The 71318-nt window shown below is 45.2% G+C and overlaps 2 protein-coding genes across 5 annotated transcripts in view; both read right to left on the bottom strand.

Annotated features, from left to right (window-relative positions):
* ARSD (arylsulfatase D) overlaps positions 1 to 7945 on the bottom strand; it is a 30909-nt gene extending 22964 nt beyond the window's left edge. The window contains exons 1-3 of the mRNA XM_011972117.1: positions 7808 to 7945; positions 4881 to 5030; positions 1067 to 1188 (exon numbers count right to left, since the gene is read on the bottom strand). Coding sequence (XP_011827507.1) covers positions 1067 to 1188; positions 4881 to 5030; positions 7808 to 7851 — 316 coding nt within the window. The 5' untranslated portion in view covers positions 7852 to 7945. The remainder of the gene's footprint in view (positions 1 to 1066; positions 1189 to 4880; positions 5031 to 7807) is intronic.
* Positions 7946 to 13242: 5297 nt separating this feature from the next.
* ARSE (arylsulfatase E (chondrodysplasia punctata 1)) lies at positions 13243 to 44266 on the bottom strand. Of its 4 annotated transcripts, XM_011972111.1 has the most exons (12): positions 40189 to 40424; positions 36361 to 36403; positions 35956 to 36215; positions 34633 to 34794; positions 31766 to 31887; positions 29482 to 29604; positions 25672 to 26095; positions 22748 to 22884; positions 19780 to 19914; positions 16562 to 16724; positions 15214 to 15335; positions 13243 to 13623 (listed from the first exon to the last, which is right to left on the bottom strand). In XM_011972111.1, exons 3-12 carry the CDS (start codon positions 36051 to 36053, stop codon positions 13265 to 13267), a joined length of 1845 nt encoding a protein of 614 aa, XP_011827501.1. In that variant the 5' UTR covers positions 36054 to 36215; positions 36361 to 36403; positions 40189 to 40424; the 3' UTR covers positions 13243 to 13264. The 4 variants fall into 4 exon arrangements, with proteins under 4 accessions (XP_011827501.1, XP_011827502.1, XP_011827503.1 ...); XM_011972112.1 differs by lacking the exon at positions 35956 to 36215 and having other exon boundaries at positions 40189 to 40555; XM_011972113.1 differs by lacking the exon at positions 35956 to 36215 and having other exon boundaries at positions 34633 to 34700; positions 36377 to 36403; positions 40189 to 40269.
* Between the last annotated feature and the right edge of the window lie 27052 nt (positions 44267 to 71318).

Here is a 71318-nt window from a genome sequence, read left to right as displayed (position 1 = left end):
GAGATCTGGATTTGTGCACCCGAGCCAAGCTGCTATTATCTATCATCCATCTATCGTGTATGGAGCTATCAATTATCTACCCATCTATCATCTGTCATCTATCTACCTACCTACCTACCTACCTACCTATCTATCACACTATTCTTGAAATAATAAGCATGGCCAATGTCTGGAGATGTTTGTGGTGTCACAACTCAGAAAGGGTGGGGTGTGGTGCTACTCGTTATCGGGAGCATGGAGCCCAGAGATGCTGCTCAAGACCCGACATACAGTGCACAGAACGGCCCCACCAGAGAATCATCTAGCCCCAAATGTCCATCATGCCAAAACAGAGCCACCCTACCTTAGGATGACAGACTCTATGTGATCTATCATATGTCTGTCTATCTGTTTACCTAGTTATCACCTGTCACCTGTCTATCTCAATATGTATCCATCATCTATCATCTATATCTATCCATCTATCTATGTATCTATTATCTATCATTATCATTAATCATCTAGCTATCAATCAGCTATCATTATCTATCATCTATCACTTATCTATCATCTATCATTATCTACCAGTTAGCTATTATCTAGCTATCAATCATCTATCACGTCATTATCCATCATCTATCATTATGTATCATCATCTAGATATCTAGCTATCAATCATCCATTATCTGTCATTATCATCCATCTAGTGTGTATCTAGCTATCAATTATCTATCTATTATCTATCTATCTGTCTGTCTATCATCTAGCTGTATCAGAGTGACTCTCAACTTGGGGAAACTTTGCTCTCTCTAAGAGACACTTGCTCTTGTGATCAGTCGTACTGGCTCAGAATAAACCTCTTTAAAATATTCCAGACTTGGTTTTTCTGTTCACATCCTAATGATCACAACTTTTATGTGTATGCACACAATACAATATTCCTTACATAAATACAAGGAAGATGATGAATTGCAGATGATCTTTGTACTATGCCCCTATATCTTCACCATCAGTACTCAACTGTTACAGATGATAGAATGAGTGCACACAGATGTACCCATTTCTCCATCATCTCCATGACACCAACCTGATCTGAAAGAATGTCTCCCCGTGAGGAATGCAGCTCGGCTCGGGGTGCAGAGCGGGGCGGCCGCCAGGTGCTGAGTGAGCCTCACACCTTCCTCTGCAAGTTGGTCAATATTCGGCGTTCTGAGCAAAGCACACACATGTCATTGTTGGAAGGGAGACATGCATTTGGCTTAAGCAGATCCCTGCTCTGAAAGGCAGAGGAATAGACTGCAAAGACTTCACCGGATTTCAGAATTAGTAGCATTATGGTCTCCTGTAGAGGCTGATCGACCCCTGTCCTAAGTTTGGTGTTGATGTTGAGATGGATGACGTCACACACACACACACACACACACACACACACACAAAGTATATGAGACAATTTATGACTCATATAATGAGGCTTTCCGGGGAGAGCAGGGCAGGCCTTCCAAGCTCATGTGAAATTAAGGAAGCAAGGAAAGGAGATTTTTGAATTGTGGTGAGGGTGTGGGGCTGGGATGAGGGCTCCCATGCAAGGGTGGGGGCGTTTATGGTCTGAATCTGCCGTCAGCACTGAAGGAGACAGTCCCTGTGCTTTCTTATCTATTCGTCCAGAAGTGGAGCCAGACAGAAGAGGCCTAAAAACTTTCAGCATCAGATATCAAAAAACAGTGAGGGCCGGGCACGGTGGCTCATGCCCGTAATCTCAACACTTTGGGAGGCCTAGGCGGGCGGATCACTTGAGGTCAGGAGTTCAAGACCAGCCTAGCCAACATGGTAAAACTCCATCTCTACTAAAAAAAATACAAAAATTAGTCAGGCAAGGTGGTGCATGCCTGTAATCCCAGCTACTCAGGAGGCTGAGACAGGAGAATAGCTTGAGCCCAGGAGGCGGAGGTTGCAGTGATCCGAGATCACACCACTGCACTCCAGCCTGGGTGAGAGAACAGAGTGAGACCCTGTCTCAAAAAACTAAAAAAAAAAAGGAAGGACGGAAGGAAGGAAAGAAAGAAATAAAGAAAGAAAGAAATAAAGAAAGAAAGAAAGAAAGAAAGAAAGAAAGAAAGAAAAAGAAAGAGAAGTCAAAAGAAGCATCCACATAGAATGGAACCTATGGAATATGACTTGGCCACTGCAAGGGGTGAGGAACAGTACTGACACTTGCTGCCACGGGGAGGAGCCCTGAAAACACTGTGTTCTGTGAAAGCACCCTGACATAAAAAACCACAGGTCATGTAATTCCATTTGTATGAAAGGTCCCTAACAGGGCAGTCTATAGAGATGGAAAGTATATTAGTGGCTGCCAGAGGCCGAGGGTTAGGGTGCTGAGAGAGTTGGAGGAGTGTTAGCTGGGGCTGCCGTAACAAAGTCCTACACAGCTGGCAGCTTCAACACCAGGTATTGGTTGGGTGCAGTGGCTTCCGCCTGTCATCCCAGCACTTTGGGGGGCCAAGGTGGGTGGATCACTTGAGGCCAGGAGTTCGAGACAAGCCTTGGCAACATAGTGAAAACCTGTCTCTACAAAAAAATACAAAAATTAGCTGGGCATGGTGGCATGTGCCTGTAGTCTCAGCTACTCAGGAGGCTGAGGTGGGAGGATTGCTTGAGTCCAGGAGACGGAGGTTGCAGTGAGCTGTGATCACGCCACTACATTCCAGCCTGGGCAATAAAGTGAGACCCTGTCTCAAAAAACAAAACAAAATAAAACAGAAAAACAAACCCAGTAGACATTTATTCGCTCACATTTCTGGGAGCTGGAAGTCTGAGATCAAGCGTGGGCAGGGCTGGTTCCTCCCGAGGTCGCTCTCCTGGGCTCGTAGACACCATCTTCTCCCTGTGTCCTCAGGTGGTCATTGCTCTATGTGTGTCTGTGTCCTTATCTCCTCTTCTTATGAGGACCCTAATCTTATTGGATCAGGGCCCACGCTAGTGACCTCATTTTACCTGAATCACCTCTCTAAAGACTCAGTCTCCAAACAGAGTCACAGTCTGAGGTCCTGGGGATTAGGACTTCAACGTAGGCATTTAGGGGACACAGATTTGCCCCTAGCTGAAGGTGATGGCTAAAGGGGTGCAGTTTCTCTGGGGGTATGTAAATGCTCTAACATGGTTTGTGGTGATGGATGGACAGCTCTGTGAATAGACTAAAAGTCCCTGAACTGTACACTGTAAACAGATGAACCACATATTCTGTGAATTACAACCAGGCCTGCTCAGGGTGTTCGAAAGGGGATCCCTGGACAGGGGGCAGATTGATTGATTGATTGACTGATTTAGAGACAGGGTCTTGCTCTGTGGCCCAGGCTAGAATGCAGTGGTGCGATCTCAGCTCACCATAACCTCCACCTCCCGGGCTCAAGCCATCCTCTCTCAGCTTCCCGAGTAGCTGGGACTACAGGCGTGTGCCACCACACCTGGCTAATTTTTTGTATGTTTCATAGAGACAGGGTTTTGCCATATTGCCCAGGCTGGTCTCAAACTCCTGGGCTTAAGTGATCCACCTTCCTTGGCCTCCCAAAGTGCTGGGATGACAGGCGGGAGCCACCGCGCCCGGCCCGCACAGGGCACACTGCTGCAGGTGCTGCAATGTCCACTGCAAAGAAGGGAGGCCTTGCTCTGCGGGGACCACTCCTGAGGTTGGCAGCGATTGAAAAGCAGAAGCAGCCTGCGCTCTGGGGCGATCCTTCTAGGAGAAAAGGCCACTAAACGGAGTAAGGAGGTTTCTCACCTTTTCTCCTGTTGTAGAAGGCACGTGAGCACCACTCAAGCACTCTGCTGGTAAGGCTGGCATAGAGGCTACTACTCTGTGTTTGCACATGCCACTGCAGTGAGCTGAATGAATGGGGGTCTGCCAACCGATCTGTCCACGTGCTGACCCCCCAAACCTGTGTGTGGGACCTTGCTTAGAAAAACTGTCTTTGGAGATGTTGTTAGTTAGGTATCCCGAGATGAGATCATCCTGATTTAGAGAGGGCCCTAGATGCAATGACCAGTGTCCTTCTAAAAGACAGAGGAGGAAACACAGACACAGAGGAGAAGGCCACGTGGGGACGGAGGCAGACACTGGAGTGATGTGGCCACAGGCCCAGAGATGCCTGGAGCCCCCAGGAGCTGGGAGAAGCAGGAAGGGTCCTTCTCTACAGCTTCGCAGGGAGCTCCGTTGGTGTCTTCATCTCCTCTTTTGGCAATCCATATCAGATTAGGGCTCACCCTAAGGACCTCGGTTTAACTCAATTACCTCTTCAGACACCCCATCTCTGAATACGGTCACACCCTGAAGTACCGGTGGTTAGGGCTTAAACCTACAAATTTGGAGGAGACCAGAATTCAGCCCGCAACAGATGGTGTTTGCAAACGTACTCAACAGAAGATGAGACCTTTACAGTGGGCGGGCCTTGCTGCAGTGACCTGTGTCCTTATAGGACGAGGAGATTAGGACACAGACGCAGAGGAGGAGGCCGCGTGGAGACGGAGGCAGAGACTGGAGTGATGGGGCCACAAGCCCAGGGACACCTGGAGCCCTCAGGAGCTGGGAAAGGCGGGAAGGATCCTCCCATAGGGCCCCCAGAGGGAGCCCGGCCCTGCCCACACCTGAATTTAAGGTTTCTGGTCTCCAGACCTAGGAGAACAAATTCCCTTTGTTTTAAGCTACCCATTTTGTGGTAATAATACATTCACCCACTCACCGCAGTTCTGCATCGTTTAAAAGGGCCTTTTTACCTGTTGGTAGTTTTTTGTGGTGTTGAGTTCTGAGGTCCTAAGGAGTTTCCTAATTTCTCTAGGCAGATTTTAAATGCACCATTCAGTCAAACTCACATAACATCACCACCAATAACAACAACCAGCTGTACCTCAGGGTGTTGTTCCCATAGCAACCGAGATCCCCAATGCCTAGATCATCTGCCATGATCAGTAGGATATTTGGTCTAAAGGCATTTGCAGTCTTAGGTTCACACGTCTTCAGAAGCAAGCATAAGAACAGCAGCACCAGCAAAGAGTCCCTGGAGAGAAAGTGAAACAGAAATGACCATCTACAATTTGGCACGGGAAGCAGGCATTTCAAGGCAGCTCGCTGGGAAGGCAAAGGTCTTATCACTAAATTAAAACGTTCAGCTTTATGGGAGGTTATTATCCCGGCCTGAATTAGTGCACTAGTGTCCCCGGACCAAACGAGGGTCAGACTGCTATTTCTCGTGGCCCAGTAGCGAGATGCAGATGAACTGGGAAACAGGAGAGCTTTTAATTCTGTAACCAGTTACAGGAGGAAGGCCTGGAAATTCTCTCCCAACGAACTCAACATTACAAAGCTTTCCAGAGCTTATATACCTTCAAAGCTCTGTGTCTAAGGGTAAGTGTGCATTCATCTAAAGACATAAGTGATTAACTTCTCATCTGTAACTAAGGTCTGAGTCCTGGAGACCTTCCTCTGGAGCCTCAGTAAATTGACTTAATCTAGATGGGTCCAGGTGCTGGGGTGATTACCCTTATCTTGTCTCCTGCTAAATCACAGAGTTTTGGGGAGTTCCTTTAGTCCCCAGTAAAGCTTGTTTGTGGAGGTCTGGGGAGTTCCTTCAGACCCTCAATAAAACTTGTTTAATCCTAAATGGGTCCTGTTAAGAATTCCTTCATTATCTCCTCATGCTTCAAAGGCCCAGGAGAGGCCTGGGCAAAACTCTTGGGGGGCTTTTGTTACATCCCAGCCTTTGCATAAGGGCACTGGTTGTTTCAGCTTTTAAGATGTAACTTCACCACTCGGTCAGTGCTGAAACAGTTGTTACGGAGGCCTGCGTTAGTGAGACCTGGCCTGCCACACTAGACCACACAGTTCAGAACAAACTGGAATGGAGTCACTCGTGCAAACTGCCACATCATCAAGCTGAACAGGGAAACAGGCCAGTTTTCCGAAAAACAGAAGATTCGAGCAAGCAAAAAGAAGATGTGTAGTTCACCTGAGCTAAGAAAATCTCCCATGCTTTAACCCTATAAGAAAAGTCACTTTGAAACAACCAGTCTGCTTTATTATTCTTTTTGTTTCTTGTTTTGAGATGGGGTCTTGCTGTGTTGCCCAGGCTGGAGTGTAGTAGCATGATGGTGGTTTACTGCAACCTCTGCCTGATTCTGAGGTGGGAGGATTGGCTCAAGCAGTCCTTGAACTGCAGTGGATGGATGGATGGGTGGTCGCTTAGTGCTGGGGGATGGTCCTTGAACAGCAGTGGGTGGGTGGTGTCTTAGTGTTGGGGGATCATGGCCGCGCTCTCTGGGGAGGGCGCGAACGAGGGGTGTGTCTCAGGGTGCTTGGGGGGACACGGCTGTACTGGGGAGCAGGGGAGGAATAAGGCCATGGGGAGGGATCCCGTGTGGCCAGCAGGGTAATGGCCACGGAAGGGGACAGGATGGGGCGTGTCTTGGAGGGTGGTGAGAGGCAGGGCAGCGCTGCTGAGGCAGGAGAATAGGGTCTGGAGGCAGGGAACCTAAGGGTTTTCATGCCAACTTCCTAGAACTAAATTGAAAGGAAAATCCTAATTTTCCTTTTTTATTTTTAAAATTTTTATTATTATTTTTTTTTGAGACAGAGTTTCACTTTTGTTGCCCAGGCTGCAGTTCAATGGCATGATCTGGGCTCACTGCAACCTCCACCTCCTGGGTTCAAGCGATTCTCCTGTCTCAGCCTCCTGAGTAGCTGGGATCACAGGTGCCTGCCACCACGCCCGGCTAATTTTTTTGTATTTTTAGTAGAGGCCTGGCCTAATTTTTGTATTTTTTGTAGAGACGGGTTTCACCATATTGCCCATGCTGGTCTCAAACTCCTGACCTCAGGTGATCCACACGCCTCGGCCTCCCAAAGTGCTGGGGTTGCAGGCATGAGCCACCTCTCCTGGAGGAAAAATCCTAACTTTCCATGCCTAAGTAACAAAAGGACCAGAGGCTTCCCTTTGACCTTTTCTGCTGGGCAGATGGTAGATTGGCTGTCTACAACCAATCAGACTGATTTCAGGTCCAGTCTTCCTTTGCAACTTTGTGACTTCACCTTAGTCTCTGATTAGTTGGTTTTTGCAACCAATCAGATGTTTGCACAGGACTGTGAATTTTGTAACTTCAGCCTCTGGTTGGCTGCTGTCTGCAACCAATCAGACTAATCGCGGGCCAACACTTCGGTTACATGAGGTGAGGATGAAGTGGCCAATGGGAAACTTCTAGGGGGTATTTGGACCCAAGAAGATTCCGTACCCGGGCTCCTGAGCCGCTGCTTGGTCGGCTCCCACACTGTAACGTGTCCTTTCGTTTTCAATAAATCCCTGCTTTCCTTCTTTTGTTGCTTCATTCTTTCTTTGCTGGGCGTTTTGTCCAATTCTTTGTTCAAAACGCCAAGAACCTGGACAACTTGCAGTCACGACCCTCTACCGGTGGTGGAGGACCCAGCAGGGCGTGACCGACCCAGTTTCCGCTCCCTCCGGGCCCCGGCCGGCCTTCCTCCGCCTTCCCTTCCCTTCCTCCTTTGTTCTCTTTCCCTGCCCTTCCAGCTTCCCTTCAGTTCGGTCTCCTCCACTCCCCCTCGTCCCCTCAGTCGCCCCCTATCCCTGGGCTCTGCTGTTTGGCGTCTTTCCCGGGCACAGAACGCGCCTCCAGCTACATTTTGGGGACTACAAGGCGCCGGACACAACCACGCCCTTTACAGGGGCCCAGGCTCGCCTGGGGCGCCCCTCGCCGCGCTCGCGACCCCCTCCCCAGGTCCCCACCCCAGGCCTTAGTGTGGGCCGCGTCCCGGGGTCCCTGGCACCTGGCGGCGGGCGCGGCGCGTCCCCTCCGCGCGGCGGCTCGCATGGTCGAGCGCTGTCCCAGAGCGCAGGACCTTGCCCTTCGCACTCCGCGCCTGGGCTCCGCTAGTGCCAAGGCTTCCGCCCTCTCAGCTGCGGGATCTGGGGTGTGCGCCCGCCCCTCCTTCATGCGCGTCATCTCCTGGCTCTCGGGACCTCCGGAACCTGCGCTTGGAAGCAGGTTTTCCCAGGTCGTCACACGGGGAGGCCGGGGTTAAGGAGGAGCTGATTAAACCCAGTTACGATTGACCGGGCGCGATGGCTCCCACCTGGGATCCCAGCAATTTGGGAGGCCAAGACGAGTGGGTCACCTGGGATCAGGAGTTCGAGACCAGCCTGGCCAACATGGTGAAGCCTCGTCTCTACTAAAAATGCAAAAATTAGCTGGGCGTGTTAGCTGACTTACAGAGTGACACTCAGTCCTAAAGAATAAATAAATGAAAATGAAAATGAAAAATAAACCCAGTTAGGTTTGAGCACAGGGAGCCCCTTTTCTTTTTGTCGGGGAGGGTCTTAGGACCTGCCCAGAGCGATCAAGCTGCGATTTCAGTTTCTCAAAACTTGGTGTTTGAAATGTCTGTTCCGGATGCTGGACTTGTTCTCTAAGTCTGGAACGGGAATGCTAGTTGGGCCCTTCTTTCTTCTTTTATTACTATTATTATTGTTGTTTTCAGATAGTATCTCACTCTGTCGTCCAGGCTGGAGTGCAATGGTGCGATCCTGGCTCACTGCAACCTCCGCCTCCTGGGTTCAAGCGATTCTCCTGCCTCAGCCTCCCAAGTAGCTGGAATTACAGGCACGCGCCACCACGCCCGGCTAATTCCAATTGTTATTTTTATCTTTGTTCCTTTCATGAGACTGCTGTTGAAATTACTCCTTCTGATTAACCGCCGGGCCCTCGACCCCTCCCCGTCTTTTCTGTGACTCATCCTTTTGTTTTTGAATGATGCAGTTTTGCTCATTACCCTGTCACCTAATTCTTTTTTTGTATCTTTGGCTCGCCTTTTGTTGTTTGTTTGTTTTGTTTTTAACTCTTTTGACCTCTAGAAAGGTCAAGGCTGAGAGTTGAGGCTGCAGTGAGCCTTTGTTTTTGTCTGTCTTGACCTCTAGTCACTGATTTTCTCAAGCCCCTTCATGTCTTACCTCACCCCCTCACATCCCATAGAAAACGCAAGATCTGGTCAAAGTATAAATTCGTATTTTGTAGGAAATGCTAGCTTACAGACCCACTTTCCCTCAAAGGGGGTTGCTTAGGTTCTCTTCCACTGGTCAGGGGCAAAATGATTCCATAGTCTTCAAGATAACAGCACTTTCTTCTTCCAAGGCTGAGACTGTCCAGGGTGAGGTTGTCACCGCCTCCCAAGGAAGTGGAACTACAGGTGTGCACCATCACCCCGACACATTTTTGTTAATTTATTTTTTTGGTAGAGAGTAGGTCCCACTATGTTGCATAAGCTGTTCTCAAACTCTTGCCTCAAGCAGTCCTCCTGCTTTGGCCTCCCAAAGTACTGGGATTACAGGTGAACCACTGTGCCTGACCAGCCACAAGACTCTATGTTGGGTGTATAGGTGGGAAGTATATCCAGGTCCTCCTCACCATTATTCTGCCTCCAACATTTATGCCATTTTTTTTTTTCCTTTGCAACTCAGTTCTCTATGCTTACCAAATGGAATCAGTAAGGTCGGGGAGGGGGGTGGAAGTTTGTGTTGAAAACAGGGATTCAGAAGCCCCTCCTTAAATTCACTGAGTAAGGATTTTCATAAATGAGGGAGCTGCCCTACACGCCCCTGGGATGGGATGATGGGGGTGCTTGTTCACGACAATACAGTCAGGAGCCCCCCTCCCTGCATTTAGTGAATTGGAATCTCCCAAAATGGTGCTGGGAATTCTATTTAGAAAAGACCATTCACTTTTAATTGGCAAATTTAGTTCATTTACATTGATTACGCTGGCCATCTGTCTGGAGCTAGTTCTTGAGCACTGTTTATTGCTTCTCTCTTTGTCCTGTTACTCTAAAAGAGCTTTTATCAGACAGGCTTGGTGGCTCACACCTGTAATCCCAGTGCTTTGGGAGACTAAGGGGAAGGATTGCTTGAAACCAGGAGTTTGAGAACAGCCTGGGAAACACAGAGAGACCCTGTCTCTACAAAAAAAAAAAAAAAAAAATTTAAGTTAGCCAGGCATGGTGGTGTGCCTCTAGTCCCAGCTACTTGGGAGGCTGAGGTGGGAGAGTCACCTGAGCGCAGGAATTTCAGGTTGCAGTGAGCTGTGATTGCACCATTGCACTCCAGACTGGGTGACAGAGCAAGACCCTGTCTCTAAAAAAATTTTTTTAATAACATTTTTTTTTTTTTAAATCTTTGAGGGCTTCCCAACTGGGATTTTTTGCTGAGCCTCTATCGCACAGATGGAGAAGGCCAGGCCTAGGCCTGGAAGGAGGCGGGCAGGAGACAGCCCAGGAGCAGTTCTGCAGGGAGGTTTAACAGGGGTGGAGCAGAGATTTGATCCTTGGAAGAAATTCTATGCTGCTGGGAGTTGAGATTCCTGAGAACTAGCGAGAAAAGAGCTTTGGGTGCGCTTCGGTAAATTATGTAAACACACTGAGCTGTCTTGGGTGCCCAGGATTTGGAAATGGGGCCTGGGGGCAGTAGGAGCTGGTGCTCCAGAAGTCATACTTGCGGGAGGTTGTGGGGATGGAAAGGGTGGGTAAGCCCTGACCCTGAGGGTCTAACATGACTTTCAGCACACGGAGCCTCCATGGGGACTTTGGCTTCAAAGCCATCAAGGTCAAGAGTGTGGCCAAGTGTGGAGACAGAGGTGACTCTCCCCAGTGGATGCTGAAGAACTTAAAGGTGACTCTATGGGCTGGGAACATCCGGCACAGCTGACCCGAAGTACTGGGTCTTGTTCCAATAGCCATGGCAATGGGAAAGCCATAGGGGTTAACTGGTTCTCCCTGCCACCCCTTCCTCCCTTTCTTCCTTTTTCTTTTTGCTTCTTTCCTTTCCTTCCTTCCTTTCTTTTTAGAGATGAGGTCTCACCCTGTCACCCAGGCTAGAGTGTAGTGGCACGATCATAGCTCAGTGTAGTCTTGAACACTTTGGGAGGCCAAAGGTTCAAGTGATCCTCCCACCTCAGCCTCCCAAGTAGGTGGGACTACAGGCACGTGTCACCACACCTAATTATTTAAATTTTATGTGGAGGCAGGGTCTCCCTATGTCATCCCAGCTGGTCTGAAACTCCTGGCCTCAAGCCATCTTAGTGTCCTAAAGTGCTGGGACTACAGATGTGAGCCACCACACCTGGCCTACTATTTCTTTCTTGACTCAAGAGAATTGGCTGGAGATGGATTTGACTTTTTTGGTCTCTACGCACAGTCTGAATTCTTGGAGGCTGATATGGATTGGATAAATTGAGGACACGTTCTTGAGGTGGTGACAAGGTGGGGCATTGCTCATCACATACCTAGGCTTGGAAGAGTGGGAGGAGCGACCTGTTGCTTGAACCTGAAGACAGAAAGAACTACTGGAAAGACCTCCTTACTCCCAGGAGAGAATGTGCTGGGGACTGAATTGTGTTGCCCTCAAATTCACAGGAATAAAGTTTTTATTCATCCTTTAAAATGAGGTCACAAGAGGGGGCCCTATCCCAATAGGAGTGGGGTCCTTATAAGAAGAGATTAGGGCCGGGCGCAGTGGCTCAGCCTGTCATCCCAGCACTTTGGAAGGCCAAGGCAGGTGGATCACTTGAGGTCGGGAGTTCCAGACCAGCCTGGGCAACATGGCGAAAACCCGCCTCTACTAAATAATACAAAAATTAGCTGGGCGTGGTGGTACACGCCTGTAGTCCCACCTACGAGGGAGGCTGAGACAGGAGAATCGCTTGAACATGAGGCAGAGGTTGCAGTGAGCCAAGATCACACCATTGCACGCCAGCCTGGGCAACACAACAAGACTCCATCTCAAAAAAACCCCCCAAAAAACAAGAATCAGAGGTAGGACACAGACAGGCACAGAGGGATGACTGTGTAAAGACATGGGAAGAAGGCGGCAGCTGTGAACCGAGAAACAGGTTCTCCCCAGACACAGATTCTGTCATGCCATGGTCTTGAACATCCAGCCTCTAGAACTGCAAGAAATATTCTTGATGATACCCAGTTTATGGTATTTTCATTCTAGCAGCCCAGACAATTAAGGCACAGCCTGATTATGCAATGACCTTGCAGCTCAGAGCTGGGGCGAACCCTGCCTGTACAGTGCGGCTTCCACAGCCTGAGTTTGCCCACATCACCTGGGGCATTGGGGACAAAGGAAAACCACTTGAAAACAGTTCCAACGGGAAGCAAGTTCATCCTTGTGGTTTTAAACAATAAACAAACACTATAAATGGGCACCACAGACAAAGCCACATCAGTGTCAGTTTTTATCTTTGGGGCCTATCTCCTGTTCATGTGCAAATCTGTAAGTCACAGAGACACCTTTGCTGGGACTTGGGCTGTTTGGGGCTACAGGGCAGCCTCTTCCAGACCGAGCTGGGGTCCATTGACAGAATCCTCCCCGACTCCAGGAGATACTTTGCCTCTCCAGTTTGGGTGTCTGAGTGATCATTCGATGATTTATTATTAATGTTTGTTTGTTTGTTTATTTTTGATGAGACAGTCTTGCTGTATCACCCAGGCTGGGGTGCAGTGGTATGATCTCAGCTCACTGCAACCTCCGCCTCCCGGCTTCAAGCAATTCTTCTGCCTCAGCCTCCTGAGTAGCTGGGATTACAAGCGTACGTCACCACGCCTGGCTTCTTTTTGTTTTGTTTTGTTTTGATAGAGATAGGGTTTCACCATGTTGGTCAGGCTGGTCTCGACCTCCTGACCTCAAGTGATCTGCCCGCCTCTGCCTCCCAAAGTGCTGGGATTACAGGCGTGAGCCACTGCACCTGGCCAATGTTTATTGTTCATTTCTACTTTTTCTTGCCTTTTTCTTTGTTTTCTTCACAGGGAGAAACTATTCATCCTTATGCAAATAGATATCTTAACATGACGCTGAAGTTTGTTTCATTTTTTTGTTTTCTTTCTTTTTTGAGACAGGGTCTTGCTCTGTTGCCCAGGCTGGGGTGCAGTGGTGCAATCATAGCTCAGTGCAGCCTCCAACTCCTGTGCTCAAATGATCCTCCTGCCTTAGCCTCCTGAGTAGCTAGGACTACAGGCATGTGCCACCATGCAGGCTAATTTTTTTTATTTTTGTTTTTGTAGAGCTAGAGTTTCATTATGTTGCCCAGGTTGGTTTTGAACTCCTGGCCTCAAGTGATCCTCCCGTGGTGGCCTTCTAAAGTGCTGGGATGACAGCCACCACGGTCAGCTGGTTTGTTTCAGTTTGAGTGACAAAATTTAGGAATCGGGGCTCCAGCTTTTCATTGCAGACATTTATTGTGGGCCGTCTTCCCTAAGGCACCAGCAGAGGGGGAATGGGCCACAGCAGGGCTGCAGCCATGGTCTCCAGATGTTGCCCAGCCTGTCCAGCTGCAGAGGAACCGGGCTGAGTGTCCGCTGGTGTTCCCGCACAGCCCGCTGGACTCGCTCCATCACCTGATAGAACACAGGCTCTGAGGCTGGTGTGAGGACGTGGGTCTCAGAAGGGTCTCTTGAGAGGTCAAAGAGCAAAGGTGGATCGTGGTGGAGTACTTTTTCCCCAAAGCATGGGCAGACTTTTCTTCCATAGCAGGCACCGGCTCCCTCTGGCTGGAACACCGGGGTCACAAAGTGGACTTTCCACGTGGTTCCTTCTGGTGGAAAGACAATAATTACCGGGTTGGTATAGAGAGATAGGGCGCAGTGCTGGAGAATGGCATCTTCATAAGGGCTAAAGGGTAGGAATAACCCAAGCGTCCATTGGATGCATTGGATGGACAGATAAACAAAACATCGTACATCTTACATGGAGGACTGTGTAGCTATGGAAAGGAATGACACACTGACACCGGCTGCAACATCAATGAACCCTGAAAATACTATGCTCAGAGAAAGAAGTTACAAAAGAGCACACATTGCGTGATTCCATTCATATTGAATGTCAAGGATAGGGAAACACATAAAGACAGGAAGTAGAGTAGTGGTTTCCAGGGTCTGTAGGGTGTGGAATGGGGAGTGACTGCTGATAGGCAGTGTCTGCTTTTGGGGTGATGAAAATGTTCTGGAGCTACACAGACGTGGAGGTTGCACAACACTGTGAAAGCACGAAGTGCCTGTGAATTGCACTTGGTCAGTTTTTTTTTTTCTTTTCTTTTTTTTGAGACGGAGTCTTGCTCTGTCGCCCAGGCTAAAGTGCAGTGATGCAACCTCCGCCTCCTGGGTTCAAGCGATTCTCCTGCCTCAGCCTCACAAGTAGCTGGGATTACAGGAATGCGCCTGTAATTGTTCACAAAGAAGATGAAATCATTTTAAGGTCAGGTGATTAAAACATTTGGAAGCACATCTAGATGCATAAAATAGACTACAAAAGGCTGGACGTGGTGGCTCACACCTGTAATTTCAGCATTTTTGGAGGCCAAGATGGGTGGATTACTTGAACCCAGGAGTTGCCTGGGCAACATACTGAGACCTTGTTTCAATTTAATAAATAAAGAAAAATTGGAGGCCAGGCATGGTGGCTCACACCTGTCATCCCGGCACTTTGGGAGGCCGAGGAGGGTGGATCACTTGAGGCCAGGAGTTTGAGACCAGCCTGCCTAACATGGTGAAACCCCAACTCTACTAAAAATACAAGGAATTAGCCAGGTGTAGTGGTGAGCACCTGTAATCCCAGCTACTCAGGAGGCTAAGGCAGGAGAATCACTTGAACCTGGGAGACTGTGGTTGCAGTGAGCCAAGATCGCACCACTGCACTCCAGCCTGAGCGACAAAGAAAGACTAGTCTCAAAAAAAAATTACAAAAAAATAAGAAAAAAAGGAGACGAGAAAAGTCTTGAACACATGTGTGTGCAAGTATGTGTGTGTGCATGTGTGTATGCATGCACATACGTGTGTGATGATGACAAAAGTTGCACTTCATATAGCGCAGGGAAGAAAGAATGAAATACAGCCCATACATGGTGTTTAAACTATGGGTAACAACTCCCCATCGTTTGAAGATGATTGACAGGTGATGTCAGAAGGCATGTCGCTGGAATGAGAGGGACACATACTGACAAAAACTAAATTTAAAAAGCTCGTGGAGAGGCTGGGCACGGTGGCTTACGCTTGTAATCCCAGCACTTTGGGAGGCCAAGGCGGGTGGATCATCTGAGGTCAGGAGTTCGAGACCAGCCTGACCAACGTGGTGAAACCCCGTCTCTACTAAAAATACAAAAATTAGCTGTAGGGGCTCCCCTACTCACTGTCCCGTTGATGCCACCTGGCTGCATGCAGGAACCCCTCACAATAATGCATCAGGAACTCATGGTCTGAGTGCTGGGCTGTCCCCAGGAGCAAGGGCAGAAGGTCTTGGCCGTCAATCACTCTGCAGGAAGGAACATGGCATGGCTCAGGGTTGGAACAGGGACTTCGGACATCTGTCCCTCCAACATCCACCAGTCCCAACCCCAGGTGCTGCACTCTATGTTGTATCAGTGGAGGGAAAGTCCGGGTGTGAGCACAGATGGATGGAAGGCATGTGTGTGCATTAGCACGCTTAGAAGAAGAATGCAGCAGCGGCCCACGTTAGTCACCACCAAACGTCACCTTTGGCTAAAAAGTAATTAATTGGCCGGGCACGGTGGCTCACATCTGTAATCCCAGCACTTTGGGAGGTCAAGGCAGGTGGATCACCTGAGGTCAGGAATTCGAGACCAGCCTGGCCAACATGGTGAAACCCCGTCCCAGCTAAAAACACAAAAATTAGCCAGGCATGCTGGTGCGTGCCTGTAATCCCAGCTACTCGGGAGGCTGAGGCAGGAGAATCGCTTGAACCCAGGAGGTGGAGGTTTCAGTGAGCCGAGATCGCACCACTGCACTCCAGCCTGGGCGACAGAGTGAGACTCAGTCTCAAAAAAAAAAAAAAAAAAAAAAAAAGCTGAAAGAGCCAGCGCCCAAAGACTGGAAGGTAACAAAAGGCCACCAAGAGTTCTGCCCAGGCCTTTCCTGGGCCTTGAAGCATGACAAAATAATGAAGGATTCCTAACAGGACCCGTTTAGGATGAAACACGTTTTACTGGGGGTCTGAAGAAACTCCCCAGACCTTCACAATGAAGTTTTATTGAGAGTCTAAAGAAACTCCCCAAACCTCCATGATTTAGCGGGAGACAAGATGAGGGTAATCACCCCAGCACCTGGAACCATTTAGATTAAGTCAATTTACTGAGGCTCCAGAGGAAGGTCCTCAGGACTCACACCTTAATTATAGATTAAAGGAAGTTGAATCACTTATGTCTTTAGATGAGTACACACTTACATGTGGACATACAGCTTAGAAGACATAGAAGCTCTGGAAAACTTTGTAATTTGGAGTTGGTCTAGTGATAATTTCCAGCCCTTCTCCCCGTACCTGGTTACAGAAATAAAACTCCTTCCTTTCCTAGTTCATTTGCATCTCGTTATTGGGCCATGAGAATAAGTAGCCCGACCCTCGGATTGGTCTGGGAACAATTTCATGGACGCCTTACTGCAATGCCAGAGTGACATTTTCATTTGTCATAAGTGTTGCTGTGTCTGTGCAAAGCTGAATTGTTTCTTTGGGTTGTTCTGTACCTGTCCTGGGGCACCTCACCGCCCGCCAGCTGGACCACGGTGGGGAACACGTCCATCAGACTTGTGGGCTCGCCAATCACTTGGCCGGCCGGGAGCACCCCGGGCCAGCGGAAGATCCCGGGCACGCGGATCCCACCTTCCCATCCTCCCATGCCCTTCCCACCTGTGTTTGAACACAGACAAAAGAAAGTGGTTAAAAAACAGAAATAGATGCTCAGCCTGGGTGCTTTAACTTTTCTGCATGTTTCACTTGTTTTAAGTTTCTCTCTCCCTGGGTCTCTCAGTTTCTCTCTCTTTGTTTTAGTGACATTAAAACATTCAATCTCATGTAGTTCCCCTGTAGAGGTTTGATTTTATATTTTTTATTAACCTTGTTATTGGTTAGCGTGCATTGGATTAAGTTAGGTCCTTCACTGCAAATGACTGTTGTCCTTATAAGAGGAGACACAGACACAGAGCGGAAGGCCACGTGGAGACGGAGGCAGACTGGAGTGGTGTGTCCACAAGCCCAGGGACACCTGGGGCCCCCAGGCGTTGGCAGAGGCAGAAAGGAGCCTCCCCTAGGGCTTCTGGAGGGCACATTTCCCTGAGACACCTTGATCTCAAACTCCTGGTCTCCAGGGCCAGGACAGGATAAATTCCTGTTGTTTAAACTGCCCCAGTTTATAATACTGACGTTCTTCATGGCACAGAGAACCAGACTGGGGAGAGGACACATTAACATCAATGGCAATGAGATAAAGGTTTCTGAGGAGTCAGGCCTTCAATGTGAAGTTGTTTTGGGAAGGCATTAGTGGATGTAGCTGGCATTTATATATCCCGTTTTACATGTGTACTAGACTGATGGATCCATCTACTTCAAAGCAAATATACATCATAGGTATATTTGCCAACATCAGCCTCCAAAGGTTCTTTCAAGGACTGAAAAATAAAGCTCTGTGAGCAGGGAGATGACAAAATGTGTAAGCACAACAGTGTGAAGTCATGTACACAGGGCAGCACATTTTAGAATCTTTGTGGGACATGAAATAATGGCGTGCTTGGAAACAATGGAATCCAGGTTTGAATATAATGTGGCCAGCTAGGTGTCTACCCTTCTTCCTTTTTTTTTTTTTTTTGAGACAGAGTCCTACTCTGTCACCCAGGCGAGAGTGCAGTGGCACAATCTCAGCTCACTACAACCTTCACCTCCCAGGTTCAAGCAATTCTCCTGCCTCAGCCTCCTCAGCTGGGATTACAGGCGTGTGCCACCACGCCTGGCTAATTTTTGTATTTTTAGTAAAGATGAGGTTTCACCATGTTGGCCAGGCTGGTCTCAAACTCCTGACCTCAAGTGATCTGCCTGCCTCGGTCTCCCAAAGTGCTGGGATTACAGGTGAGAGCCACTGCGCCTGGCCTTATCCTTCTTGGATGCATTGTCTGAAGGTAAAATTCAAACCTGAGTCCATACAATAGAATATATTCAGCCATGGAAAGGAATGAAACATTTCCACAACACAGATGAACCTCAGAAACATCACGCTAAGTAAAAGAAACCATTCACAAGAAAACCCACATATTGCATGATTTCATTTACATAAATGTCTAGAGTAGGAAAATACACAATGATACAAAATAATGTTGTGGCCAGGCATGGTGGCTTACGCCTGGAATCCCAGCACTTTGGGAGGCCCAGCTGGGAGGGCTGCTTGAGTTCAGGAGTTTCAGACCAGCCTGGGCAACATAACAAGACCCTATCTTTACAAAAAATAATTTAAAAAATTAAATAGTAAACAAACCAAAAACAAGTTTTTGGGTGATGGATGTTGGCACGGGGGACAGGGAGTGACTGCTGTGAGTACAGGATTTTTTTGTGAGGTGGTGAAATGTTCTGAAAATAAACAGTGGTGGGCCACATGATGATGGTTACACAACTTGATAATCTAAAAACTCCTGAATTATGCACAAAAACGTGGCAGGCCGGGTCTCACTAACGCAGGCCTCCGTAACAACTGTTTCAGCACTGACCGAGTGGTGAAGTTACATCTTAAAAGCTGAAACCACCAGTGCCCTTATGCAAAGGTTGGGATGTAACAAAAGCCCCCCAAAAGTTTGGCCCAGGCCTCTCCTGGGCTTTGAAGCGTGACAAGATAACAAAGGAATTCTTAGCAGGATCCGTTTAGGATTAAACAAGTTTTATTGGGGATCTGAAAAAACTCCCCAGACCTCCGTGATTTAGCAGGAGACAAGGTAAGGATAATCAGCTCTGGCACCTGGACCTATTCATTTATTTATTTATTTTATTATTTTTGTTGTTGAGACGGAGACTTCCTCTATTGCTTAGGCTGGAGTGCAGTGGCACGATCTCAGCTCACCGCAACCTCTACCTCCCAGGTTCAAGCGATTCTCCTGCCTCAGTCTCCCGAGTAGCTGGGACTACAGGCGTGTGCCACCATACCCAGCTAATTTTTTTTTGTCTTTTTTTTTTTTTTTTCCTTTTTGTGGAGAATGGGGTCTCGCTATATTACCCAGGCAGGTCTCGAACTCCTGGGCTCAAGCTATCCTCCCGCCTCTGCCTCCCTGAGAGCTGGGATTACAGGCATGAGCCACCGCGCCTGGCCAACTAATTTTTGTATTTTTAGTAGAGACGAGGTTTCACCATGTTAGCCAGGTTGGTCTCAAATTCCTGACTTCAGGTGATCTGCCCGCCTTGGCTTCCCAAAGTGCTGGGATGACAGGCGTGAACCACTATGCCCGGCCACCTGGACCCATTGAGATTAAGTCAATTTACTGAGGCTCCAGAGGAAGGTCTTCAGGACTCAGACCTTAGTTATAGATGAGAAGAAGTTAATCGCTAATGTCTTTAGATGAATGCACACTTACACGTAGACATACAGCTTAGAAGGTATAGAAGCTCTGGAGAACTTTGTAATTGTGAGTTGGTCAGGCAATAACGTCCAGGCCTCCTCCCTGTAACCGGTCACAGAAATAAACTCCCTCCTCTCCCAGGTCATCTGCATCTCAGTTTTGAACCACCAGAATAAGCAGCCTGACCCTCAGTTTGGGCCAGGAACAAAAATTCAAACTGGAGTATGTCAAATTATCACTTTTGCCCTGGAGAGGAAAAATCACTGTCCTTGAGCAATAATACTGACCCTCCTGGAAGAGACTGCCCTGTTGGGAATTGCGGGGAAGAGATAAACTTGCAAGATGAGGATCTGGGAGCATCTTAGCCTCACCTTTATAAATTCCATTCCAGCCACCGTACTGGGTGTGTCCAAGTTGATTCTCTAGGGAACCCCCGTGATCTGATGTAAAATAAATGAGGGTGCTGTTGGTCAAACCTTCCATATCCAAAGTGTCAAGGATCTGTCCTGCAAAGAATAGGTGTTTTTGAGGCCGTCAAAATAGAAAAATATCAGAAATGAAGCCCGAAGTGTATGCTTTAGTATTTGGAGGCTATCCACAAGAATGAATCCTTAGTTTTAACGCATAATGGAAGTCAGTTGTTTAATTTTGATATTATTTATTGGAGATTGATGTCTGACTTTGTGTGCACCCCATCCTTTGCTCAGAATTTTAGGCAACCTACAAGGACAAAATATCAAAAACTTAAAAGTGCGGCATGTCGGCTGGGCGCAGTGGCTCACACCTGTAATCCCAGCACTTTAGAAGGTCAAGGCAGGAGGATCATTTGGGGTCAGGAGTTGGAGACCAGCCTGGCCAAGATGGTGAAACTACATCTCTACTAAAAATACAAAAATTACCCGGGCGTGGTAGCACATGCCTGTAGTCCCAGCTACTTGGGAGGCTGAGGCAGGAGAATAGCTTGAACCCGGGAAGTGGAGATTGCCATAAGCCAAGATCACACCACTGCACTCCAGCCTGGGTGACAGAGTGAGACTCGGTCTCAAAAAAAAAAAAAAGAAAAAAAAAAGTGAGGCATGTGAACATTCCAGAGAAGAAAGCATAGGCTGAAAATGCAGACCAGTCCTCAGCAGTGACGCTGAGCTTCTTGCAGTCACACACGGGGGCACTCGTGTCATTAATGCCACTCACAGTTGGCCGGGCACAGTGCCTCATGCCTGAAATCTCAGCAATTTGGGAGGCTGAGGCAGGAGGCTCGTTGACCCTATGAGTTTAAGACCAGCCTGAACAACATAGCAAGAACTCGTCTCTACAAATAATACAAAAATTAGCCGGGTGTGGTAGCGCATACCTGTGGTCCCAGGTACTGGGGAGGCTAAGGTGGGAGGATTGCTCGAGCCTGGGAAACTAGGGTGCAGTGAACCGTGGTTGCACCACTGCACTCCAGCCTGGGTAAGAGTGAGACCCTGTCGACTAGGCGCAGTGGCTCACGCCTGTAATCCCAGCACTTTGGGAGGCCAAGGTGGGCGGATCATGAGGTCAGCAGTTCGAGACCAGCCTGGCCAACATGGTGAAACCCCATCTCTACTAAAAATACAAAAATTAGCGAGGCATGGTGGCGGGTGCCTGTAATCCCAGCTACTCCGGAGGCTGAGGCAGGAGAATCTCTTGAACCCGGGAGGCAGAGGTTGCAGTGAGCCAAGACCGTGCCATTGCATTCCAGCCTGGGCAACGGAGTGAGACACCATCTCAAAAAAAAAAAAAAAAAAAAAAAAAAAGTGAGACTCTGTCACACACACACACAATTAACTTTTTGTCCTTCCTTGCCTAGCTTGTTAAGGAAACAAAATGTTTTAAAAACACATCTTTCACCCAGATCTCTGATGGCAATTATTCTGAGGATCCTGGGATTCTCAAGCCCACCACCACCTAAACCCTGGGATTCCCAAGTTCTTTTTTGGGAGGCAGGGATGTGCTGTGCCCATATACGGGTACTCACCCAGCCCTGACTCACTCAAGCGATATTCCCCTTCCATCCTGTTCTAAACCCAGGAAATATGATGAGTGAATGAGGCAAAACAATCCAGACCCACAGGAGTTTACATTCTCCTGGGGGAACATGGAAAATCGACCCACCTAACACATGGTCATGAAGAGAAACAATGGCGGTGCTGTGTTAGGAAAAAAAGAAGAAAGAAGACAGAAGAAAGAAGAAGAAGAGGAAGAAGTGGAAGAGGAAGAAGAAGGAGGAGGAGAAGGAGGAGAAGGAGAAGAAGGAGGAGAAGGAGGAGAAGGAGAAGAAGGAGGATGAGGAGGAGGAGGAGGATAAATATGAAGAAGAAGAACAAGAAGAAGAGGGGGAGGAGGAGAAAGGAGGAAGAGGAGGAGGAAAACAAAGGCAAAACAAAAAAGGACCACAGGAGAATGGGGGAGAAGATGATTGGGGAGGAGCTACGTTAGGGGTGAGTCAGGGCAGGCTCTGAAGAGGAGCCAGCGAAGCCTGAGGAGGCATTCCAGGAGGGAACAGCAGGTGTGGAAGCCCTGACAGGGGACAAATGTGAAAGATACTGTGTGGTGTCCACGTGGCCAGAACGCAGCAGGTGGGGAGGACAAAGGGGATGGGTGGAGATCAGACTAGGATCTGGGCAGCAGCAGGTCATGGGGCTTTTGTAGGCGAGAGGAGGAAATGTAGTCCTATTTTCAGTGCAGGGGAGCCACTAGCCACTCTACAGCAGAGAGGAATTTTCTCTGCTCTTTCTTTCATTTGTCTACCACACGACGATAGGATGTAGACATCTTTGGGGCCAAAATTCTGTATGCCACTTGGGAATTAAGACATGGAAATCTCTGAGGTCATTATTGTATCTAACACATGGGGATTAAGACGTGGACATCTTTGGAGTCATTATTCTGTCTTCCACATGGGAATTAGGATGTGGACATCTTTGGGGTCATTATTCTGTCTCCCACATGGGGATTAGAAAGTGGCTACCTTTGGCCATTTTTCTGTCTACCATATCAAGATTAGGACGTGGACGTCTTTGCAGCCATTATTCTGTCTAGGGAGTGGACAGCTTTGGGGCTATCATTCTTTCTGCACATGGGATTAAGACGTGGACATCTTTGGTCGAATAGCAATGCCTTCCATGCACGTGTTATGGAATTCACTCTCTGCTAATGGAGTGAAGATCTGTCCTATAATATTTTGGACTCTTAAAATCCAGTTGCACTGCAATCGCTATTCTGCCTCTTCTGTCTTTAACCTTCTCGTTCTTTGTTTCCTTTCCTGCTTCTGTTGCTGGAGGGGAAGCAGCCCGTTTTCCCTGGAAGGGCACTTACCTACCATCCAGTCCATCTCCTCTACGTTGTCCCCATACAGCCCGTGGAGACTCTTCCCGAGGAAGTTCTCCATAGTGATAAGAGGGATGTGGACATGCAAAAAGGAAACAAAGAGGAGGAAAGGCCCATGCTTATTCCTAAAAATAAATACAAAGCAATTAAGGTTACCTTTTTGGTAAAACAGAGATTGAAGTCCTGTAGATACTAAATATGGATCTCATTTGTCACATCCTTACTCAAATGTCTTCTCAACTCTGCTCACCAAAAAGAAACACTCAAAACTCTTCTTCAACAGAAAAATAATTCTTATGTTTAACAATCTTCCTTTTTTTGTTGTTATTTTAAAGACAGGGCCTTGCTCTGTTACCCAGGCTGGAGTGCAGTGACATGATCTCAGCTCACTGCAGCCTCAATCTCCCAGGCTCAAGTGATCCTCCCACCTCAGCCTCCCAAGTATCTGGGGCCACAGGCATATGCTAACAGGCTCAGCTAATTTTTTTTTTTTTCGGTAGAGACAGGGTCTCACTATGTTTACTAGGGTGGTCTTGAACTCCTCGGCTCACATGACCTGCTCCTGCCCATCTCAGCCTTCCAAAGTGCTGGATTATAGGCGTGAGCCACCATGCCTTTCTGGTCTGTTACCTCTCTCTCTCTCTTTTTCTTTTTTTTTGAGATGGATCCTGGCTCTGTCGCCCAGGCTGGGGTGCAGTGGCATGATCTCAGCTCACTGCAACCTCTGCCTCCTGGGTTCAAGCAATTCTCCTGCCTCAGCCTCCCAAGTAGCTGGGATCACAGGCATGCGCCACAACGCCCATCCTGTTTAAGACTCATTAACATCATGAATTTTCCCTTCCCTTCTGAAATCTATTTAAAAATCCACACTGGGCCAGGCGTGGTGGCTCACACCTGCAATCCCAGCATGTGGGGAGGCTGAGGCAGGAGCATTGCTTCAGCCTAGGAGTTCAAGACCAGCATGGGAAACAGCAAGACCCCATCTCTACTAAAAATACAAAAATTAGCGGGGTGTGGTGACATACACCTGTACTCCCGACTGCTCGGGAGGGTGGGGTGGGGGGATCGCTTGACCCTGGGAGGAGGAGGTTGCAGTGAGCTGAGATTGCACCACTGCACTTCAGCCTCGACAACCGGAGTGAAATCCTCTCTCAAAATAAATAAATAAATAAATAAATAAATAAATAAATAACCATACTGATTTAGTGCATCCTTTTCCCCCTGAATATTATAATGTTCTAACTCTACATACGTAATGCAAAGTTAAAAGAACTGCAGGTTACTGTCTGACATGACTTTTGTTTTGTTCAGTTATTTCAATATATATTTTTGACCTCAAGCCTTAACTTAGAGAATAAGTGGTGTTGCACATTCGATTTTCTTTATAATTGCTATCATGTAGTGAGGATTAGGACATAAAATAGTTATAAAAAGCACACTTTAAAAATGAGGCATATTGGGTTATTAATATTATTTTCATTGTCCTCCTTGAAAGTAGTGCTTTAGCTTCTCCCTCCCTTCACCTGGCCTTCATGGTCTAATCTAGATCCTTAAAGCATAAGAGCAATGGTGAAGGTGGTAGCCTTAATTAGAACACATCGGGCTGGGCATGGTGTCTCATGCCTGCAATCTCAGCACTTTGGGAGGCTGAGGCAGGAGAATAGGCTGAGCCCAGGAGTTTGAGACCAGCCTGGGCAACATAGCCAGATCCTGTCACATTAAAAATCAAAAAGAACGCAACAGTCTTACCTGCTTTAATTTGCAAGCTAATTGTCAATGTCCTTTCTGTCATACATTAGGTATTGCCATGAAGAACTCTCTAAGAGGCTGGGTGCGGTGGCTCACGCCTGTAATCCCAGCACTTTGGGAAGCCGAGGTGGGTGGATCACTTGCGGTCAGGAGTTCAAGACCAGCCTGGCCAACATGGCAAAACCCATCTCTACTAAAAATATGAAAGTTATCTGGGCATGGTGGTGCATGCCTGTAATCCCAGTTACTTGGAAGGCTGAGGGACGGGAATCGCTTGAACTCAGGAGCAGAGGTTGCAGTGAGCCAAGATTGCACCACTGTACTCCAGACTGGGCCACAGCTTGAGACTCTGTCTCAAAAAAAAAAATTTCTTTTTGAGACAAGGCCTTGCTCTGTCACCCAGGCTACCTTCATAGCCTCACTACATAGCCTCAACCTCCTGGGCTCAAGTGATCCTCCTGCCTCAGCCTCCCAAGTAGCTGGGCCTACAAGTGCATGCCACCACAGCCAGCTAATTTTTAAAATCTTTGTAGGAATGGGGTCTTGCTGTGTTGTCCAGGCTGGTCCCTAACTTCTGGCCTCAAAATATCCTCTTTCCTCAGTCTTCTGAGTAGCTGGGATAACAGGTGTGTACCACTATACCCAGCTCAGCTGTAACAATGTTTTAATGGACACAAGGCAAGTCACAAGGCTCCACTGACCCTCATCTATGCCCCATTTTTACCAAAAAATTGTCCTTCTAGGTCATGGCTATCCCATTCTTCAAATGTCAATTAAAGAAGAGGCTTTTTTTTTTTTTTTTTTTTTTGAGACAGGTTTTCCCTGTGTCACCCAGGCTGGAGTGCAGTGATGTGATCTCAACTCACTGCAACCTCCACCTCCCAGGTTCAAGTGATTCTCCCACCTCAGCCTCCAGAGTAGCTGGGATTACAGGCACGCACCACCACACTGGGCTAATTTTTGTATTTTTAGTAGAGACGGTGTCTCACCATGTTGGCCAGGCTGGTCTTGAACTCCTGACCTCAGGTGATCCTCCCACCTCGGCCTCCAAAACAGCTGGGATTACAGGAATGAGCCACCATGCCTGACTGAAGAAGACTATTTAGGATGCATTTTCATTCCAAAGCTGAGTGCTTGCAGGAAGCTGACACTTTTCTGCTGACCTTTTGAGAAAGGACGCGACCTCCTGCAGAATAAGGGGCGTCGCTTTTTGGAAGCGCATGGGCTGCTCCGTGATGGTGTGGTTTCTCATCAGCAAGCAGTCAGCATGGACAATCAGAGCACCCACAAAATAGGAGCCTGCGAGGAGGAGGACGGCCCAAAGCGCTGACCAGATGACCGGCGTCCACGAGACGGGTATCAGGTGTGTGAGCTTCCCTGCTACCAGTGTGAGGGCAACCAAGGCCAGGACTTGGAAGAGAAAGTTGAGTTTTTGTTCCAGGTTGACACGCTTCTCTGAGAGTTCCCAGTGGGCGCAATCACCCATCAAGGAGAAAGGCATTCCGTAGAAATGGTCAAAGCCATGGTGGAGGGGGTGGTGGCAATGATCGCTGGCTGACTCACAGTTGAGACCCAGATGCCACTTTCCTGAGAGGCAAAAAGGATGTTGATGTGACAAGCATCTGAGCACAACTGGACATGTCGATATTGACTGTTTGTCGCATTCCTGATACTCTGTTAGACACTGGGGGGCCAGGAGATTGCAGAGAAGTGTGGGCAGCACTAGCTGTTACTTGCACCCCGCAATCTGGCCTCATTGTTTCAGGGGAATGAGGACCCCGTGTGTCAGCTTTAACCAAAATATGAGTTACCTGTGACAGGTGGAACAAATTACTGTAAAACTGTTCACTTAAGACAGCAGAAATGTATCCTCTCCCAGTCCTAGAGACCAGGAGTCTGAGATCGAAGTGTCTCCAGGCCACACTCAAATTGGAGGCTCTAGGGGAGGATCCTTCCTGCCTCTCCCAACTCCTGAGGGCTCCAGGCCTCCCTGGGCTTGTGGTCGCATCCCTCCAGTCTCCGTCTCCATGTTTCCATGGCGTTGTCCTCTGTGTGTGTCTGCGACCTAATCTCTTGTCTTATAGGGACAGCAGTCTTTGCAGTAGGACCCACCGTAGAGACCTCATCTTTACTTGATTATATCTGCAATGACTGTTGTGAGCTGGATCCTGGCCTGCCTCAAATTTCTGAGTTGAAGCCCTAACACCCAGGACCTCAGAATGTGACTGTGTTTGGAGACAGGGTGTTCAAAGAGATAAGTAAGGTAAAATGAGGTCATTGGTTTGGCACTGATACGGTTTGGCTGTGTCCTCATGCAAATCTCACCTTGAATTGTAATAATCCCTATGTGTCAAGGGTGGGGCCGGGTGGAGATAATTGAATCATGGAGGTGGTTTCCCCTATACTGTTCTCACGGTAGTGAATGAGTCTCACAAGATCTGATGGTTTTATAAATGGGAGTTCCCCTGCACATGCCCTCTTGCCTGCCGCCATGTAAGACATGGCTTTGCTTCTCCTTTGCCTTCCACCATGATTGTGAGGCCTCCCCAGCCATGTGAAACTGGGAGTCCATTAAACCTCTTTTCTTCATAAATTACCCAGCCTTGGGTATGTCTTTATTAGCAGTGTGAGAACAGACTAATACAGGCCCTAATCTGATAGAACTTGTGTCCCATAGGAAGAGAATATTAGGGCACAGACACATGCATACTCTCTCCAGAAGCTCTAGGGAGGATCCTTCCTGCCTCTCCCAGCTGTGGGTGGTTCCAGCCATCCCTTGGCTTGTGGTCACATCACTTTAATCACACTGCTTTCTCCTCTCTGTGGCCCAATCTTCCTGTACCTCCATGTTAAATGAAGCCTTGTCCTTGCACAGTGGGCCCAGCTGGATAATTCAGGATCATTTTCTCACCTCAAGATCATTCACTTAATCACATTTACAAAGACTCTTTTTGCATATAAGCTAATATTTGCTAGATTCAGAGGTTAGGGCCTGACATCTCTGGGGACCATTATTTAGTCTATTGCACCTTGTTCTGCAGTGCAATGATGAAGGCCAGAAAGCACCATGTGATATCATCAGCATGGGCAGAAGACTCCTGGGCTTTGGAATTGTCCTCTCTTTGAGAAACCACTATCATAGTGGCCATGGTTGAAGTCAGTGGTGGGTTTCGCAAGGCGCACCTTTCAAATTCAGTCAAAGCATAGTCTTTGCTTCCATGCGGCCACTACTATGGTGTTGACAAAGAGATGTCAACCACTCCAGTGCTGTCTGCCATCTGGAAAACCTCATGATTGCCCAATGAATATCCCATAAGGATAGACTCTTCTGTTTTAGAAAAATTATAGTTGGCCAGGCATGGTGGTTCACAACTATAATCCCAGTCCCTTGGGAGGCCGAGGTGAGAGGATTGCTTGAGCCCAGGATTGCTTGAGACCAGCCTGGGTAGCATGGGAAGACCCTGTCTCTACAAAAAAAATAGAAAAAATTAACCAGGCATGGTGGTGCAAGCCTGTAGTGCCACCTGCTTGGGAAGCTAAGGTGGGAGGATCACTTGAGTCCAGGAGGTCGAGACTGCAGTGAGCCATAACCGCACCATTGCCCTCTAGCCTGAGTAACAGAGTGAGTACCCTGTCTCAAAAAAAAAAAAAAAGTCTATTGGAAAAAATGCACCTTTGTTTGATAGTGATGACTGAATCTCCCCAGATTTTTTTTTTTTTTGGTAAAAAATTAAAGAACATTTTATAATTTTTAATTTTTAGAAATATATAATTTATTGAATTTTATATTCATTGTATCCACTAGTCATGTTGTTTGTTATCAATAAATGGAACTATTGATAAAAATCATTACTATAACACAATAATGATAATGGCAACTTGGTCTCCTCTCAAGGAACTATTGCCATTAATTTTGTTTTTCATCCAATACATAACATGCTTTGTTGACTTGTAGAAGAATAACCATGTTAGTTATGGAAGCTGACAGGGAGGTATAATTCTAGTAGACATCTTCATACACACTGAAGGGAAAAATAGGTAGCATTACAGAGCTTTTTGATAAAAGAATGTATTTTTTCTTATTTTTTTTTATCATGGTCTACGAGAACATTGTGTGAGATGCCAAATATTTCATTAAGGTGATGTTCCTTTTCTTTCTTTCTTTTTCTTTTTTTGTAGAGACAGGGTTTCGCCATGCTGCCCAGGCTGGTCTCATACTCCTGGCCTTAAGCGATCCACCCACCTTGGCCTCCCAAGGTGCTGGGATTACAGGCATGAGCCACCGCGCCTGACCAGAGTCACTTTTGTAAAGGCACTAATCCCACATATGAGGCTCCACCTTCACAACCTCATCACCTCCCAAAGGCTTCACCTCCTGACTCCATTACCTGGGGGGTAAGAGTTTCAACACAGGAATTTTAGGGGGACACAAACATTTAGATCGCAGCACTAAACTAGCTCAATTGATCCATAAACCAACCATGAAAGAGCTGAAGGTGTTCAGTCTAAGACACTAATGTCTAAGACACAAAGTCCATGTGAAGGGCGGGAGAGGATCCCACAGAACAAAGAAGCGATTTCGTGTTGTGCAACGGAGCTTGGAGCGTATGCCATAGGCATGAGCCCATTTTATTTCTTTTTTAAATTTATTATTATAATTATTTTTTTGTAGAGGTGGGGTCTTGCTATGTTGCCCAGGTGGGTTTCAAACTTCTGGGCTCAAGCACTCTGTCCACCTTGGCCTCTCAAAGTACTGGGATTATGGGCATGAGCCATCTTGCCTGATCTGGTATTTCTTGAGTATCTACTTTGCAGTAAACAACCTGGAAAGTAACATGGTTCCTAGATATATGCAGCTTTCTGTCTAGTGGAAAATCCCACAGCACCTCACCCATTTTCCTTTCCAAACTTTTTAGCTGAATGTCCCTTCCATATAAAAGTCATGCGCGTACCACTTTTAAAAACGCACATACCTATGAGTCCAGTGGCATAGCCTTTCTCTTTCAATATTTTTGCAAAAGTCGTCTCATTTGTTGGAAGACCTCCAGCTGCCCCAGTCCATTGAAGAACACGGTAGCCGATGCTGGAAACCATCCCTTTGAGCAATTATCAAGAAAAAGAACTACTGTTACACATTTTGTTTTCTGTTTGTTATTTCTTATTTATTTAAAAATAGAACGCTTGGTAAAAATCTCTCTTACTTAAAATTAAATTGAAAATGGACTTCCTATATGACTTTGCCTAGTGGATTGCATTTTTGGCAGCAAAGTAAATGATTAATTTGTTGAAAACGTTAGTGAGAAGATGGACTTTCCTGTTATGTGCAGGTTATAAGTAATATAATTCAGTGAAAAAGGAATAAAAACTTACAAGGTTTTTTTTTGTGTTAATTAATTTATTTAGAGATGAGGTCTTGTTCTGTCGTCCAGGCTGGAATGCAGTGGTGTAATCAATGCCCACTGCAGTCTCGACCACCTGGGCTCAAACGAGCCTCCCACCTCAGTTACCTGACTAGCTGGGACTACAGGTGCGCACCACCACACCTGGCTAATTTTAAAATTTTTTGCAGAGACAGGGTCTCACTCTGTCACCCAGACTTGAGTGCAGTGGCATGACTATAGATCACTGCAGCCTTGAACTCCTGGGCTCAACTGATCTCCCACCTCAGTCTCCCAAGCAGCTGGGACTATAGCGGCACACCACCATGCCTAGCTAATATTTTTAAATTTTTTGTAGAGATGGGATCTCACTATGTTGCCCAGGCTGGTCTTGAACTCCTAGACTCAAGTAAATCCTCCCACCTCAGCCTCCTAAAGTGTTGGGATTAGAGTCATGAGCCATTGTGCCTGACCTAAAAATGATTTTATAATTTCATCAAACTCTTGATATAATCCAAAGGTTCTCAAACTTGTCTGCCCATTGGAATCGTGTGGGGAGCTTCAAAATATTCTGATGCCTGGTTATCACCCCAGGGGTGCTAATTTTTATCAGTCTTGGGTGGAACTTGGGCTTTCGGATGGTAGGAATATCCTCTGGATGATTCTAACGTACTGACAAGGTTGGTAGCCACTGATAAAATTTTATTCTGCTCTCTAGACATTCCAAATCTTTACCCAAGGGTTCGTTTGTATGTTTTGAGACAGCGTCTTGCTCTGTCACCCAGGCTGGAGTGCAGTGGCGTGATCTCGGCTCACTGCAACCTCCACCTCCCGGGTTCAAGCAATTATCCTGTCTCAGCCTCCCAAGTAGCTGGGACTACAGGCACTCATCATCACACCCAGCTAATTTTTGTATTTTTAGTAGAGACGGGGTTTCCCCATGTTGGCCAGGCTGCTCTCGAACTCCTGACCTCAAGTGATCTGCCTGCCTCGGCCTCCCAAAGTGCTGGGATTATAGGCATGAGCCACCACACCCAGCCTCTACCCAAGTTTTTTAAAATGTAGGTGTTACGTATCATTATTATTATTATTAAAGTTTTATCATTATTTAGCTATGGCAAGGCCAACAGATCAGGAGATGACTGTCATTGGAGATATAGTTTATTACAGTTCTTGATAGTTTATTACTCACAGTTTAAGAAGAGGCAGGGGTGAGCCATGCTGTGTGATTATATGGGGAAGCTTCAGGGTTGGTCAGGAGGCAGAGGGAGTGAGGGGAAAGCATGGAAAAAGCCTTTCTTATTTATTGTTTTTCCTTTTTGGAAAGCAATTGGCAAGGTAGGGTAAGTCGGCTTAAGACTGGCCAGTTTGTACAATTTCCGTGGGCTTTCATCTGTAGGGGCTGTCCCTAGAAAGCTGGTACCTGATTCTGGGGGGATTAGGTCAAAGAGAGAGTGGCCCCATATATGAAAACCTCATAAAGGTGATGGTTAGGGGTGTGTGCTCTGGATTGATTGGTTTATCTATGAAAGGTGCACTCCCAAGTGACTTGTTTGCTGTCTCTAAGAACTGGCTAGCCCTGGGAGGGCCAGTCCTGCCAAGGTCAGCAAAGCCCTAAGATGTCAAAGCATCAGAATACAAAAGCTGCCTGGGCACGGTGGCTCATGCCTGTAATCCCAGCACTGTGGGAGGTCAAGGAAGGGGGATCTTTTGAGCCCAGCATTTCAAGATCAGTATGGGCAAGATAAAGACACTCCCGCCCCACCAATCTCTATTTAAATTAAAAAAAAAAAACTAATAAAAAAACCAAAATGTAAAAACTGAAAACTATGATTAATACACCAGGCTGCACCCTAGTGCAGTTGTAGGAGAGACTAACCTGATCGAACAGGGTATCTGCCCGTGAGGAAGGCAGCTCTGCTTGGGGTGCACAAAGATGCGGCAGAGATGTGTTGGGTCAGCTTCACGCCGTCCTCTGCAAGGCGGTCAATATTTGGAGTCCTATGGAGGGACAAATTAACAGCTTTACTTGTTAAAATTAGACAGGATTGTCATAAGCACAGCTACATGCTACTTAATAGGAGGTCTGCTGGTCATTGTAGAGCGCTTCAAGATGTTCTTAGGAATGACCTAAACGTAATGTCAAAGATTTCTAATGTTTTCTGAACCTTCAAGGAAACATCAACTCATTTAAATAGAAGTGAGTGGCTGGACGCGGTGGCTCATGCCTGTAATCCTAGCACTTCGGAAAGCCAAGGCAGGAGGATTGTTTGGGGCCAGGAGTTCAAGACCAGCTGGGCCAACATGGCGAGACCCTGTCTCTACCAAAAAAAACCTACAAAAATAGAAAAATTAGCCGGGAATGGTGGCGCATGTCTGTAGAACCAGCTACTTGGGAGACTGAGGAAGGAGGATTGTTTGAGCTCAGGAGTTCGAGGCTGCAGTGAGCTGTGATTGCAACACTGTACTTCAGCCTAGGTGACGGAGAGACAACCTGTCTCTGAAATAAATAAATGAATGAGTAGATAGAGTGACTAAGTTTCCATAAGGCACTATTGGTACTGAGAGAGCAACCTCAGAGGGAATGCAGAACTGAGAGCCCAGGGCACCTTCTCCGGGACTCACAGTGTTCATGAGAAGGTTTGACTTCATGGACGCCAACACACTGTAAGTGCTACATGAGGGTGGAAGGCTGGAATTCAGACAGGAGGATGGACTAGCTCTAGCTCATGACAGATGGACACACCAGATTTTGGCATTAAGAGGGTGTGGACCCTCCTAATGAAAAGCAGAGCTTTCCAGCAGGGAGGATTGAAATCCCGCGTGAGTGCTGGGCTTGGCTAGATGGCTAGGGTTGGGAGTGAGATGGAGATCAATATTGGTCTTCCGCTTACAGGCAACGACACTGATGTCTTCTGTATGTTTGTTTATTTGTTTGTATTTTGAGACTGAGTCTCACTCGGTTGCCCAGGCTGGAGTGCAGTGGCACTATTTGAGGCTCACTACAACCTCTCCCTCCCGGGTTCACGTGATTCTCCTGCCTCAGCCTCCCAAGTAGCTGGGATTACAGGTGCCTGCCACCACTCCCAGCTAATTTTTGTGTTTTTAGTAGAGACGGGGGTTTCACCATGTTGGCCAGGCTGGTCTTGAACTCCTGACCTCCAAGTGATCAGCCTGCCTTCGCCTCCCAAAGTGCTGGGATTACAGGCGTGAGCCACCATGGTCAGCCTGTTTATTTTTTGAAACAGGGTCTCACTCTGCTGCCCAGAGCACAGTGGTCTGATCACAGCTCACTGCAACCTCAAACTCCTGGGCTCAAGTGATCCTCCCACACCTCACCCTCTTGAATAGCTAGGATTACAGGTGCATCCACCATGCCTGGCTCATTTTTTTTTAATTAAAAAAATTAAAATGTGCTGGGAGTGGTGACTCACATCTGTAATCCCAGCACTTTGGGAGGCTGAGGCAGGTGGATCACGAGGTCAGGAGATCGAGACCATCCTGGCTAACACGGTGAAACCCCGTCTCTACTAAAAAATACAAAAAACTAGCCGGGCTTGGTGGCGGGCGCCTGTAGTCCCAGCTACTCGGGAGGCTGAGGCAGGAGAATGGCGTGAACCCAGGAGATGGAGCTGGCAGTGAGCCAAGATCGTGCCACTACACTCCAGCCTGGGTGACAGAGCAAGACTCCATCTCAAACAAAAAAAAAATTAATGTTTATATTTTGTAGAGGTAGGATTTCACTGTTTCCTAGGCTGGTCTTGAACTCCTGGCCTTCAGTGATCCTCCTGCCTCAGCCTCCCAAAGAGCTGGGATTACAGTCATGCCCGGCTGATAGCATTTCTAAAGCATTGTCCATTATGTACTGGGTGGATAAAAATCATATTTAAAAAATGAAACGAGGACGGGCACAGTGGCTCACACCTGTAGTCCCAGCACTTTGGGAGGCTGAAGCGGGTAGATCACTTGAGGCCAGGAGTTCAAGACCAGCCTGGCCAATATGGCAAAACCCTGTCTTTACTGAAAATACAAAAATTATCCAGGCGCGGTGGCGGGCGCCTGTAATCCCGGCTACTCTGGAGGCTGAGGCAGGAGAATCACTGGAATCCCGGAGGTGGAGGTTGTAGTGAGCCGAGATTGCGCCACTGCACTCCAGCCTGGGCAACACAGTGAGACTCTCTCAAAAAGAAAAGAAAAGAAAAGAAATGAGGCCAGGTATGGTGGCTTACATCTGCAATACCAGCACTTTGGGAGGCTGAGGCGTGTGGATCACTTGAGCCCAGAAGTTGGAGACCAGCCTGGGCAACATGGCAAAACTCCACCTCCATAAGAAATTTAAAAATTACCCAAGCATGATGGTGGGCACCTGCAGTCCCAGAATTACTCGGGAGGCTGAGGCAGGAGGATCACTTGAACCTGGGAGGTCGAGGCTGCAGTGAGCTGTGATTGTACCAGTGCAATCCAGCCTGGACCACAGAGCAAGACTTTATCTCAGATAAACATAAAAAAAATAAATAAATAAAATAAAAATAAAAACGAAATGAGCAGTCATATGTAGGATGGATTGAGGTGGGGTTAGTGCTGGCGTGGGAAGAAGGTAACATTAGGGAGTGTCAGAAAACGCAGAAGTGCAGAACTCTTGAAGTGTGAACTGCCAAGATCAAGAGTTATATGCATTTTCAGTGGCTTCTCTTTCTTCTGGCGTCTGCGCTGGGGGCACCAGGTGAGTAATTCTCTGTCCCTTGCCTCATGGTGTTGTTGCCATAGCAGCCAATGTCCCCGATGCCGAGGTCGTCTGCCATCAGAAGAAGGATGTTCGGTCGGGAGGTGGAAATGTTGCTGGAAGCTGATGGCACCAAACCTAGCAGCACAGACAGCATCCCGGGCAGCCAGCTCCTGAAACACAACCTGTCAGAGACTGCATCACGCTCCTGTCCATCCCGCTTGCAGAACTTGTGTATGGGGGAAGTTGGCATCACTATGTTAAGAGGTATTGATATTATCATCACATTTCAGAATAGCTTTGAGGACATCTCTTAGGCATTTGATTGTTTTTCTCTGGTTACAATTAACTGATACTGTTGATGACTTTATTTGGCCTTTAAGTGTTTATTTTTAGATGCTCTAAAGTCTGTTGTTTTAAACTCGTGATTAACAGAAAGCCTTGGTGGGGTGCAGTGGCTCACTCCTGTAAGCTCAGTATCTTGTGAGGCCGCAGCGGGTGGATTGCTTTAGCACAGGAGTTCAAGACCAGCCTGCACAACATGGTGAAAACTCATCTCTACAAGAAATACAAAACTTAGCTGGGCGTGGTGGCATGTGTCTGTAGTCCCAACTACTGCAAAGGCTGAGGTGGGAGGATTGCTTGAGCCTGGGAGGTTGAGGCTGCAGCGAGCTGAGATCACAACACTGCAGGGCAACAGAGCAAAGCTGTCTCAAAACTACAGCAACAGCGACCATAAAAAGCAGAAACAGACAGAAAGCCTGCCTTGCTCATGGTTTCTTGGATGGATCGGGCCCCCAGAACAGCTATTGTCCCTTCTCCGTTGCCTCTTCTTCATTGTTCTTCCTTAAGCAAGTTGTGTTGAATACAGGGAATGGGGGCTGGGGTTAGGGGTTGGACCACCCAGCAGAGCAAGGAAGAGACACAAGCTTGGGGCAAGGTGAGACCACAGTGAGCTGCTACTTGTGAGTCTATGAAAACCTCTGTGCATTGCAGCACGCAGATGAACATACCCACGACTGACTTCTTCAGCCCACTGGTATCTGATGAGAAGTGGGTTTGGAGGTGAAGGAGGTTCTAGCCTGGAGGAGAAAGCCCTGGTAGTTGCGTACCCTGAGGGAGCATTTCCACGGGGCTTGGTGACATACAGCCTGCCACCATCATCGCTGCCTCTTTCATCGATGCCACCCTGGGAATGCATGTGGACAGCAGGGCCATAGTGTCCCAATCCCCAGTGGGATGCAGTAAAGATGTAATCTGAGTCTCCAAGAAGGTTTGCAGTAGGGGAAACCCTGATTTTCCCTGGAAAACCAGACACCTGGCCGATGGTAGAGGTTGATGCCCACCTGATTTGCAAAGAATTAAATACAATTCCCTCTGAGGCTGCCTGGGACAACATCAGGTCCAGGGAGCATGGAGCACACCTATTAATCACGGGTCTCATGCTTCATTCTCCAGATGCGGGACCAATCACTATCAGTGCATTCTGAGAAAGAACCATCAAGAGATCATGCCCATTATCCAAGCACATTGGGAGGCCAAGGCGTAGCATCACCTGAGCCCAGGTGTTCAAGACCAGCTTGGGCAACATGGTGAGACCCTGTCTCTATATAAGAAAGGAAAAAAAGTAAGAAGAAAAGGAAGGAAGGAAGGAGAGAAAGAAAGAAAGATAGAAAGAAAAAAGAAAGAAAGAGAAAGAAAGAAAGAAAGAAAGAAAAGACTACTAATGAGTGCATATAATTGTATCTTACCAAGAATGGTGCAGATGTAACATGTTGTCTCTATCTCTACTTCCTGTAAGACATAAAGATGTCCACAATCACATTGACAGCAGAAATTGAACTGATTATAAATAAAACAGTAAGTAATTAGAAAGGGGAACTTTGATTCCCGTTCATGCTATCAATAGCAAAAATATCTTAAAACAATGACCAAAATGTCATAAAGGAATGCTCTTCCTGAGTGAAACGGCTTCGAAAATGTTTAATACTATGTTAAGAATGTAAAGCATGTTTCAATACACAGCCAGATGGAGTCTTCAGAGAAAGAGGAGGAAAGTGGTCACAGGGTCTCCATCCCCTTTACCAGCTTTCATAGCCTATGAGTGACGTGGTCAGGGCAGAAGATCGCCAAGTGAGGAGAGAATCCCAGTGTCCGGAAGCAGCTTCTTTTGTCTTCTGCTTCCTGAGCCCAGGGCGAGGGTGATTGCTAATGTCCAGAAACGCAGAGAGAGTCCTGATTTGGAAGGGGGAAGCGGGGCAAGATCAAAGCTTGGATGATACACGAAAGAATCTGAGTAGAGGGTATGAAGATCAGAAATACAATGAGAGGTTGGGCGTGGTGGCTCATGCCTGTAATCCCAGCACTTTGGGAGGCGGCAGTGGGAGGATTGCTTGAGCCCAGGAGGTGCGGACTTGAAAGCAGAACTGGGAGTGTCAGTGTGAAGGAAAAAGGCCTAGAGGACTCTACAGGCACTGAGCGCTGCATGAAGGGGAGACGCATTCGCCTGCTTTGCTAGGGGCAGGTGCTGCAGGAAGACGGGGCGACCATTGCCCACACTTGGAAATGTTCTGTCCATGGAGGGAAATGGGCGACCCCAAAGCACAGAGGGGCGGCCCCTCAGTCTCTCCAAAAAGTGAGGGAGAGCCCAGGGTGTAGAGCCCAGGGTGTAGAGCAGGAAAGGAGTGAGATGGAAGATAACAATTAGAGTTGCAGACAGCAAGAGGCCACCTTCGGGGTACTGCAGTGGTCTCACCCCATGTGGCTTGTGCATGGGACTGAGGACAAAGCTCGGAGTTTTCTTTTGATCTTGCCTGAATTCCTATCTAAGGGGTCTGGAGAGTCGTGCACTACAAACCATAAATTCTCATCAGAAGGGCTTCATTTAACCACATATCGTGACTTACTTTCCAATCTGACTCCGGCATAACAAGGGACAAATAAGAAAAGCAAAACATTTTACCCCAAAACATGTTTCTTTGCCATATCTTGGAATGGTGCTGTAAAGCTGTCCTTTGTGGGGAAAAATTTGCATCTGTAAAGATGTAAGAGATTCACATCTTTTTCTTCCAGACCTTCCCAATCCTGAAAAGATTAACTAAGACTCTAGCACCTTTTAAAGGTCTGAATAGTGTCATCTAGTGTCTCTAAGGGCAGCCACTATAAGACTCCAGAAGAACCTTGGTCTCCACAATCTTTTATCTTAACCTGAACATTTCTTTTCTAGGGATCCCAGGTTTGTTTGTTTGTTTTTTTTTTTCTTTTTTGAGACGGAGTCTCGCTCTGTTGCCCAGGCTGGAGTGCAATGGTGCGATCTTGGCTCACTGCAAGCTCCGCCTCCGGGGTTCAAGTGATTCTCCTGCCTCAGCCTCCTAGGATCCCAGGTCTTTAGACGAACTCAACCAATTGTCAACCAGGAAATGTTTAAATCTATGTATAAGCTGGAAGTCCCCTGGCTTTGACTTGTTCCACCTTTCTGAACCAAACCACTGTATTTCTTAAATGTATTTGATTGCTGTCTCATGCCTCCCTAAAATGTATAAAACCAAGATGCACCCCAATCACCTTGGGCACATGTTCTCAGGACCCCCTGAAGACTGTGTCATGGGCCATGATCATTCCTATTTGGCTCAGAATAAATCTCTTCAAATATTCTATGGAGTTCGCTTCTTTTCGTTGAGTGGACGTGGGCATGCCTAGAAGATAAAGAGACAGGAGCATGCAGATGTGTTGGGTTTCTGCCTCTGAGTAACCAGGGGAGTGACCTGGCCACTTTTAGAAGGGCCAAGCGGCCAGTGAGTGAGGACACACTGGAGCCAGCAGGCACTGAGAGCCTAGAAGTGGCCATGGTGGCTGTCCCGGTGAAACCTGACCAAGGATAGACACAGCTGGTGTGGGAGCAGGGAGGGCAGAGAAGAGGGGTGGGCAAGGTCCGAAGGGCTGCAAAACCCCAGGGTGTGAGTGGGAGAGAAGTGATTGGTTGAGGGATTTCCCCTTATGGCCTTTTAGGGGATGCTGGGAGGGGTGTTTGCTCCTAGCAGGATTCAGGGACAAAACCAGTCTTCTGAGAAAGACAATGAGCTTTCTGAAAGGAAAATAAATCTTGAGGCCGGCAAGTCACTAAGCTAAAGCTAAAAGTCAAGCTGGGAACTGCCTAGGGCCTCTGCCTCCCATTCTAGTCAAAGTCACCCCTCTGCTCACTGAGATGACACGTATCTGATCGCCTCCTTTGGAAAGGCTCATCAGAAACTCAAAAGAAGGCAACTGTTCCTCTCTCACCCTGTCTGTGACCTGGAAGCTCCCTCCCTGCTGACAGTCTTCCTGCCTTTGCTTCAAGCTGTCCCGCCTTTCCAGACCGAACCAGTGTGCTTCTTACATTATTGATGGATGTCTAACACTGAATTGCTACATCTCCAGTAATTTTCCGTCTGTTGAAGAGAAAAAGACCTCAGATATCATTTGTGCTTTGTTTAGAACACAGAAGGAAGGGATAAGGTGTACGCCCTGCTCGTGAGGTTGGTTTGTTTGTTTGTTTGTTTTACCCTAGAGAGCACACACAATTCTCATATTCTAAAAGCAATAGCAAAAGACGCAATTACTTTCCACCAACCTAATGGCACCTCCACCGGGAAATAGATTGATTTAAAATTGTACATGGAGAGAAAACCAAAATGAGCATTTAACACCCTCAGCTTTGCTTTCTGACCTACGATGCCACGCTGCCGATGGTCAGAAAACTGAATAGAAGCAAAATACTGTACAAATGTAATGAGAAAACCCCAAACCACCACCCAATAGGGGAAGACGGTTTGCAGCAATCCTGCCCAGCAGCGGTTTATCTCTGGGTGTGGCGATTTAGTTAAAGTGTTCTTTTTCTAATTTTTCTTTTCTTTTCCCTTTTTTTTTTTTTTGAGATAGGGTCTTGCTGTCTCACCTAGACTGCAGAGCAGTGGTGCGATCATAGTTCACTGCAGCCTCAAATTCTTGGGCTCAAGCGATCCTCCCACCTCAGCCTCCCAAGTAGCTGAAACTACAGGCACCTGCCACTATGCCTGGTTATTGATTTTTTTTTTTTTTTTTTTTAAAGTAGAGGTGGGATTTCCTCTTTTGCTCAGGCTGGTCTCAAACTCCTGGGCTCAAGGGATCCACCCACCTCGACCTCCCGAAGTGCTCGGATTACAGATTTTAGCCACCGTGCTCGACCTAATTTTTCTTTCTTCTGCAATGTTATGTATTTATAAGTAAAAAGATGAAATTTTTTCTTGGAGAAAAACGTTAAAAAAAATAAAGAGATGGTGATAAAAGCCTTGAATGAGTTTAATTTTGGAAGCTGTGACATTGAGGTGACCCAGAGCCTGGGGCCTGCCCAAGGCCTCTCCTGCAGATTAGAAAACAAATCCCCCTTTTCCAGGAAAGAGCTACATTCCTAGGCCTGTGAGTCACTGGTACTGCTTTATAAAAACAAACTGGGCAATTATTCAGAGACAGAAAAGAGAACGGGGAGCTCTTTGTTCACCACACTGCCTCATGCCTGGGGCTGGAGTCCCATTCCAGCACAAACGAACATTCACAGGACTCACCTCTGCTCCTGGGTTCCCTCCTGAACCCCCGATCAAGAAGAGGAAGGTTCTCTTCCAAAGGAAGCAAGCGTGAAGGCAGAGAGCACTCCCACAAGGCTTTGAGCTGGGAATGATTGACTTTGAGTTTGTTTTTCCCATGTCAGAAGATCAGAGAGAGTCAGGACAGACCGAGCGAGCACAGACTCCCCCCACATCGCAGCATGGGGGAGTCTCAAAGCCACGCCCACGTCTACCAATCCAGTGGTCAGTTTCCTTAGGTTTTTATTTTGTTTTATTTTTTGTAGAGACAGGGTTTCGCTATGTGGCCCAGGCTGGTCTCAAAGCCCTGAGCCCAAATGATCTTTCCTCTTTGGCCTCCTGAAGTGCTGGGATTACAGGCGTGAGCCACCACGCTCTGCCAGTGTCCTTAGGTTTTTAAGTGACTGCCTAGCTGTTACACAGGGCGCTTGCTATAATATGATCATATCCAGCCTGGCATGGTGGCTCATGCCTGTAATCCCAGCGCTTTGGGAGGATGAGGCAGGAAGATTGCTTGAGGCCAAGAGTTTCAGAGCAGCCTGGGCAGCAAAGTGAGATGCTGTCTCTTCAAAAATAAAAAAAAATTAGGCTGGGCATTGTGGCTCATGCCTGTAATCCTAGCACTTGGGAAGGCTGAGGCAGGAGGATCGCTTGAGCCCAGGACTTCGAGACCAGCCCGGGCATCATAGCAAGACCCTGTCTCTACAAATAATAAAACAATTAGCCAGGCACGGTGGCATGTGTCTCTAGTCCCAGCTACTCAGGAGGCTGAGGTGGAAAGATTGATCCTGGGAGGTTGAAGCTGCAGTGTCACTCCAGCCTGAGTGACAGAGCAAGACCCGGCCTCAAAAAAAATTGTTTTTCAAGAAGTTATTTGTTTAGTGGTAAATGAAGTAAATAAGAAATAATAAAGATAAGATAAAAAAGAAAAAAAAATTTTTAAGTAAACAAACAAACAAAGAAGTAAAAAGGCCAGGCACAGTGGCTCATGCCTGTAATTCCAGCACTTTGGGAGGATGAGGTGGGCTGATCACTTGAGCCCAAGAGCTCGAGACCAGCCTGGCCAACATGGTGAAACCCTGTCTCTACTGAAAATACAAAAATTAGCCAGGCATGGTGTTGCATGCCTGTAATCCCAGCTACTCGGGAGGCTGAGGCAAGAGAATTGCTTGAACCCGGGAGTTGGAGGTTGCAGTGAGGCGAGATCGCAGCATTGCCCTCCAGCCTGGGCAACGGAGAGAGACTCTGTCTCAATAATAATAATAATAATAATAAACACTAAAAAGAAAAGAAAATAAAAAAATAAAAAGAAAAAAATAAGCAAAAAAAAAAAGTGAAAAAAGGATTATTTTCAAGCAATGCTTGATTTTAAAACAAAAAGATGGGCTGGGCACGGTGGCTCACGCCTGTAATCCCAGCACTTTGGGAGGCCGAGGCGGGCAGATCACCTGAGGTCAGGAGTTTGAGACCAGCCTGGCCAACATGGAAAAACCCCATCTCTACTAAAAATACAAAAATTAGCTGGGTGTGGTGGCGCACACCTGTAATCCCAGCTACGTGGGAGGCTGAACAGGAGAATTGAACCCAGGAGGTGGAGGTTGCAGTGAGCCGAGATTGTGCCACTGCACTCCAGCCTGGGCGACAGAGTGAGACTCCGTCTCAAAAAAGAAAAGAAAAGACAAGACAAGATCAAGGGGGCAGGAAGCAGTTTCTGAGGCACTGCATGATCATTGTGGGGAAGTTACTCTATGGAATGGAAACTTACACAACAGTCCCTATTATTCAACCATCCTTGACTTACAAGGACGGGGTTCCATAGAGTTCCACCTGCTGTCTCTTCACAACTTCACATGCAGCCACATACTGGGTCTGTGAAAAGTCACACAGCCCGCCTGACCTCACTTCCTCCTGACGTGGCTGTGGAAACCACCCAGCTTCCTGGATGAGGAGCTGAAACGCTGGCACACTCCGGCCTGACTCATTTTTACGAGTAAACGGTTTTGATGGCATGTCTCCAAATGAGTATTAGAAGGGGTGTCAGAAACGCGTTCTTTTCCTGCCACAGGTGTGTGCCCTAATGGTAATTGCTTTGACTTTGTGATTTTTGGCAACAAATCTTAAGTCATTTTCTCGTAGGGGGCCTAAAGGAATATTTTCATCTATATTTCAGTTTGTATATTCATATTTATTACATATAATATATAATAACTTTTGTATATCATACATAGTATAAATGTATGTAAAATGTGTAAATAAGGCTGGGCGTGGTGGCTCACGCCTATAATCCCAGCACTTTGGGAGGCGGAGGTGGGAGGATTGCTTGAGCCCAGGAGTTCAAGATCAGTCTGAGCAACAAAGTGAGATCCTATCTCTAGAAAAAAAATCCAATAATAATACTAAAATAAAATTTATAAATATAATATATAATATATAAATATATAATAAAGCATAATTTTTCTTTATTAAAATATGCATGTTTTTCTTTATAAAAATAATATACACTTTAAAATATATATGTACATATATGTATAGATACATAAAATATGTACATGTATGTACACATATACATAAAATACATGTTATAAAATGCACATATAAATATAAACATAAAACATATGTAAACATGTAGATATAGACATCTATATACATGTTTATATGTTCACGTCTTTTTATATATGTACATGCATATAATGTATATATGTACATGCATATAATGTATATATGTACATGGATGTATATATACCATACATATATACATAATATATATACATATAAAGCATCTATACATTAATATATGTACATTTTTTAATAAAAATGTTTACAGTGTATGTATAGTACATATACACATATAAAACAAGTACATATATACATATAACATACATATGTATATGATTTTTCTAGGAAAAAGCATATTAAGGGCTGCTTCTGACTTGCCTGGGGAACATGGTTGTGTTTGTTTTATCTGGCTGGTTATTTTGGTGTCTAAATATAGGACCCTCAATCATGGTTGAACAGTCGTATGATGTACGGTTATATATCAAGTCTGTGGCCTACCTCTGAAGTGATGTATTCATGTATTTAGCGACACAATAAAAGCAGATTTTTCTTTTCCAAAGAACTCTGCACTTTAACCCTTAGAATGTTAAACATTTTGGTCCAGATTGAGTTTTTACTACTGAATAAAATTTTCTACTGTTTCATTCTAAAGATACAAGATATCTTTGGAAAGAGACAAGGCTGGGCACGGTGGCTCACGCTTGTAATCTCAGCTGGCACACACTGGCCTTTGGGAGGCCGAGATGGGAAGATCACTTGAGGCCAGGAGTTTGAGACTAGCATGGACAACATGGCAAGATCCTGTCTCAATTTAAAATAAAACAAAATAATAAAATATAGACTACAATAAAATATAATACAATACAATACAAGTAAAGACAAAAGAAAAAGACGAGGAAGCGCCCATGCGAGACTGACAATGTAGCCTTTGATTCTCTTCCCGCCCTGATCTCAGCCCCGGGCTGCGAGCCTGTGTTCAGCGTTTTGCCTGGGCCCTGTTCCCAAACCCAATTTCGCTTTTCACCTCCAGTATCTCCTCAAATGTTCAGTGCATGTGCCTTCAGCAGCGCTAAGAATCTAGTGTGGATGCCATGTCTCCCATTTGGTATATCTTTCCTTGTTGCTTTTTCTTACGCATTACGTTTCGAAATCTCCCATGTAAAATCTGTTCTTGATATTTGCACTGATTATTATCATTATTATTTTGAAAGGAGATTACTTTTAAAACATTGACAGGGACTTGTTTGAAAAGACGCAGTTTGGCACAAAAGAATACGCCCTGGAGCGTCTCTGCACGTGCAAAAGCCGGCCTGTGAGAAGAAGCCCAAGGAAGGCCAGTTACCTGAGATGCAGTTGTGTCAGGGCGACAGCGGCTGGATTCAGCAGGGAGGCTGTTCCTTGGAAGAAACGTCTTCTGCTTGCCAACACAGACACGCACAGGCTGTCTCGGCAGCAGCGAACGGCTGGCTCACGCATGTGCGTAGCTGATTCACTGTGAAAAGCAGCAACAGGAATTCCGCAGAAACCAAGTTAGGTTGTCCCAGGAACAGATCAGGCAAGTCCCCTAGGAATGTACTGCTGGCTCTTTCAGGCGTCCACAAAAGACCTTCTGTTCTCTTTGCAGAACCTCACTCTCAGGGAAGGAGCCCAGACATCTGGGGCTGAACACGGAGTTTTTCAATGGCAGGAAGGTGGAATCCCTTCTGGCTTTTGATCTAGACAGAGTGCATTTTCCAAACTGGAAAAGTGCTTCTCTTGAAATTCATCTTGAATAATCACTCCATAGCCCTTAAATTTCATGCCTTTTTCTTTCCTTTTGCTATTTGCCTCAAACATAGAAAGAAGACAGAAAACGATTCAGGTTACACTTGCAACTATGACTGTGCGTACATAGCCGCAACTATTACCATATGTGTACAGCTGCTGACCCATGTGACTCTGTCACTATCACTTCTGTTTAGCTCTGTGCACCGGTGTGTTTTCTCATCTATTTGCCAGGGAGCGCCATTTCTTTTTTCATATTGAGGCAGAGCATACATTGCAGGCAACCTTAGATGTAAAATGAATCACTTCAAGGACTTTTTTTCAAATAAGAGCTGTCTGCACACTTCTACGTCTTGACTCACAAAAACATTCATCCTAATGCATTTATAGTCTCCATAGCCTGAACATTGCAGAGTTTTGATTTGAGACCCCCGCTTGCCAAAGAAGCCCTCTTACAAACCTGTAGCTGCATACGTTCTTGGTGAGTTTGACACATCAGAAAGAACAAAGCACAGGCTCCACGGGCTTAAGAACACCTAGCACTCTAGGCCAAGTCTCCTAGATTATGTTGCTCTTGAGGGAAGGCTGTCAACACTCATACAGTTATTTTTTGCACAAGTTGAACATCAAGGAGATAAAACCAGGATCCAAATTGGAACTCCCAGGTTGCGTGACCTTCAGCCTGACTTTCTGTGTTCTGGGATGAGGCATGGTTATGCCACTACCCTACTATTACATTTGAGGAGGATGATTCTTTATTGTAGGGGCCGTCCTGTAGAATGTTGAAAAACATCCCTGGGCTCCATTCCCTAGAAGCAGGGAGTGACCACCACCTTCTCCCCAGTTGTGACAACCAGAAATATCTCTAGTCATGGCACAATGTCTTCCAGGGTGCAGAATCACTCGGGTTGAAAACACTGGTGTTAAGGACGTACTTTGCAGATGACTGGAGAACACTTAATTACGATCATGCTGGGTAAGCAAGTTCAATTTCTTTCTCATACTCCCATGTCCTTCAGAGCTGGTAGCAGAATCAAGTTCCACACCTGAATCTCTTAGCACGAACGTTATACACCAGTACTTGCCAGCTGCATTTACAATGCGAGCATTCCAAAAGAAATACTCTCTTAGCATCAAGTCAACTCATTTATTCTTTTTTTGTTTTTTTTGAGACGGGCTCACTCTGTTACCCAGAGTGCAGTGCAGTGGCACAATCACTGTCACTGCAGCCTTGACCTCCTGACTCAAACGATCCTCCCACCTCAGCCTCCTGAGTAGCTGGGACCACAAGCACACGCCACCACATGTGGATAGCTTTTTTTTGTTTTTTTTTTTGGGAAAATGGGGTCTTGCTATGTTGCGCCCTCTAATCACTAACTCCTGGCCTCAAGCAGTCCTCCTGCCTCAGCCTCCCAGAATGCTGGGATTACAGGTATGAGCCACTGTACCCAGCCTGACAATACATATTCTTTAGCAAAGTTCAGATCCCTACCACAATCCTAACCTTGTCTTCTGCATGCAGCTTTCGTCTCTGAACAAGGCGGATATTCACTTTCCCTTGACTCCAAGTGTAACTACAAAGTAAATTGATCTCATTGTTTTCTTGGGCACCATGCTAGAATAAGCAAAACGAATACAAGACAACAACAACAACAGAAGTGGAGCCTGTGAGGTTAGAAGCAAGATGGAATCGGTCATGTTCCATTTCTCTCATTATTTATAATTCTGTAAAGGTGGTTTCATCCATCTTTCCCAAACAACCACTTCATATTCCACTCTAGCTGGAATGTATTTATCCTGGGCTATGGTTTAAAGTGTCACTGTAAAGGGTGACCTAAGGAGCCACTCCTTTTGGGCAGAATTCCTTCTCTACCTGGCCACCATTTTCCATATTCCTTGCACAGTTAATACTTGAAAATATTCAGCCATAACTTAAAATGTTCATATGGGTTGCACACAAGAAGACAATCTTGAAATCCGTGTTTCTAAAGTAGTTGCTTCAGCTTTGACATCATGAAGAAAAAGAAATGCCCATGCGGGTAAAATGGATGGTTTGCCCACATGAGAAAATGTCTTATATAGGGTGGTGTATTTTAAAGAAAATCTATGAAAAGCTATTTTTATCTCAACTATCATCGTCTACTTTGAACAGAACCTGACTTAAGAAAAGGTTGGCTGGGTGCAGTGGCTCGTGCCTGTAATCCCAGAACTTTGGGAGGCTGATATAAGATTGCTTGAGCCTAGGAGTTCAAAACCAATCTTGGAACATAGTGAGTCCTGGTCTCTAATAATTTTTTTTTTTAATAAAAATGTTGCTCTTACTATTTTATGTCATAAGTATCAAATCTTTTCTAATCTCTTTGGACTCCTAATCTCTCATCCGTTCTGAAGATGTGCATGTCAGCATGCATCTAATTTTAAATAGCAATACATTTCTTACGTTGCACATATATTACATGCCCTAAATCAAGAGAAGTCGGTGGAGAGGTACAAAAATACCATTGGATAGAAGGGATAAGTTCTAGTATTTGATAGTACAGTCGGGAAATTATAGTGAACAATGATTTGTCCAGCCTATGACACAGTGAGACCCTGTCTCAAAAATTAAAATGAAAACAAAACAAAATAATGATTTGTTTTATGTTTCAAAATAGCTAGAAAAGAATTGTAATGCTCCAAACACCAAGAAAGTATGAATGTTTGAGGTGATGGATACCCCAGATTCCCTGACTGGATCATGACACATTGTATGTGTGTTTCAAAAGATTACGTATATCCCCAAAATTTGTACACAGCCAGGCATGGTGGTGCACACCTGTAGCCCCAGCTACCATGAGGCTGAGGCAGGAGGATCGCTTAAGACTAAAAGGTTGAGGCTGCAGTGAGCTATGATTGTACCACTGCACTTTAGCCTGGGCAAAAGAGTGAGACCCTTTCTCATGAAAAAAATGTACAATGATGATATATGAATTTTAAAAAATGAGACGGGATTTTCCCCTTGACCCCCTTCATGGGTAGGAACTGGAGTGGCTCATTTCACTCAGCCTGCAGTCCACGGATGACTAAGTGTTAACAGCCCAGCGAAGGGTCAGGGTCATAGCCTTCTGCACCCCCCCTTTTTGACACCAGAGTTCTTGTTTGGCATCCAGGTGCTCACAGGAATGGATTGAAGGGTAGTGTATGCAGAGGATTTTACTAGGCGATGGATGTGGCTCTCAGATGGATGTGCTCTCAGCAGAATGGGAGTTGGAAAGGGAATGGTGTGGGAAGAAGGTGATCTTTCTCTGAAGCCCAGTCATCTCTGGCTGGGCTCCCATCTGAAGCTGCACCATCTGAAGTTAGCTTCTATTTGTAGTCTCCGACGCTCAGTCACTTGTATACCTAACGCTCAGCAGCTTGCATCCCTGACTGCTTGCATCAGCTGCTTGTGTTGCTCTGCCAGCGGAAGTCTGGTTTTCATGGGCACAGGATAGCGGTCAGGGTAGGCCAAAAGGGCAATCACTTGGGTTGAAAAATGGGTTCAGCTGTTTTCACTTAGGACCAAGTTTCCAGGCTTGAGGGTGGAGTTTAGCCAGGAGCCCAGGTGTTCTGTATCATTTCCCCCCTCTGGAGAGGCACATCTAACTGCCGTTAGGAAATGGATGACAACCAGTCTTAGCTACTTCCTGCTGAAAGAGGGCGCTGTTTGGGGAAAATGGCAGTCAGATTCCTCGCAGAGGTCTACCAATGGGTCCCCAGCAAAGGCGAGCCATCATCTGAGGCTCCAGCTGCCTGCCCATTTGGAGTCTTGATGGCCTCTAGGTGAAAGAAGAAATAAGCTTTACAAGGTTAAGTAGGCATGGGTCAAACATGTGTATTATACAAAGAAAGAATCCAGTGCCAAACATCTCAGAAACAAGAAGTAAAACTTGCTAACAGCATTGTACCCCAAGCTGCCTCACCCTGGTGAAAGAAAGTAAACCTCGTATGGGTGCAGTTAAACTTTATGAGACAGTAAGTGCTCTTGCCACATCTGTAGGAGTTAACAGGTGAACCTTAGAAATTCTGAGGTTTGTGGGCATGCACGGTGGGCAATAAAGCTTCTGCCTCTTTCTTGTGTTTAAAAGACCAAGGTGGTCATTCTCAGGATGTCCTCTAAAGTACTATCTGGTCCCAGGGTCTGTTTCTGAGTATAAACGGGAGGTGGAAAAGTGTGTTGGTTGCCCAGTCTGAAAGGGAATTAGGCATCCCTCAATTCCCTTTCTTCTTTCAGTGATAACTTGGGGTATGAGGCAGAGAGGAAGTGGGCATCCCCCTTTCCTCTTTTATGTTTTCATCCCCAAGTCCCAGCAACCTTGACAGGTGCCACCCATGGGTGCCAATGTGGCTTGCACCCATGAAGCAGGGAGAGCCTAGAGAATAGGAATTATTTGCATTCACCTATGCCTCTACCTCCCTTACTGTTGACAACCTTTGAGTTTCCCGGGCCTCATTTATGCCATAGAGTATGGCCTCCTTCTGTAAAGTGGGGGTTTAATTGACAGGAATTGGTCCTGCCTATTTACACTGTGCCTGTTGCCTGGCTCAGATCTGGTTTTCCTTTCTAGGGCCTCAACCTGGAGCTTAGAATCAAGTTTGAGACCAAAAAAAAAAAAAAAAAAAAGTATTTCAGGGGCTGCAGAGATTTATTTAGATTCAGTCCCAAACAGGCCTTGCCAAATTTACAGCTAACAGCCCACAGAAGATGCTCCTCTGTCGTTTCCCTATCATAAGCAGAGTGCTGACGTAGAAAGAGAACTCTCTTACTTGGAAAAGAAGAAAAACAACTTAAAGTGCATGGTGGGGGTGGGGAACATGGGGAAAGAGCCTCTTGCTCTTTGGAAATGGGTTCCTTTGATCACTGTATCCCTTCCCCAGTTCAGACTAGTTAGACTTTCATGAAGGGAAAGAGAGCCAACATTCATTTTACCTGAAGAAAAGAGAGAGGTAGCAGGGTCTCAGAAAAGAGACAGATCCAACAATTCCGCATTTTAACCCATGCTTTGTTGTATCCTGGACAAGCCTCCAAATGAAATGGGATTGTTCCCTTGACCCCCTTCATGGGCAGGAACCAGAGTGGCTCGTTTCACTCAGCCTGCCATTCCTGGACAGCTAAGTGTTAACAGCCCAGTGAAGGGTCAGGGTGACAGCCTCCTGCACTTGCCCTTCTTGACACCTGAGTTCTTGTTCAGCATCCAGGAAAAATATGGTCACACGAGCAGAGTGAAGGGTAGTGTATGTGGAGGACTTTATTGGGCAATGGCTGTGGCTGTCAGTGGAATGGGGGGTTGGAAAGGGGATGGTGTGGGAAGATGATGATCTTTCCCTGAAGCCCAGCTGTCTCTGGCCGGGCTCCTCTCAGAAGCTGCATTGTCTGAAGTTAGCCATGTCTATCTGTAGTCTCCGATGCTCAGCCGCTTGTATCCCAGCCTTCAGCAGCTTGTATCCCCAACCACCTGTGTTGCTCTGCCAGCTGAAGTCTGGTTTTTATGGGCACAGGATAGCGGGTGGGACAGGCCAAAATGGCAACTATTTGGGTAGAAAAAAGAGGTCAGTCGTTTTCACTTGTGGTCTGAGGTTCCAGGCTTGAGGGTGGAGTTTAGCCAGGAGCCATCCATTCTGTACCAAAGAGACATAAAATAAGGTAGAAAAAGATTAAACAAAACTGAGAGAGAGAGAGAGAGAGAGAAAAGTGCCTGAACTCTGAGCGGCAACTTCAAAAAACCAGGTAAAGAGTCCCATTAGGACAATAAAGAAGGAACCCAAGTTCATTGTAAACCTACAAATCAGGATGACTAAATGCTGCTTCTAAGGTCCAACACTGAATTTATACCAGCTCGGGTCCACAAAGAATAGAAGAGGAGACGTAAATGGCAAGATAAAGGGTGAAATCTTCTTCCTTGGTGTGTGCTTTTTATCTCATCTCTAGCCTATCCCATCTTTATTTTATGTAGGGAAAAGAAAGAGAGATCAGACTGTTACTGTGTCTATGTAGAAAGGGAAGATATAAGAAATTTCATTTTGACATGTACCCTGAACAATTGCTTTGCCCTGAGATGCTGTTAATTTGTAACTTTACCCCAGCCACGTTGCCTCAACCTCTTTGCCCCGACCTTGAGCTCACAAAATCAGGTGTCGTATAGAATCAAGGTTTAAGGGATCTAGGGCTGTGCAGGATGTGCTTTGTTAACAAAATGTTTACAAGCGGTATGCTTGGTAAAAGTCATCGCCATTCTCTAGTCTGGATAAACCGGAGGCACAATGCTCTGCGGAAAGCCGCGGGGACCTCTGCCCTGGAAAGCCGGGTATTGTCCAAGGTTTCTCCCCATGTGAGAGTCTGAAATATGGCCTCGTGGGATGAGAAAGACCTGACCGTCCCCCAGTCTGACACCTGTGAAGGGTCTGTGCTGTGGAGGATTAGTAAAAGAGGAAAGCCTCTTGCAGTTGAGGTAGAGGAAGGCCACCGTGTCCTGCCTGCCCCTGGAAACTAAATGTCTCGGTATAAAGCCCGATGGTACATTTGCTCAATTCTGAGATGGGAGAAAAACCGCTCTATGGCGGGAGGTGAGACATGTTGGCAGCAATGCTGCTCTGTTATCCTTTGCTCCACTGAGATGCTTGGGCGGAGAGAAACACAAATCTGGCCGACGTGCACATCCAGGCACAGTACCTCCCCTTGAACTTAATTATGACACAGATTCTTTTGCTCCCATGTTTTCTTGCTGACCTTCTCCCTGTTATCACCCTGCTCTCCTACCGCATTCCTCTTGCTGAGATAATGAAAATAATAATCAATAAAACCTGAGGGAACTCAGAGACCGGTGCCGGTGCAGGTCCTTGGTATGCTGAGTGCCGGTCTCCTGGGCCCACTGTTGTTTCTCTATACTTTGTCTTTGTGTCTTATTTCTTTTCTCAGTCCCTCGTCCCACCTGACGAGATATACCCACAGGTGTGGAGCGGCAGGCCGCCCCTTCAATTTTATCTTTATCAAAGTGGGGCATCTCCTAAGGCGTGAGCCATTGGCATTGCCTTATGCATAGCTCCTCCAATCCCATCACAAGCCTTCACATATTAATTACATCAACTCCTGCTGGAACTTTTCCTCTTAATGGCTTTATGGCTGACTGACATTCTGGATTTGCATTTTGATAAGCCATTATTTCTACAATAACTTTTCGGACGTTATCATCTGCAATGCATTTTTGAGCGGCATCTTGCAACCTTGCCACAAAGTCTGGATATGGCTCTTTAGAGCCTCGTCTGATTGAATTAAAAGAAGGGCAGGAGGTTTCTGGGTCCTGAATTTTTTTCCCAGGCTCTGAGGCAAATAGTCTCATTCTGCATTATTGATTGTTGATTAATAGTGCTCCAATTTGGACCTGTTCCTAGCAATTGGTCTGCATCTATGGTAACAGCAGGATAAATGGCCTGATTTTTCCGTACCTGTTGTTGTACTCCATCAATCCACCAGATTTTAAACTGTAGAAACTGAGAGGGTGAAAGGGAAGATTTAGCCAAAATTTCCCAATCATAAGGAATAAGTCTATTTCCATGAGCAATGGAATCTAATAATGTTCTCATATAAGGAAAGTTGGGTCCATGTTGTTTAACTCCTTCCTTCATGTCTTTTAACATTTTCATGGTGAAAGATTCATATCTAGGCTCAGTTCGGACAGACGCTCCTGTTTGACTCCCTTTCCTGGCCGGTATCGGTTGTAAAATTACCGGGTATTGCCATGCCTCCAGATCTCTCTGTTTTCTGGCTGTGTCAATGGTTTCTTTAGGAGGACAAGTTAGAACATTTGGGGGAAAATGTTATAATTGTGGTCAAATCGGTCATCTAAAAATGAATTGCCCAGTCTTAAATAAACAGATAAATATAAAGAGCCACTGGCCTGTGTCCAAGACGTGGAAAAGGAAAACGTTGGGCTAAGGAATGTTGTTCTAAATTTGATAAAAATGGGCGACCATTGCTGGGAAATGGGAAGAGGGGCCAGCCTCAGGTCCCGCAACAAAGTGGGGCGTTCCCGATTCAGGATTCAGCCGTTTGTTCCTCAGAGTTTTCAGGGACAACAACCCCCATAGCAAATACCACCACTTCAGGAAATCAGCCAATGACAACAATACAACAGCTGTCGCCGCCGCAGCAGGCAGCGCAGCAGGAGATTTCTGTTCCACTCAAATGATTTCTTTGCTCCCTGGAGAGCCCCCACAAAACATTCCTACAGGGGTATATGGCCCACTGCCAGAAGGGACGGTAGGCCTTATTTTAGGAAGATCAAGTCTAAATCTGAAGGGAGTCCGAATTCATACTGGGGTAATTGATTCAGCTCATAAAGGGGAAATTCAGTTAGTGATCAGCTCCACTGTGCCCTGGAGTGCCAATCCAGGCGATAGAACTGCTCAATTACTGCTTTTGCCTTATATTAAAATTGGGGATAGCAAAACAGAAAGAACAGGAGGGTTTGGAAGCACCAACCCTGCCGAAAAAGCTGCTTATTGGGCTAGTCAGGTCTCAGAGAATAGACCTGTGTGTACAGTCACTATTCAGGGAAAGCCGTTGAAAGAATTAGTGGATACTGGGCCTGATGTTTTTATGATCGCCTTAAATCAATGGCCAAAACATTGGCCTAAACAAAAGCCTGTTACAGGACTTGTCGGTGCGGGCACCGCCTCAGAAATGTATCAGAGTGCCATGATTTACATTGTCTAGGACCCGATAATCAGGAAAGCCCAGTTCAGCCTATGATTACTTGTATTCCAATTCATTTATGGGGCTGAGCTGAGACTTGTTACAACAGTGGCATGCAGAGATTACTATTCCAGTCTCCCTATACAGCCCCACGAGTCAAAAAATCATGACTAAAATGAGATATCTCCCTGGCAAAGGACTAGGGAAGAATGGAGAAGGCATTAAAGTCCCAATTGAGACTGAGGAAAATCCAGAAAAAGGAATAGGGTATCCTTTTTAGGAGTGGCCACTGCAGAGCCTCCAAAACCCATTCCATTAACTTGGAAAACAGAAAAGCCTGTATGGGTAAATCAGTGGCCACTACCAAAACAAAAGTTGGAGGCTTTACACTTATTGGCAAAGGAACAATTAGAAAAGGGACATATTGAGCCTTCATTTTCGCCTTGGAATTCTCCTGTGTTTGTAATTCAGAAAAAATCCGGCAGATGGCGCATGCTAACTGACTTAAGAGCCGTTAATGCGTGAATTCAACCCATGGGGCCTCTCCAACCCGGGCTGCCCTCTCCGGCCATGATTCCCAAAGATTGGCCTTTAATTATAATTGAGCTAAAGGATTGCTTTTTTACCATTTCTCTGGCAAAACAGGATTTTGAAAAATTTGCTTTTACTGTACCAGCCATAAATAATAAAGAACCAGCCACCAGATTTCAGTGGAAAGTCTTGCCTCAGGAAATGCTTAATAGTCCAACTATTTGTCAGACTTCTGTAGCTCAAGTTCTTCCACCAGTTAGAGACAAGTTTTCAGACTTACATCATTCATTATGTTGATGATATTGTAGAAATGAGGGACAAATTAATTGACTGTTACACATTTCTGCAGATGGAGTTTGCAGATGCAGGCCTGACAATAGCGTCTGATAAGATTCAGACTTCCACTCCTTTTCATTATTTGGGAATGCAGGTAGAGGAAAGAAAAATTAAACCACAAAAAATAGAAATAAAAAAAGACACATTAAGAACCTTAAATGACTTTCAAAAATTGCTAGGAGATATTAATTGGATTCGGCCAACTCTAGGCATCCCTACTTATGCCATGTCAAATTTGTTCTCTATCTTGAGAAGGGATCCGGACTCGAATAGTAAAAGAACATTAACTCCAGAGGCAACCAAAGAAACAGAATTAGTTGAAGAAAAAATTCGGTCAGCACAAGTAAATAGAATAGATCACTTAGCCCCACTCCAACTTTTGATTTTTGCTACTGTATATTCTCCAACAGGCATTATTGTTCAAAATACAGATCTTGTGGAGTGGTCATTCCTTCCTTACAGTACAATTAAGACTTTTACATTGTACTTGGATCAAATGGCTACATTAATTGGTCAGGCCAGACTACAAATAGTAAAATTGTGTGGAAGTGACCCAGATAAAATCATCGTTCCTTTCAACAAGGAACAGCTTAGACAAGCCTTTATCAATTCTGCTGCATGGCAGATTGGTCTTGCTGATTTTGTGGGAATTATTGATAATCATTACTCCAAAACAAAAATCTTCCAGTTTTTAAAATTGACTACTTGGATTTTACCTAAAATTACCAGACATAAATCTTTAGAAAATGCTCTGATGGTGTTTACTGATGGTTCCAGCAATAGAAAAGTGGCTTACACCGGGCCAAAAGAAGGAGTCATTAAAACTCAATATCACTCAGCTCAAAGAGCAGAGTTGGTTGCTGTCATTTCAGTGTTACAAGATTTTAATCAGCCTATTAACATTGTTTCAGATACTGCATAGGTAGTACAGGCTACAAAGGATGTCGAGACAGCCCTAATCAAATATAGTATGGATGATCAGTTAAATCAGCTGTTTAATTTGTTGCAACAAACTGTAAGAAAAAGAAATTTCCCATTTTATATTAGTCATGTTTGAGCACATACTAATTCACCAGGGCCTTTAACTAAGGCAAATGAACAAGCTGACTTGCTAGTATCATCTGCCTGCATGGAAGCACAAGAACTTCATGCCCTGACTCAGGTAAATGCAACAGGATTAAAAAGTAAATTGGATATCACATGGAAACAGGCAAAAACTATTGTACAACATTGCAGTCAGTGTCAAGTCCTACACCTGCCCACTCAGGAGGCAGGAGTTAATCCCAGAGGTCTATGTCCTAATGCGTTATGGCAAATGGATGTCACACATGTACCTTCATTTGGAAAATTGTCATTTGTTCATGTGATAGTTGATACTTATTCACATTTCATATGGGCAACCCCCCAGGCAGGAGAAAGTACTTCCCATGTTAAAAGACATTTATTATCTTGTTTTGCTGTCATGGGAGTTCCAGAAAAAATTAAAACAGATAATGGACCAGGATACCGTAGCAAAACATTTCAAAAATTCTTAAATCAGTGGAAAATTACACACACAACAGAAATCCCTTATAATTCTCAAGGACAGGCCATAATTGGAAGAACTAATAGAACACTAAAAGCTCAATTGGTTAACCAAAAAAAGGAAAAAGAGAATAAGGAGTATAACACTCCCCAGATGCAACCTAATCTAGCACTCTATACTTTAAATGTTTTAAACGTTTATGGAAATCAGACCACTACTTCTGCAGAACAACATCTTACTGGTACAAAGAACAGCCCACATGAGGGAAAACTGATCTGGTGGAAAGACATCAAAAAGAAGACATGGGAAATAGGGAAGGTAATAACATGGGGGAGAGGTTTTGCTTGTGTTTCACCAGGAGAAAATCAGCTTCCTGTTTGGATACCCACTAGACATTTAAAGTTCTACAGTGAACCCATCGGAGATGCAAAGAAAAGCGCCTCCGCAGAGACGGAAAACCCGCAATCAAGCATCGTCGACTCTTCAGGTGAACAACATGGTGGTATCAGAAGAACAGATGCAGTGGCCATCCACCAAGGAAGCAGAGCCACCGGCCTGGGCCCAACTAAAGAAGCCGACACAGTTAGCTGAAAAAAGCCTGAAGAGCACAAGGGTAACACAAATTCGAGAGAATATGCTGCTTGCAGCTTTGATGGTTGTATCAACGGTGGTCAGTCTCCCTGTGTCTGCAGGAGCAGCTGCAGCTAATTATACTTACTGGGCCTATGTGCCTTTCATGCCCTTAATTCACGCAGTCACTTGGATGGATAATTCTATTAAAGTATATGTTAACAATAGTGCATGGGTACCAGGCCCTACAGATGACCATGGCCCTGCCCGACCTAAAGAAGAAGAAATGATGATAAACATTTCCACTGGGTATCATTATTCTCCTATTTGCCTGGGGAAGGCACCAGGATGCTTAATGCCTACAACCCAAAATTGGTTGGTAGAAGCACCTACTGTCAGTGCCATCAGTAAATTTACTTATCACATGGTAAGTGGAATGTCACTCGGGCCACAGATAAATAATTTACAGGACTCTTCTTATCAAAGATCATTAAAATTTAGGCCTAAGGGAAAACCTTGCCCCAAGGAAATTCCCAAAGAATCAAAAGACCCAGAAGTCTTAGTTTGGGGAGAATGTGTGGCTGACACTGCGGTGGTATTACAAAACAATGAATTTGGAACTATTATAGACCGGGCCCCTCGAGGCCAATTATATTACAATTGTACGGGCCAGACTCACTCATGTTCACAGGCCCATCTGTCTGGCCCACTAATCCTGCCTATGATAGTGATTTAACTAAAAGACTGGACCAGGTTTATAGAAGGTTAAAATCACCCTATCCATGGAAATGGGGTGGAAAGGAAATTTCATCATCTCGACCAAAGTTAATTAGTCCTGTTACTGGTCCTGAACATCCAGAATTATGGAAGTTTACTGTGGCCTTTAGTCTGGAAATCAAGTTATGGAAACAAAAAATTGTAAGCCATATTATACTATTAACCTAAATTCCAATCTGACAATTCCTTTACAAAGTAGTGTAAAACCCCCTTATATGCTAGTTGCAGAAAACATAGTTATTAAACCAGATTCCCAAACTATAACCTGTACAAATTGTAGATTGTTTACTTGCATTGATTCAACTTTTTATTGATAGCACCGTATTCTGCTAGTGAGGGTAAGAGAGGGCGTGTGGGTCCCTGTGTCCATCGACTGACCGTGGGAAGCTTCCCCATTCGTCCATATTTTAACAGAAGTATTAAAAGGAGTTCTAACTAGATCCAAAAGACTCATTTTTACTTTCATTGCAGTGATTATGGGTCTTATTGCAGCTACTTCTGCGGCTGCTGGAATACTTTACATTCCTCTGTTCAAATTGCAGAATACGTAAATAATTGGCAAAAGAATTTCTCAAAATTGTGGAATTCTCAGACCCAAATAGATCAAAAATTGGCAAACCAAATTAATGATCTTAGACAAACTGTCATTTGGATGGGAGATAGGCTCATGAGCTTGGAATATCTTTTTCAGTTATAGTGTGACTGGAATACATCAGATTTTTGTATTGCACCTCGAGCCTATAATGAATCTAAACATCACTGGGAAATGGTTAGACGCCATCTACAAGGAAGAGAAGATAATCTTACTTTAGATATTTCAAAATTAAAAAAACAAATTTTTAAGGCATCAAAAGTCCAGTTAAATCTGGTGCCAGAAACTGAGGCAATGGTGAAAGCTGCTGATGGCCTCACAAATCTTAACCCCGCCACTGGAAGTTCCACTATTGCAAATTTTGTATCAATCCTTGTATGTGTGTTCTCTCTGTTGTTAGTCTACAGGTGTATCCAGCAGCTCCAGAGAGACAACGACCAGCGAGAACCGGCCATGATGATGATGGCAGTTTTGTCAAAAAGAAAAGGGGGATATGTAGGGAAAAGAAAGAGAGATCAGACTGTTACTGTGTCTATGTAGAAAGGGAAGATATAAGAAATTTCATTTTGACAAGTACCCTGAACAATTGCTTTGCCCTGAGATGCTGTTAATCTGTAACTTTGCCCCAGCCACTTTGCCCAACCTCTTTGCCCCGACCTTGAGCTCACAAAATCATGTGTTGTATGGAATCAAGGTTTAAGGGATCTAGGGCTGTGCAGGATGTGCTTTGTTAACAAAATGTTTACAAGCGGTATGCTTGGTAAAAGTCATCGCCATTCTCAACCGGAGGCACAATGCTCTGCGGACAGCCGCAGGGACCTCTGCCCTGGAAAGCCGGGTATTGTCCAAGGTTTCTCCCCATGTGAGAGTCTGAAATATGGCCTCGTGGGATGAGAAAGACCTGACCGTCCCCCAGTCTGACACCTGTGAAGGGTCTGTGCTGAGGAGGATTAGTAAAAGAGGAAAGCCTCTTGCAGTTGAGGTAGAGGAAGGCCACTGTCTCCTGCCTGCCCCTGGAAACTAAATGTCTCGGTATAAAGCCCGATGGTACATTTGCTCAATTCTGAGATGGGAGAAAAACCGCTCTATGGCGGGAGGTGAGACATGTTGGCAGCAATGCTGCTCTGTTATCCTTTGCTCCACTGAGATGCTTGGGCGGAGAGAAACACAAATCTGGCCGACGTGCACATCCAGGCATAGTACCTCCCCTTGAACTTAATTATGACGCAGATTCTTTTGCTCACAGGTTTTCTTGCTGACCTTCTCCCTGTTATCACCCTGCTCTCCTACCGCATTCCTCTTGCTGAGATAATGAAAATAATAATCAATAAAACCTGAGGGAACTCAGAGACCGGTGCCGGTGCAGGTCCTTGGTATGCTGAGTGCCGGTCTCCTGGGCCCACTGTTGTTTCTCTATACTTTGTCTTTGTGTCTTATTTCTTTTCTCAGTCCCTCGTCCCACCTGACGAGATATACTCACAGGTGTGGAGCGGCAGGCCGCCCCTTCAATTTTATCTTTATCAAAGGGGGCATCTCCTAGGCGTGTTTGTGAGAAACAAGACAGAAAAAACTCTCGTGGAGAGAAAAAGCCTGCTCTTTTGAGTTTGGTGGTCCTTTGGGGCATGCTTTGTTGGGAGAACAGCAGAAAATATGCAGAGAACTCCAGGGAGTTCTTGGTGGTGATTTGTCACCTTCACCAGGCAAAGGGATGGCTGAGCTGGCCTGGCCGCCAGGGAACTCCCAGACCCTCGAGGAGAGGTATGTCTTCTTATGACTGCAAGTAAGGGATTTACATGGGTTGGGAGAACCACTAGTTTTTCCCCCAGCATAGAGATTACTTTTGTTATTTTTTAAAAAATTGATCTATATCTTGTTAGTATAACCCCAGCACTCTGGGAAGCTGAGGTGGGAGGATTGCTTAAGTCCAGGAATTGGAGACCAGCCTGGACAACATGGCGAAACCTGGTCTCTACTAAAAATACAAAAATTAGCCAGGTGTGGTGGCTTACACCTGTAATCCCAGCTGTGCAGGAGGCTGAGCCACGAGAATCTCAGAGCCCGGGAGTTTGACACTGCAGTGAGACAAGATTGTACCACTGCACTCCAGCCTGGGTAAGAGTGAGATACTGTCAAAGGAAGAAAGAAAGAAAAGAAAAACAGCCAAAAAACCTGTAAGTCAGAATTTCTACAGGTTGGCTCTGTACCAGAATTGCCTCAGACAGTTTTTCAAATTGTGGGTTTCAATCCTCCTTCCCAGCTTGTCTGAACCAGGGCATTTAGGTTTGGACTCCATGCAGTATTGGTTTTTCTTCAATCTTTCTAGTTGATTGTGTCCAACCACAATTGTGAACGCGTTGCAGCATTCAGCTCTAATTTAGCTTTCTCTTGCTAAATATGTGTAAATATATGGATAATTCTGCAAAAGAACACTTTCCTCAGAATAAAACTTTAATCAGGCTGGGTGCAGTGGCTCACGCCTGTAATCCCAGCACTTTTGGAGGCCGAGGCGAGTGGATCAGGAGGTCAGAAGATCGAGACCAGCTTGGCTAACACGGTGAAACTCCCTCTCTACTAAAAATACAAAAAATTAGCCAGGCTTGATGGCACGCACCTGTAGTTCCAGCTACTTGGGAAGCTGAGGCAGGAGAATTGCTTGAACCTGGGAGGTGGAGATTGCAGTGAGCTGAGATCGTGCCACTGCACTCCAGCCTGGGCGACAGAGCTAGACTCTGTCTTGAAAAAAAAAAAAAAAAAAGACTTTAATCAATGGTGAAAACAAATGAGAAAATGTCTTGTGAGAAAAGTGCTTCATGAGGAATGCCTAAGCTAATCTCACATGAAACACGTCTCGATACTTCCACATACAAATGCAGGTAATAACGTTCACCCGCCTCAGAGGGGAGTGTTGGCGTTGAGGCTTTATGATGTACTGCTTGTAAGATGCGTTTAGACCCAAAGGTGGAAGCTGTACTGTAAAGCCTGTACTCATATTTCAAATGCTGAAATTCACCTTGTTATAATTCTCTTCCCTCTTCCCTTCCTTTTAAGCCTAACTGTAGCTCTTAGTTAACTTTTCTAAAAAAAATTATCTTGATGGAAAGCATATTCAATTTTACATAACTCCCTTCATTCCATATGTATGAGTGTCAGTTGAAAGGCTGAGGTAAATTATTCCTTTCTTAAATAACTATGTAACAGCTGTCATGGTAGGTTATGTTTAATATAAAAATAATTGGTAGACTAGAACAGTGTCCAGCCTCGGCACTTTAATAGATACTTAATTATAATAATGACAAGAGCAACTAAGGACTATGACAGGATCCTGGAATTGTAGAACCGGTGTCTGCAAATGCAGGAGCTGGGGAATCAACTTGTTGCAAGTGAGTAAAATATGTTAAGTTTCCTGTAATTGTAGTTGAGCAGACTTAAAATTTTAGGTAAGCAATGGGGTTGAGAGTGAAGAGTTGAGTAGTTGTTTTATCTAGTTTTTTTTTTTTTTTTTTTTTTAGCATGTTTCTAGATTTTTATCTAAATGGGCTCATACAATACATACTGTTCTGTGTGGCTTCTCATGACATCCATGAATATCGTTGCCTATAGCAATAGTTGATTCCTAGTTATTGTCGAGTTGACTTCCATTGGATTCTGGCTGTCCCGGAGTGGATTTTCCACTCACCTGTGAGTGGATGAACACTTTGGGTGTCAAATCATATTTTCTGTAGTGAATTTTATAGCCATCGGTGGCATTCCTGTTTAAGACTAGTGATGCTAATTTCAGAAAGAGAAGAGAACCAAAGTAGACATATCCAAGACCACAGAGGTAGATTGTTTTGTGGTAGAATTAGGAAGTCTACACAAGTAAGTGTGAAGACCCAAAGGCTTGTATTTTATTTTTAACTCTCTAAGAGGGTATTTGTTATAATATCTGAAGGGGACTGTGCATCTCACAGCATTGCAATGAATAAATGAATATTGTGTTTTCTTCACTTTTTAAAAAATCCAAAATTTACTTACATTGTATAATACAAAACTTTTGCCACTTTATAGAGCAGACTTTCTTACGTTACATTTACTTTCATACTGGGTATGCTTCATTTTACTTTGTTTTTTATTGGTAGTGTCTTTCTGAGTAAAAAACAAATAATGAGTTGTTAAGAAGTATCTTATTCAGTGTAAGAACCTAATGGTTAGAAAAGAAAAAGAAAGGTTTATAGTTACTTATTTATAATTTTTCTATACTGCTGAGTAGTTTTCTTTCTACTTTATAGTAATAACATTCCAAGAATTATTTAATATCAGACCATTTGGGGGAAGTTTGGGAATGTGTGTAAATTTCTTTAGAAATCTTTAAAAATTACTTCTATGTGTAGGTGAGAAATCACATAAGAAAGCAGTGATCTAGTAATAAGTTTCTTCCAGCAGTGAATGAGTAAAATAAAACACATAAGGCACTGCTAAGTTTTAATTATTAAACTATTTCAATTTAAAAAATAAAATACTATCAGCTAAGGATAGCATAGCTTATATTCCAAATCAATAACTCTTTGAATGAAAAAGCCAGAATTTTGACTCATTAATATACAATGCAGCATTTGGTGTCATCCAAGAAGACACTTTTTATAACTTTCCCCTATTCTAGTTGCAAGTACTATTTGGTGTCTTTATTCTTTTCTTTGAGAGAGGGTCTCACTCTGTCGTCTAGACTGGAGTGCACCAGTGTGACTGTAGCTTTCTGTAGCCTCGAACTCTGGGGCGCAAATGATCTTCTTGCCTCAGCCTCCCAAGCAGCTGAGACTACAGGTGCACACCACCAGGCCTGGCTATTTTTATTTTATTTTGTTCTATTTTTTAGTAGACACAAGGTCTCCCTATGTTGCTTAGGCTGATCTCAAGCTCCTGGGCTCAAACAATCCTCCTGCCTAGGCCTTCCAAAGTGCTGAGAACACAGGTGTGAGCCACCATGCTGGCCCTCTTATTCTAGTTTTATCATGACTAGTTCTAGTTTATAAATTCCCATTATTTTAACTTTGTTTCACTGTGAGGAGGAGGTCATTCTGCCCCCTTGGCCATGTCTGGGGACATTTTTGTTGTCACATTGGTGGGGCATGGGTGGTCCTGGAACCTGGTGAATGAAGCCCAGGGACCCTGCTCAACACCCTTCAGTGCCCAGGACGGCCTGCGTCCTCCAGAAAAAAAAGTAAGCTCTTTTCTTCCATTCCCTATACCCCTGAAAAACACGCAGTCCTACAAGGAACCCACAGTGAATTTTCACCAAGCACGTGGCCACCAAGTCATCCAGCTCCAAATGTCAGCTGGACCAAGATGGAAAAAGCTTGGTCCAGTGCATTTTACCCAGCTCTTCAAAGCCCCTCTCACCCCTGTGTGTCCCCCGTCCGTGTGGAGCTTTACTTCTGTAGAGATCCTCAGGAATCGCCTCTGCTCTTGCTGCCTTTACAGACTCCCTCTCTAGGTTTCTGTTCTGAGTCAAGAAAGGAAGAAGAAATTCCAATGAAAAGTGTGATAAATTACATTTCTCCACGTTAAAGTATCAACTGCTGAATCCTGCTGAATTTTGCCTGGGTTGTAATTATGTCTTAGACTTTCTTGTCTAAACTCTTATCATCAAGATGACTTGGTGAAAATTCACTGTAGGTTTCATTCAGGACAGCACATTTTGCAGGTGTGTAGAGAATGGAAGAAAAGAGCTTATTTTTTTTTATCTGGAGAACACAGACACTTTAAAGAGTAGCTTCAGTGCCTATAATATTTTTGTTAATGAATGTTAATAGAGTATTTTAATGAATGCAGAGGCTGCTTTGGATTTTATTAGTTGACCTTAAACAGCACTTTGCTCATGTAGCCCGATTTACCTACATAGACTCGGGACTAGTGATGTTAACACCATCCTTCGTCATTGGGAACGGAAAGGTTCAGAGGGTGGTGTCTGGGTAGCATTGCGATTTCCTGAGATGAATGCTCTCATAAAAGTAATTATTGTTTTGGTTTCACCTGCGGTTGGGAAATGCCTTGTAGAATTATACAGTTCTACCATCAAAGTGACCTAGGAAACCAAAATGACTGAGGGCATCTCTCTTGTTATTTTAATTTTTAAAATTTTAAATCTTAGGCTGGATGTGGTGGCTCATGCCTGTAATCCCAGCACTCTGGGAGGCAGAGGTGGGTGGATCATCTGAGATCAGCAGTTCTAGACCATCCTGGCCAACATGGTGCAAACGTGTCTCTACTAAAAATACAAAAATTAGCCAGGCGTGGTGGCGTATGCCTGTAGTCCCAGCTACTCAGGAGACTGAGGCAGGAGAACTGCTTGAACCTGGGAGGCGGAGGTTGCAGTGAGCTGAGATTACGCCACTGCACTCCAGCCTGAGTGAAAGAGTGAGGTGTCATCTCAAAAAAAAAAATTAAAATTACATCTTAATTGATAAATCATATTTATACATATTTTTGGGGTACATGTGATATTTTTATACCTGTGTACAATGTGTAATAATCCAATCAGAGAAATCAGGATATTTATCACCTCATTTATCTTTTCTTTGTATTGGAAACATTACAATTCTTTCTTCTAGCTATTTTGAAATACGCAGTAAATTATCTAATCTCCCTATTTTATTTTTTGTTTTTATTTTATTTAGTAATTTATTATTATTATCTTTTCATAATAGAGATGGGGTTTCACCATGGTGCCCAGGCTGGTCTCGAACTGCTGAGCTCAAGCTATCCTCCCACCTTGGCCTCCCAAAGGACTGGGATTATAGGTGTTAGCCACCATGCCCGGCATATTTTTGTTTTAATAAAATACAGACAAGGTTTCACTATGTTGCCTAGGCTGGTCCTGAACTCCTGAGCTCAAGTGATCCTCCCACCTTGACCTCCCAAAGTGCTGGGATTATAGGTGTTAGCTACCATGCCTGGCCTATTTTTAGTTTAATAAAATAAATAGAGACAAAGTCTCACTAAGTTGCCCAGGCTGGTCCTGAACTCCTGAGTTCAAGAGACCCTCCCACCTCGGCCTCCCTAAGTGCTAGGATTACAAGCGTGAACCACCACACCTGGCCCCAGTGGCCCCAGTCTCCCTATTTTAAAGGAAACAGCATTCCAGATTCAGTACGAAGACTTGCAAAAGTCACATAGTGAATTAATGTGAAATAGGCATCATCTCTGTTTTTTTTTTTTTTAAGTTAAATTTTAAACAACTATTCTAGGTAAAGTTCATCTTGGCCAAAACCTGTCTTCACCACTGCGGCTCCTGACTTTACCTGGCGGTCACAATTCTTACGAGTCTTTTCCTTCCAGACATCTGTCCCACTTTTATAAACACTCACAAAAAGGGAAATCTTGATGTGTGCATGCGTTAAATAAAAGGTATCATAATGTATATTTCAGAAAACTTATTTAAATGAACAAAATCCTGTACTATGTATCTTGGGAATCTACTGCTCTTACTAGATGTAGAACTGTCTCACTCTTGATCTGATGCATGGAATCTCATAGTAAAAATATAGACCAATGTATTTAGCCAATCTACTTCAAAGAGTGGAGATTTCAGTTGGTTTCAATGTGACTCTACTTAAAGACAATGTTGGATTAAACATCCTTCCTGCATCCTGGCTCCCTGGACTGAGTGTGGGGCTAGAAGCACAAGTGCTTTGCTAAACTTTAGGCTCACTTTTAAATCTTGATATTTAGTGGCAACTGAGGAACACCAAGACTTTCAGCAGGACTATGAAGGTAACGTTCTGTGAATTCTTCTTATAACATATATTACCACACTTTAAAAGTTTTTGGTGTTTTGATAGTGAGACATTCTCATTATCCTTAAAATTTACTTTTCCTAGTTGATGGGAAAGTTAAAAATATTTTATGTGCCTATTGATAATTTGTAATTTTTGGGGTCTCTTTTCTAATTTATTTGTAGAAAATATGGCCAGGTGGAGTGGCTCATGCCTGTAATCCTAGTGCTTCTGTTCTTGGACCAAACCAAGGGCTTGGCTGCTATTTCTTGCGGCCCAATAACGAGATGCAGATGAACTAGGAGAGAAGAGAGTTTTTATTTCTGTAACCAGGTACAGGGAGAAGGCCTAGAAATTATCGCCAGACCAACTCAAAGTTACAAAGTTTTCTAGAGCTTATATACCTTCAAAGCCACGTGTCTGTGGGTAAGCGTGCATTCCTCTAAAGACGTAAGTGATTGGCTTCTTCTCATCTATAACTAAAGCCTGAGTCCTGAAGACCTTCCTCTGGAGCCTCGGTGAATTTACTTCATCTCAGTGGGTCCAGGTGCTGGGGTGATCACCCTTATCTTGTCTCTCGCTAAATCATGGAGGTTTGAGGAGTTCTTTGAGACCCTCTATAAACTTGTTTGTGGAGGTCTGGGGAGTTTCTTCAGACCCCCAATAAAACTTGTTTAATCCTAAACGGGTCCTGTTAAGAATGCCTTCGTTATCTTGTCCTGCTTCAAGGCCCAGGAGAGGCCTGGGCAGAACTCTTGGTGGGCTCTTGTGACATTCTGACCTTTGTATAAGGGCGCTGGCTCTCTCAGCTTTAAATATTTAACTTCACCACTCGGTCAGTGCTGAAACAGATGTCATGGAGGCCTGCGTTAGTGAGACCTGGCCTGCCACAGTTTAAGAAGGTCGAGGTGGGAGGATCACTTAAGGCCTTAAGGAGTTTAAGACCAGCCTGCAAAACATAGTGAGATCCTATCTCAACACATAGTAAAACATTGGCCAGGCATGGCGCATGCTTCTAGCCCCAGCTACTCAGGAGGCTAAGGCAGAAAAACTGCTTCAGCCTACAGCTCACTGTGCTCCAGCCTAGGTGACAGAGCAAGACCCTGTCTCAAAAAAAAAAAAAAAAAAAGGAAAATGTTACAGATATTTTTTCCTTCCCTGTAACTCCTTTTTGCTTTGTTGATGGTCTGTAAAACTGTTTTCAGTTATTTATATTAGTTTCTTGCGGCTGCTGTAACAAAATACTGCAAACTGGGTGACTTAAAATGACAGTTATTCTCTCCTGGTACTGGAGACCAGAAGTCTGAGATCCAGGTGTGGGCAGGGCTGGTTCCTCCTGAGGCCTCTCTCCTTGGCTTGGAGACGCTGTCTTCTCCCTGTGTCCTCACATAGCCGTCGCTGTGTGTGTCTGTGTCCTCATCTTCTCCCTTTATAAGGACACCAGTCAGATTGGATTAGGGCCAGCCCTAGTGACCTCATTTTACCTTAATTATCATTTTAAAGGCCCTGTCTTTAAATACAGTCACATCCTGGGGGACTAGGAGCTAGGATTTCAACATATGACTTTTTGGCAGACACAGTTCAGCCTATAAGCGATTCTACTCCCTTATTTAATCAGAGGAATTTAAATATAGCTACTTTAAAGTCCTATCCTGGCCGGGCACAGTAGCTCACACCTGTAATCCCATCACTTTGGGAGGCCAAGGCAGGCAGATGGCTTGGGTTCAGGAGTTCTAGATCAGCCTGGGCTACATGGTAAGACCCCATCTCTACAAAAAATACAAAAATTAGCCTAGTGTGGTGGCTTGTGTCAGTGGTTCCAGCGACTCAGGAAGCTGAGGCAGGAGGATGACTTGAGCCCAAGAGGTGGAGGTTGCAGTGAGCCAAGATCCCATCCCTTCACTCCAGCCTGGGTGACAGAGTGAGACCCCGTGACAAAAGAAAGAAAAAGAAAGGCAGGAAGGCAGGAAGGAAGGGAGCGAGAGGAGAGAGAAAAGGGAAAGAAAAGAAAGAAAGAAAGAAAGAAAGAAGGAAGGAAGGAAGGAAAAGAAAAGAAAAGAAAAGAAAAGAAAAGAAAAGAAAAGAAAAGAGAAGAGTGAGTCCACTGCACTCCAGCTTGGGAGAGAGAGCCAGACTCTGTCTCAAGAAAAAAAAAACACACACACACACACACACATGCACACACAAAACACAACAACAACAAAAAACAGATGACTCAGGGTAAGATTCTTTCTTTCTTTCTTTCTTTCTCTCTCTCTCTCTCTTTCTCTTTCCCTTCCTTCCTTCCTTCCTTCCTTCCTTCCTTCCTTCCTTCCTTCCTTCCATCCATTCTTTTTTGTCACAGGATCTCACTCTGTCACCCAGGCTGGAGTGCAGTGGTAGGATATTGGCTTACTGCAACCTCCACCTTGTGGGCTCAAGCAATTCTCCTCCCTCAGCCTCCCGAGTAGCTGGGATTACAGGCATGTGCCACCACATCCAGATTTTTTTTTTTTTTTTTTTTTTTAGTAGAGACAGGGTTTCACCATGTTGGCCAGGCTGGTCTTGAACTTGTGGGCTCAAGCAGTCCTCCTGCCTTCGTCTCCCAAAGTGCTGTGATTACAGGTGTGAGCCACCATGCCCAGCTGCTGAGTCATCTGTTAATTCACTGGACTTGTGCACAAATAATTTCCCTCATTCATTGCTGTTGACTGACCTCAACTGTGTGGTGACTCCATAACAGGCCATCATTGACCATCATCAAATTCCCTGTGTCCTGGCTGGTGACATCTCACTCCAGTCTTAGAGGTGTTTCTCTGGCACCCTCTGATGCTTCCAGCATTGACATTGCTAGCTACTGTGGGTTCCCATCTGTCTTCCTTCTTTTCTAGAGAATGACTTTAAAAAAACAAAAACAACAACAACAAAAAGCCTTATCGTTCTTGCTTTTAAAGCACGACTGCGCTCTTGCAATCTTTGTCTCATTGTGTAACTTTGGCCCAGCCATGCTCAAAGTCCACCATTCTGAAATGGAGCCTAGAATTTGGTTTTGTGATATTTGATCTTTCTTCTTCTCCCTTTTCCCACTACAGTGTTTCCTTCTGGTTTTTTTTCCACTTAAGAGTCTCAACCAAGTTGATGATGTGCAGATAGTGCTCAGTGACCATTTATTTTAGTTTTTAGTATAAAGGGCTACAAGTACAGTTATGTTGCGAGGATAGATTGCACAGTGGGGAAGACCAGGTTTTTAGTGAACACATCACGAATAGTGTATATTGTACTCACTGAGTAATTTCTCATTCCTCATCACCTTCCCACCCTTCCAAGTCTCCAGTGTCTATTATTCCACTCTCTATGTCCATGTGGACACTGTATTTAGCTCCCACTTATAAGTGAACATGCAGTATTTCACTTTCTGTGTCTGAGTTATTTCACTTAACATAATGCCCTCCAGTTCCATCCATGTTGCTGCTAAAGACTTGATGTCATCCATTTTTTATGGCTGAGTGCATGTGTGAGTATATTACATAAATCGGATATATATATATATATATTTATTTATTTCAAAACACACAGAATGGCCAGATATAGATCTATGTATCTCAGATTTCTTACATATATAAATGTGTGTGTGTGCATGTGTAATCTCTCATTTTCTTTTAACTGTTAATTTTTATTTTCAGTTCTGGGGTACATGTGCAGGATGTGCAGGCTTGTTACACAGGTAAACGCATGCATGGTGGTTGCTGCACCTGTCAACCCATCACCTAGGTATTAAGCCCAGCATCCATTAGCTATTTATCCTAATGCTCTCCCTCCCCCTGCTCGTACCCTGCAACAGGACCCAGTGTGTGGTGTTCCCCTCCCTGTGTCCATGTGTTCTCATTGTTCAGCTCCCACCGATACGTGAGAACATGAGGTGTTTGGTTTTCTGTTCTTGCGTTAGTTTGCTGAAGATAATGGCTTCCAACTCTATCCATGTCCTTGCAAAGGGCATGATCTCTTTCCTTTTTATGGCTGCATAGTATTCCATGGTGTATATGTACACATTATTTATCCAGTCTATCATTGATGGACATTTGGGTTGATTCCACGTCTTTGCTATTTTAATCTAACAATACAATCATGGCTATGGTGAGCTGTGATTGCACCACTTCACTCCAGCCTGGGCAACAGAGTGAGACCCTGTCTCTAAATGAATAAATAAATAAATAAATAAAAATAACCTTTATTCCTTGCTAGTTGGATAGAACATTGCACAGGTGGCTAGGGCCATTCACGGTGATTCTTACTAATCTTGTCCTGGAGAGATACTTATTAAAGGAGGGTGGAAATGGCTAAATATGGTGAATAAAAAGACAATATTCTCAATTCATCCATGTTTCTGTCTCTGTCTCACCTAGCTATTAGGAAACTCTGGATTTTCTTGGTGTGAACTTTATGGGAATACTATGTAGTATATTAGGCAGGGGAGTTACAGACATGAGAACCAGAATGTGATATTTTTAAATGTCACATTGTGGGCAAGTCTAATATAGAGGTATTAATTGGAAGTTGTGGGGTATAGAAAATGGACCACTACTCAACGGTTAGAACGTGGGCTTCACCAAATGTCCCAAGGTAGTTAGTCTCTAAGGATATTACATTTGAGAGCCATATCGGAGGGTTGAAGTTAAGAAGATGGCTTTGGGAATTGGCTAATTTACACACACACACTCTCTCACACACACACACTCCTGAGAATCAGTCTTCATTTTGAATCCCAGCTCTTCAATTTACCAGCCTTGTGCAAGTCTTTTAAGCTCTATGATACCCAATTCCTGTGGTATTCTATGACCAAAACGGAAGAGTCATCATTAACCTTTTGAGGCAAGCGGGGTGAGATATTTTGAGGAGCAAATGGTAACAAGTGTGTGGAAATGCCTGGGGAATTATAGAGCTCTGCTAACAGTATGGCGGTGCTATGAATTTTTATTATATATTATTTGTCTTGTGGGGCAGTTCCTCAGCCTCTAAAGCCTCACCAACTTGGAATCACTTGAGGATTGTAGGCAGGGAAACATCAGATTGTACCACTCGTTGCATTCTTGTAAAAAGATCTTAATGACAGCTGCTAAACATGTCTTCCTCCACCAAGCCAGTTTGGCCGCCACGACTATCACAGGTCTATGGTGTTTCTTGTGCATTTTAAGGTAGACACCACAGTTGATCCACTATGTATAAAAACAAAGTGCTTTCCAGAACAGTTCCACACATAAATTAGATCTGATACCTATCCCGGCCCGCGGGATCGTCACTGCAGGCCCTGGAAGAGGGGGTGGGAATTTGGGGAACAAGAGATAGGAGAAATGGAGACAAGACAGTGCTCTGATCAAGTCTCTTTTAATGGCGGTAATGCAGTGCCTTATATACACTTGGAGGGGAAGGGGTTGGGCCAAGGCGAAAATGATCTCGTTGCGGAGGGTGTGGCCAGGTAGGTATTGGTAGCCTGGTCGAACGTCATGTGGCGCCTGCGCTGTCAGGTAGCAATTTTCGCGGGCGCCGGAAAAATGGGTGAAGAAGAAGCAGGAAGAGCGCCATCTTTTATGAGGTATTAATACAGGGGAAAAGGCAAAGATAGGGAGGAGGTGTAAGGTGGAAATGAATAAAGCTCAGGCGTTTTTAATCGTCAATTATTATTCGCTATGGCCGGGGCATGCAGCTCCGGACAGATACCAAGCAGTTATTGAATATACACACGTTCATTGATTACTGATTTATTTTACTGACACCAGAATAGTAGGTTTTTGTTGCTATACCAACATAATTTCTTGTAACTCTGCCATTAGAATTATCCTGAGCTGCATAGACCATGCATAGAATGTTGCCTTATTATTTGTGAGCAAATATCACTTATTTGCAAATAGATTTAAAGAATGTACTGGGCTGGCCAGGCACGGTGGCTCACACCTGTAATCATAGCACTTTGGGAGGCCGAGGTGTGTGGATCACTTGAGGTCAGGGGTTCAAGACCAGCTTGGC

The sequence above is a fragment of the Mandrillus leucophaeus genome, unplaced genomic scaffold, assembly GCF_000951045.1.
Source record: "Mandrillus leucophaeus isolate KB7577 unplaced genomic scaffold, Mleu.le_1.0 Scaffold127, whole genome shotgun sequence".
Taxonomy (NCBI): domain Eukaryota; kingdom Metazoa; phylum Chordata; class Mammalia; order Primates; family Cercopithecidae; genus Mandrillus; species Mandrillus leucophaeus.
This window is presented reverse-complemented; position numbering and strand designations above follow the sequence as displayed.

Bases quoted from the DNA above. Each gene is read 5' to 3' on its own strand.
- ARSE (XM_011972111.1), bottom strand. From the start codon at position 36,053: ATGAGACCCGTGATTAATAGGTGTGCTCCATGCTCCCTGGACCTGATG. The intron at 34,795-35,955 runs GTGGGCATCAAC...AGTCTCTGACAG, and splicing joins TTTAATTCTTTGCAAATCAG to GTTGTGTTTCAGGAGCTGGC. The intron at 13,624-15,213 runs GTGAGTAGGGGA...TCTTTCCACCAG, and splicing joins CAGGTGGCATCAACGGGACA to AAGGAACCACGTGGAAAGTC.